The sequence below is a fragment of the Cibotium barometz genome, chromosome 57, assembly GCF_041138505.1.
Source record: "Cibotium barometz isolate CiBa-2024 chromosome 57, ASM4113850v1, whole genome shotgun sequence".
Classification (NCBI taxonomy): Eukaryota; Viridiplantae; Streptophyta; class Polypodiopsida; order Cyatheales; family Cibotiaceae; genus Cibotium; species Cibotium barometz.
In genome coordinates, this window is record NC_141102.1 from 1,572,660 (window position 1) to 1,644,748 (window position 72,089).

General features: G+C 42.8%; 2 protein-coding genes across 16 annotated transcripts in view; both read left to right on the plus strand.

Moving 5' to 3' along the window:
* Window positions 1-6,668: 6,668 nt before the first annotated feature.
* Window positions 6,669-48,107, plus strand: LOC147606313 (Acyl transferase/acyl hydrolase/lysophospholipase superfamily protein). 2 transcript variants are annotated; one of them, XM_086791844.1, is made up of 7 exons: window positions 6,669-7,449; window positions 7,538-7,681; window positions 21,408-21,480; window positions 22,212-22,317; window positions 47,414-47,510; window positions 47,619-47,717; window positions 47,810-48,107. In XM_086791844.1, exons 1-7 carry the CDS (start codon window positions 6,775-6,777, stop codon window positions 47,948-47,950), a joined length of 1,335 nt encoding a protein of 444 aa, XP_086647970.1. In that variant the 5' UTR covers window positions 6,669-6,774; the 3' UTR covers window positions 47,951-48,107. The 2 variants fall into 2 exon arrangements, with proteins under 2 accessions (XP_086647970.1, XP_086647969.1); XM_086791843.1 differs by having other exon boundaries at window positions 6,703-7,449; window positions 47,402-47,510.
* Window positions 48,108-70,025: 21,918 nt separating this feature from the next.
* The window catches only part of LOC147606314 (dynein regulatory complex protein 10-like), a 135,266-nt gene continuing 133,202 nt past the window's right edge, over window positions 70,026-72,089 (plus strand). For 3 of the 14 annotated variants that reach the window (XM_086791975.1, XM_086791978.1, XM_086791972.1), the window contains exon 1: window positions 70,204-70,408. In XM_086791975.1, the coding sequence (XP_086648101.1) occupies window positions 70,397-70,408 (12 nt within the window). In that variant the 5' untranslated portion in view covers window positions 70,204-70,396. Of the gene's footprint in view, window positions 70,148-70,181; window positions 70,409-72,089 lie in introns of those variants that run through there. The other 11 variants (XM_086791969.1, XM_086791970.1, XM_086791966.1 and 8 more) reach the window with 10 other exon arrangements.

Sequence of the window (72,089 nt, forward strand, 5' to 3'; positions counted from 1 at the left end):
GAACTTGTCACCATTTTTCTAGGCTTTTTAGAAGTTGAGAGTGGAACGTCTACATCACTCTATGACACAACAAAATAGTTTTTATCTAGAATTGGACTTCATATTAGAAAGATGGTTTGTTTTGGCTTAGATAGAGCTTCTTATGGGATAGGTTTGTCAACGAGGACTCTTCTAAGAAATGATAATCCTTTTATGACAAATATTCTTTGTATTGAACATGGAGCCTTTGTGTTTTAAATGTGGAAAAGCAATCAACTATAATTGCACAGCATATAGATGAAAAGTCATGAATTATATTACTTCTTTGTTCTCAAAGAGTGTAAAAAGGTGAGGTAATATGTATGGAATATTTATAATTTATAGAGATATTAATGGTGTTGATTTAGATAGATGCATACATTTTTAAAGAGGTTTTATAAATTTTATTATTCAAAATCTAAGAGATATTTTTTGATAATGGAAGTTTATTGACTAACTTTAAGGCTTTAGCACCTTGTAATTTTCCATTAGGAATAGAACTTAGAGATTTTGGAAACATGAAGATTGAGGCATTAACATCATGGTAGGGAGATGATAAGGTTCTCAAAAGTGGTGATAATGATTCAAAAACATCTAGTGGAAAAAGAATATCAATATTTCAAACTACAAGCTCCGCATGAGTAGTGGAATGGATGAAGTTGAAAGGACACTTGGAGTGCCATTAGAAGAATTGACATAATGAGCGAGAAATATCCCATGCTATTAGGTTTAGCAAGGATTTCCTTACTATAGTATTGTAGCACTATGGCTTGTGAAAGGGGGTTTAGTACTCAAAATCTCATAAAGCACTAATTGAGAAATTCTTTATATACAAAGAATGTCGATGCACTTATGAGAATATCGATCAAGGAGCCAAGTTTGAATAACTTTTCTCAGACAATAGCATCGAAAAAGGTACCAAAAAATAGCGAACACATTTATAGAGAGAGTGCAAGGTAAGCTAATCATTCTATTAAGTAGTTATGTACATATTATTTCATATGTTCTTGTCTTTTGAAAAGGCTCTTATTATTTTCTCTTATCGTAGGATACATAAAAGCAATGGATGATCCATGTTTTTGTAAGTATTATAAGTTTTAAAGTAAATGGTTATCTCTCTCTCTCTCTCTCTCTCTCTCTCTCTCTCTCTCTCTCTCTCTCTCTCTCTCTCTCTCTCATGCATGTGTGGCAGGATTTCCTTACTATAGTGTTGTAGCACTATGGCTTGTGAAAGGGGATTTAGTACTCAAAATCTCATAAATCACTAATTGAGAAATTGTTTATATATAAAGAATGTCGATGCACTAATGAGAATATCGATCGAGGAGCCAAGTTTGAATAAGTTTAACTTTTCTCAAACAATAGCATCAAAAAGGTACAAAAACTAGCGGACACATTTATGGAGAGAGTGCAAGGTAAGCTAATTATTTTATTAAGTAGTTATGTACATATTATTTCATATGTTCTTGGCTTTTGAAAAGGCTCTTATTATTTTCTCTTATTGTAGGATACATAAAAGCAATGGATGATCCATGTTTTTGTAAGTATTATAAGTTTTAAAGCAAATGGTACACACTCTCTCTCTCTCTCTCTCTCTCTCTCTCTCTCTCTCTCTCTCTCTCTCTCTCTCTCTCTCTCGTGCATGTGCGGTGATTGTGCAAGTCATGTACCTTACTTACCCTAGGCATGTACCCTACTTACTAGGCATGTAAAAATTCTGTTGTGTGTATATGATTGGAAAGGTAGCTTGGACAAAAGCTTGTGCAACTAAAAATCTAGTTGGACAACCATTAGTGGATAGCCATCAAGTAGCGTAGGCTTTAGCCGCCGCGGATAGTAATTAGGCAACCCTTGACTAGGCAAATAGTACCGTGTGCATAGTCCGTTGACAAATAGGTTGCAAGATGGTCGTCATGGTCAGGTAGCTATGTATAACTTAGTAATGAGAAAGAGTTGGTAATCCAAGTGCTAGCCACACTTGGTTTTATGTGTATGAATGTTTATAGGATTAAATAATGTCCTACATGTCTCAAGAAATTAGAGGTTTGTGACATCTCCTTGGCTTTTGTTCAAGTCAACAACTTACCTTAGCCTTGTTGAAGCATGTGTCGTTGGGTCTTACCTTAGATCCTGCAACTTCCCAATGTGGGTGTGCTAGCTTGTTCGTCTCGTATCCTCACTTCGTTGTCACACCAAAATGCTCCTTTACCAATGGAGTAAGGTAGAGCTCTCAATGCTTAGCGGGAAGCAAAAAGAGATGGTCCTTAATAATGGTTCTCTCTCACAACATGTGGGGAATAATGAAGCTAATAGAAGAGAAAAACCAACAATTGCACATATTCAAACAAGCATCCATGGTAGTAGGTTTATTCCATGTCTATTTAGATCCATGTCCTTAATGATGCTAGGTTGAAGAAGAGATTGTTGGTTCTTGCCCTAAACTTTTTCTTTTGTGGTAGCAATCTGAGCTTCGATGTGCTCGAGACATGGCCTCCATGTGCGCATGTGCATTAAGCTCGTCTCACTATGAGGAATATCAAGAACCCCATCCAAAGCACCCTTCAAAGCTCAAAAGATAAAATTGCTAGTAGTAGTTCTCATGATGCCAACATTAAGGAGTGCCTTGAAAAGATGTCACTCCTCACTAGCTTTCACATTATAATCTTCCCCTGAAACCTCCTCATTTCCAACATACTCCTTTTAAAGTTCAAATTGTTTCAAATCCCTACAGGCCAACAAGAGTCTCGTGCAGTAGGCTGCACTAGCATAGTTTGTAATGCCACATTTATGGCCATAGCAAGGTAGCTCATGCGAGTAGGCAACCGCCGATAAGACACATCATCAAAACTAAAGTTGCATATGTTAATCTTTATAGGGTAGACAAGAAGAGAGAAGGGTAGGCAATTGGGTAGGCTAGAGGCACATCAGTGGTGTGGTGGAGCGAGCAGCCGTTATAGTCAAGAGGTATAAGCGGCATCGTTAGTGGGTGCTGGCCGAGAGCAGCCAAGGGTGGCATAGGGCTATGCTTATTGGTGAAGGTGGAGGGAACGAGGAGAAGATGGTGCATACGGGGGCTGTGGAGGTGGTTGGCACAAGGGGCTGAGGATACATAGGAGGTGGGAAGGGGAGGCATGCTGTTAGCACGTCGAGGAAGATAGACAGCACACAAGCCGAGCAGGGCATAAAGCACCCAGGTGCAAACAGGTTTGCCTTCTCATTTGTGTGTGTGTGTGTGTGTGTGAATGCGTATGTGTGGGCATGTGGTGCAATGTGCATATGTGAAATGTGTAAATATGTTGGGTGGTGCACACATGGGTGTACATGGGAATGTGTGGGTATACATGTGTGAATGTGCATGTGCAAGTGAATGTATGCACGTGGGGGCGGGGGGATGTGTGTGCATGTGCAAGGGTGGGGTGTACGTGCACATGCATGTGTAAATGTGGGTGAATGCGTCTAGGTGCACGAGTGAATGTGTGTAAATGTGGGTAAATGTGGGTGAATGCGTCTAGGTGCACGAGTGAATGTGACACGCATGGTGTGCATATGCATGTGTATGTGCATACATAAAATGCACGTGTGTGGGCACGTACATCGTGTGAATGTGTAAATATGTGTATGCACGTCCATGTGTGCTTATGCATGTACAAGTGACTGTGAATGGGCTATTGTGTATGAGTGTGTGCACGTGTGTTTATGTGTGTGTGTGTGTGTAATGTGTAAACGTAGGATGCATGTGCATGTGCAAATGAGTGTACATGGGTGTGTGTAAGTGAGTGAATGTGCATGTGCATGTGTGGGGAGTGTAGGTGTGTACACACACATGCACAAGAAAAGGTGCATGTACGTAAAACTCAAGCTCGCTACATTATTGTAGCTATGTACTATTTTACTAAGTGGACGGAAGCCTGAAAGACCACAATTTTTTTTGCTCTTCCCTAGGTACTTGAAGAACTCAATATGATAAGGTTTTGGTACTTTTGAAGAGGTTTAAAGGCCAGAAATGGGACTGTACTAGTCTCGGAGGAGTACTTGGCACAAAAAGCAATAAAATGGACGCACAACATCAAGAAAAAACTCGTGGATTTCTCTTGAGGGAAGGGGGGTATTTATTTGAGAGCATCCCCATGCCATTAGTCCTCTAGAGTTAATGTCATGTCATACTTACCATGCAACTCGTGCATATCAAAGAAATTGGAGGCTAAACTAAACCTTAGACTAACATACATACACTTTATCTAAAGTAATGAATAGAAGGTGCACGAATCTAGTTTTGCATAAACTGTTTACCCATAAACCACCATCTACCAACCCAAATCCACCTTGGTTTTTTCCAAACCATGGTTTTCTAAACCTTTAAAAAATTACCCTTAGTCCAACTGGTTAAATTAATGTGTACACACTTTGGGTATGCTTATAATTTAGTTTATCTAAGGGAAACTCTTACAATTTACTACTCTAATATTTTAATTACACATTGGCACTTGATTTAATTATTTTATTCTTTTTCTCAGGTAATATTTATCATTTTATCTTGTTAACCTAATTTACTTATAGGTGTGCACATATACACCCATGGGTCTTTCCTTTTTATTTTTTCATATATTTTCTTAAAATTTATTTAAAAAGGCTTTAATATATTTATTTACACACTTTTCCCAAAATAATGAACACAAATATTTTCCCATAATCAATTAAAATTTCTCTACTTAAGTAAGAGGGATCTTAAAGAGAGCACAAGCTTACAATTGTGCTTTGCTTTAGGCGAACATCTTACAACAACCGGTTATACACCATTCTAGTTAACCTATGGAGTTGATGTCGTAATACCTATGGAGTATATAGTACCAAGCTTGAGGATTGGAATTAGTGAGAGAATGATTGAGAATGCTATGGTTGAGTGATTTATTGACCTCAAGAAATTGGAAGAAAACTATAGCCATGCATGGTTTGATGGTAGAAAACTTCCGATAGAAAAAATAGTTTGACTTGAACATTAAGGACAAGAAACTTAAAGAAGGAAACCTAGTTCCTTTGTTTGAGGAAAGGCTCAAGAGACAAGCCCAAGATAAGGCTAAAGCTAGAATAGCCAATGCTAAACTATGCTTCCAAGTAAAGATTCTAGCAACATATATGCTAAACTATGCTTCCAAGTAAAGATTCTAGCAACATATATGGCTACACTAGGCTCCCTTGAGATGAAGACCTGAAACCATACCTTGAGAATTGCTCAAATAGACACAAGGGCAAGCAACAACTTGCCATCCTTTGAAACATGGGAAGCTTTGGGTAAACCAGAACTGGAAAGTAATAACACTAATTTCTGAAGATTATACTAACATTGGGTATTGGACCCACGGATGTATAAGTCGTGGACCAAGGTATTTGGAGTAGAACTCCAGTGTTGGGCAACAAATGAACTTGCACAGTTATGAGAGGATGGGCCCCAAGTGTAGAAATCTTATCATGAAGATGTACCAAGGTTGTGGGGACCAAGGTATTTGGGCCCCAAGTGTAGAAATCTTATCATAAAGACGTACCAAGGTTGTGGGGACCAAGGTATTTGGAGTAGAACTCCGGTGTTGGGTAACCAATGAACTTGCACGATTATGAGGATAGGCCTCAAGTACAAGAAATCTTATTATGAAGAGATTTGGATTGGAATTAGAAATTGTTGACTCTTGAATGGAAAGATGAACTTAAAGGAAATCAATTTAAATCCATCCCTAAGGACCGAGTGGTAGGGTGGTGGTTGGATTATGGTAAGGTCCAGTCTCCTCCCCCGTTTTCCCAATGGAAGCGGTAATAAGCTTAAGGACTTAGTTATTTCATTTCACTACTTAATAAAAAGTTTTAAATTGATCTTAATTTTGTTAGACCCCCTTGGTTCAGAGGGAAGAACCGTCTAGATCCCAAGCGGGAGGCACCCAGTTAACCATGAGGGCGATCCCAAGAGGGAGGAACTGGGCATGGCCTTACACTATGCAAGATTAAGCATAATCAGCCTATGCTTATCCATAAGCTAGGGTTAAAGAAGCAAAAGAGAAATACAAGAAGAGAACCAAGGGAAAGGACAAAGAAGAAGAAAGGAGAATCACAAGAAAATCAATGCATGCTTGCTTGCTTGTCTTCTTTGAGTTCTTGTTTGTTTCCCCCAATTCCTATTTGTAAATAAATAAGAGCATAGATATTGGGAACCCTAATCACTATATGAAATGAATAGAGCTATGAAAAGAGGAGCTAGGGTCTAGGATAGAGAGGATCATGCATAGAGCCAACCAAATGCCATTCAAATTGACCAAGCAAGTGTCGCGTGCGGCATCGGTCCGCTTAAACGAATACAATCGCAATAACCGTCAGTGTCCCTACAACCATCAGAATATCTGTCCCTATAATTGTCAATATATAGAAACGATCATACCAACAATTATATCGATGGTTCTAGTGCCGTCTGCAGTTTTCTTCCAATTTTTTTTCATTTTCTTGAAGGAGAATAAACTCATGTGAAGAATGTGCACATGGTTGTTAGCCAACGAAAAAAACAGACATGTGTCTCCAAATGGGATAGTTACTTCAAACACTAAGTGATCAATAGAAACATTTTTTTCAACCAATCAAAATAAGGACAACTCCTCAATTTGCTCATGCGCGTGGGGGTGTGAGAGGCTGGGGATGCTGGGCCTTTTTCTTTCAACTTTTGGGCGCACGGTTATCTGAATCCTGATGAGTGAGTGGTAGGTGATCTTAGAACTTGCCATGCGGAGTGTGGTAGGTCCACCCATGAAAGGAGACACGCTGATGTGGAGAGGGACGGAGGAACCACGAGTCTCGGGCTTTGCCATAGTTTGCTACAGCCGGAAGACTATTGTGAGGCTGGGTTCTACCAGCGTCGCGATGAGTATCAGGCAAGCCAGTGATCTCATACAGGCTACTTCAACGATTCAGAATCTGTTCTCAGAGGGATGCTGTCAACGTATTGCGGGAAGACGGCAGCCTCGTCGTTTTAGGCCTCTCGTCGTGCTGGCGACGCAGGGAAAAGGCAATGGTGTCCGCGCTGATGACGAGCAAGTTCCCAACAGCAGCAGCGGCAGGGGCAGCCACAAGGAGACATCGTTGGCGGGCAGCCGTCGTGCGCTTTCGCTCATCAGGACAGGTTTTGTGGAAGCCCTGGCTGCGATTGCAGTTTCTAGAATCAAGACCAACGAAGCAGTAGCGGAGGAAGTGAGAGAAACAAGGCTGGCCCCGCCGACGGCCACTCTCACCGAAGGTGGTACCGAGCCTCCTTCGTGGGAGCAAAGAGAGAAAGACAGAGATGCAGAAAATGCTAGGCCGGGCCTCACTAGCCCTGGGTTTAGCTTTTCCGCTGCAGGTCTTTTATTCCCTTACCATTTAGGTGTAGCACAGTGCCTGATCGAGCATGGATACATCACAGTACGTCAATGCTAGCCTCAAAATAAAAACTTGCATGAAAACATTTAATTTCTTTTGCAAATTCAATGGTAATCTTGTCTTGTCTCAGGAAAACACACCTTTGTCAGGATCCTCAGCTGGAGCTCTTGTCTCCGCAGTCATTGCCAGCGGCGTCAGCATGCACGATGCCATGCTAGCCACGAAAGAACTCGCATTGGATTGTCGGAACAATGGGACAGCCTTTAGACTTGGGGTAATCTACTTGACTACCAAAGTAATTCTGATTTTATTAATTCTAATTTTATTTTACGGCAAGCAGAGTAGTATTGTTGCAAGAAAGAAAAATTTCAGATGAATTGTTTATTGTAATCAGAGTAGCATTGCTTTCTCGTTTTATCCACATATCTTTCAAACCCTTTTCTGAATTGAAACATCCATTATATTTTTGAATTGAAACATCCATTATATCTTTCAAACCCATTATATTTCTGGATTGGAACATCCATTATATCTTTCAAACACTTTTCTGAATTGAAACATCCATTATATTTTTGCAGGTACTGGAAAATTGGGGTAGAAAGCTTAGTCACCATTTTTTATTCAATGCTTGTGTCCTTGCTCTTAGATAAGAACAACTGGACATGGATGCTCTAAAGGAATCTATTAACCTTTGAATTGCATAAGGAAAGCATAAACAACATAAATTGAAAGAAGTAGCAATCTGCTGTACCTTTGCCTATTTGAAGGCTCTTGCAGATATTCACGTTGCTGCTTGTTTTTGGGCTGGGCCGTGAATGAGGGAAAAGTAGGCCTTTTATTGGTAAGAACTATCTTAGAGGTCAAACTAATTGCGCTGTCCACACTTTTTTCCTGCTGTGCACAGCTTGTCACTTGCATGGGCCTTTACCTTTGGGCACTGGCTTTGTTCCTTTCACAATGGCACAAGGTGATTAGACACGGTAGGTATGTAATGGAACGTGCATGGAAAATACTGATTGGGATAAGAACATTGCTCTTTATTTAAAGAATAGATATTTACATACTTAGAATATTATGCCATAGAGAAAATAAATTCAACCACTCATGCTATTGAATCTATTGCTCGAGAAGATCCATATCTGAGCTGGTTGTCCAGGGTCCACACCTGAGCCTCACCATTGATCACGCCATTCCTCCAGATTAGTGCACTCCCTTCGCCTCTCCACTATACCTAGAGTGGGTAGCTTTCTTCTTGCAGCATGATGTTCTCCTGGTGATCTTTGCTTTGCAGGGGGATTACCTCGGATGATTTTTTTTGTTGGGGACCATGGCCGTTTGTCACCTAGCTGCTCCACCTTCAATGAGGACTACCCCTCCCTGCAGCAGGTGAGGGTTGTAGGTATCCATGAGTGTCAGTGTGGCGTGTTGATTCCTTGCCTCTCGAAGTTGCGGACGACCCTTCATGGCACCAGTGGCTTTGGGAAAACCGCCCCTTAGCCCAACTTCAGTGTGACTGCAGACGACCCTTCATGGCACGACCCCTCCAACAGCCCAGAGGTACCTGACATCCTCCTCTTCTAGTACACCACCAAATTGGGGGGTCGCATATTACTCTAGGGGCTTGGCGGCACTAAGGCAGCCTCCTCTTGGTGGCAATCTCAGGGGGGTTTCTCTCAGACTTTTTGGTGGCGGTTATGGGAGAGTTTTAACTCGCGGAAGATGACTCTCTTCTTGTGGCTCCTAGCCAACTGCAGCCTTGCAGTTGGCACTTGTCCGGATGCCCAGCTTTGTGTACTCGTTTGCAAGGCTCCATGTGAGTCTCAAAGACATTGCATTTGGGATTGCCTGAAGGCACAACAGATTTGGTGGTGAGTTCTCTGTTTGTTCATTGGTGGCGAGTTTTTCGTTTATTCACTTCTAGCCTGGCACCTTGTCACATGGGGGGCAGTGGCCTGCGTGACAAGAGTCACGCAGTGGCGCTCTACTACGAGGAGAATGGCATTGGCCTTACCCTTTAGCTTTCTCACTTTGAGATTTTGACCATGTGTCATGGCCCTGTGAAAATGGAACAGTACAAGTGTAGGCATGGTGGTTGCTGAGTCAAAATATCAAAAGATTCACATGTGGGGTGCCCGGACAGAGATAATGATGTGTGGACATACCTAGGTGTGAAGGGGGGAACTAGAACATTAATATTTTAATATTTTATGAATGGTTGCCCCTAGGCCTTAGTGGCCCCTAGGGAACTTTAATAACAATTAAAGTTGGGGGCCCTAGGATTAATATGGGGAGGGGGCAACTCCACTTTTGGAGTGCATGCCTCTCTCTCTACACTCTCTCTCTCTAGCTTTTGGGGAATCGTGCAAGTCTAGGCGTGGAAGAGAGGAGAAGGGAGGGATTGCTGAATACTGTTCTGGCTGCTGTTTTTCTGTGCAAACCAGCCGTACAGTCCACGTGTGCAGCCCGTACAGCCCTGTACGACTGCAAGTACAGTATGGCTGTCTCTCTCTGCTGTGGATTTCAGTGCTGGTACAGCCGGCGCTGACAAGCTGAGCAGGTACAGGCTGAATTGTGGGTTCTGACAGAAGCCGTACAGCAGGTACAGTTACCTGTACGACTGCTGACAGGTGGCTGTACAGCAGGTATAGAACTGTACCATGAGGTATAGTCGGGTACAGCAGGAGCGGCGCATCAATACAGCTGCAGGCGGCGTACTTTCTGGTACAGACAGAGCCGTACAGCTGCAGGCGGCGCTCTCCTTGATACAGGCGGAGTTTTTCGTGGTACAGTCGGTGCAGCATCAAAGGGTTGCAGATACAGCACGGAAATGGATGCAGAGAGGAAGGTATAGACAGGTACATCCAAACATGAAGCAGAGTTGTTGAAACAAGTGTGCAAGTACAGACTGGTACAACCACTTCCTGCGGTGCAGATCCACGAGCTGATTTTGGTAAGCTCTGAGTTTGTTCATCTATCTCTCTTTCCGTTGCCTTATGTCTGTTGCAGATTTGAGCTATCTGGCTCCTTGTGAGAGGAGGGGTATGGCAGATTGAAAAGGGTGGAGACAGAGATTGAACAGTGAATGTATGTTTGTGCTGAGAAGTTGAATCATGTGCATGAGATATGCCAGATGTATGCTCATGGCTGCCCTGCTAAATGGTCTTGGCTGATCAGAGGGAGGCACAGAGTGTTGCTTTGAGAGAGATCTGTGTGTGTGAATCCTCTGTGCTAAGAGGTATTGTGGGCTGTCAGATTGGACACACAGGTGTATTCTCTTGGCTGATTTTGTTGTACTCAGCCTTACATATTTTTGAAATTGAATAAAGAAATTCCGCAAGGGGCGCCAAGCTTTGGGGCCAACAGGTGTCGCTTTATTTTCAGATTTGGGGCACTCTAGCTCCAATCTATTTTGTTTTCAACTTTTCATATCTAGACTACAAGTGGACGGGTGACTGCTAGTCTACCGCACTTTGGTTTCTACCAGAGGCCAGTTTCAAGGTTCTGTTGTCGGGACCAATCATCAACTTTCTGAAGGGGGTGAGCTCGTGGTTGCCTCGAAGAAAGCCATTGCTGAAAAATTCAGCAACATGTCTGATACAGAGGATGAGTACTTTTATCATGAAGAAGAAGAGCAAGAGACCTCTCTTGAGAGAGATGTATCTGAGGATATTCTTGCAGGAGAACAGGCTGCAGATGTTGAGCAATATGAGGATGTAACACAGCCAGAAGATGTACTTGGTAAAGAGGATGATGATGCTCGGTGTAAAGATCGTTTGGCTGGTGTTATGGATGTATTTATGCAGCTCACACAAAGTGAGAAGTTTGCTGAATTTATGAGATCCCGTACAGAGCCCGAAAAGAAGAAGAAGGTTCGTTCTAAGAACCTTCCTCAAGGTCATAGTGGTGCTATCCCACAGGATCCATCTTTTGGCCAGTTTCCGAACATGCAGCATGCTTATGGTGCAAACTCTCAGAGTTCCTTCTTTGGACAGCCATCCATTCCTCGGCAGAATATGCATCCAGGTTATTTTGGTGGTGGCTCGGTGTTCCAATCTATGACTAGGGGTTATCCTCAGGGAGGCATGGGTATGCCAGGACCTTTTGGAGCGAATTTTCAGCATGGTATGCAGGGAAATATGTATGCTGGTATGCAGTCCCGTATGCAAGGAAATATGTTTGGGGGCATGCAACCTGGAATGCAAGCAAATATGTATGGTGGCATGCAGCCAGGTATGCATAATGGAATGTTTGGAAACCTGGCTAGAATGTATGGTATGCTAGGTGTGGGAATGGGTAATGTTGACCCAATGATGGGCATGAATGTTGGGGGCAGCAATCTTGCGAAGCCACTTCCATATGATAATCTAACGCCTATGGAAAAGGCGAAGGATTACAAGGAAGGGGGAGCTGCTGTGAAGTTTGATACATTCAGTGGAGCCAAAGATAAATTGAAAGCACTTACCTTTTTACAGCAGTTTGAGGCTGCTTTTTTTGGTGGGAATTACACAGAGTCCTCTAAGGTGAGGAAAGCTGCCACTTTTCTCAAGGGCAATGCTTTGCAATGGTGGTCTACTCTTCTTTTGCAGGGCATAGCACCCACTACTTGGGTACAATTTAAACAGGTTTTCTCTTCCGTATGGCTCACATCTACATTTGAGGTGGATGTTATGACCGCATGGCACAAGTTGGATGCTTCAAAATGTGAGAATTTGGAAGATTTTAACAAGAAGTTTTGGGAAGCTTTACTCCCAGTGACTTCTTACCGTGCAATGCCTTTGTCTAAGCAGGTAGAGAAGTATTGTTGTGGGCTGCCCAAAGAGGTGCGAGATTATTGTATCAAGACTCGAGTAACGAACATGTCACAGATGATAGAGAATGCTATGACAGCTAATGCGTTACTCACTGGAGGATCATCTGGGTTTAAAGGCAGTAAGAACTTGAGCAAGAAAGCTGAAAAATCTGGGCATGCTTCTCGTGATGCTAAAGGGTCTTCAGAGACGAAGTATAAGAAGTTGCCAATGTCCAAGAGGACTTCTGAGGAAAGACAGGCTTTGAGAGATGCTCGGAAATGTTTTTACTGTACAGAAGAGGGACATATGTCATTTAATTGTCCCAAGAGAAAGTCCCAAAAGGACTTTGACAATAAAGGAGAGCCCAAGTCAAAGAAACCAAAGCCTTCTGCAGGGTTAGTTCCTGATCTTGTGGGAGAACAGCCAGGTGGTGAAGAGACAGAGTTGTGCAGGGCATGGGGCAAAGTGAGAGATCAGAATGCCTTGATATTCTTTGACACAGGTGCTAGAGCCAACTTCATTTCACGAGATTTGGCTGGCCGATTGGGGATTCGTGCAGAGGAGATGGGGCCGTTACATGAGGCTAATATGGCTTGTCTAGGGTATGCAGAACCCGTTACTCCTATCATTGGGAAGCTCAGGCTTCATTTGCAGGGTTATGTGGACAGCGAAGAGTTCTTCATCATGCCACTTGATGGCTGTGATGTTTTGTTGGGTATGCCATGGTGCCACAGAGTACATGCGGTGGTGGATACATACAATAGGAAAATCACTCTGACTCAGAGAGAGAAAGAACATGTATTGGATGTAAAACTCAAAGGGGAATCTGTTCCTATTGTATCTGCTTCGGCAATTTCATCAGTAATGAAAAAGCATCTTTCCGCGTACTTGATTTATGTAAAGGATGCACAAGATGATGAGTCTAAGTCTAATTTCTCTATGTTAGATAAGGACAGGACTGATTTCTTATGTGGGTTTCAAGATTGTTTTTCCGAGTCATTGCCAGGAGAACTTCCTCCTGAGAGGCCAGAAGATCATGCCATTGATCTAATTCCTGGTAGTACTCCACCGAATAGACCGCCGTACCGTGTTAGTGCAGCCCAACAGGAAGAGATTATGAGTTAGGTGCATGAGCTTTTGAATAAAGGGTTGTTGATACAGCCTAGCTCATCACCCTTTTGCTCACCTGTACTCTTGGTGCAAAAGAAGGATGGTTCTAGGCGCATGTGTATTGACTACAGGGCGCTGAACAAGAACACCATCAAGAATCGATTCCCCATATCGAGGATCGATGACATTTTGGATTGCTTACAGGGCTCCACAGTCTTTAGTTGTATTGACTTGAAAAGCGGGTATCATCAGATACGTATTAGACCCGAGGATGTGCATAAGACAACATTTGGAACCACGTTTGGGTTGTATGAGTTTTTGGTTATGCCCTTTGGTTTGACAAATGCACCTGCCATATTTAACAGAATGATGGATAGGATTTTCAGGCCTCATAGAGCGTTTGTGGGCACATTCTTTGATGATATGATTGTGCATTCACAAACTGAGGAAGAGCATAGAAGGCATTTGGCCATTGTGTTTGCAGAACTCAGGAACCATAGGCTGGTTGTTAATGGCAAAAAGAGTGAGTTCTTTTTGCAAGAGATACATTTCTTGGGGCATATTGTGTCTAAGCATGGAGTCCGTATGGATCCAGCAAAGGTGGAAGCAATTCTTAATTGGCCAGATTTGAGAACCGTGCATGATGTACGCAGCTTTCTAGGATTGTGTTCCTATTACAGGCGGTACATACGGTACTTTGCTGAAATTGCTTCGCCTCTTCATGCCTTGACAAAGAAGGCAACTCCGTTTAGGTGGGTTGATCGGGAAATTACAGCATTCAAAAAGCTCAAAGAAAAGCTTACTTCGGATCCAGTATTGGTGTTACCGGACCTCCGAAAGGCTTTTATTGTCCAGTGTGATGCATGCGGAAGTAGCATTGGTGCAGTTCTCATGCAAGAGGGACATGTCATAGCCTATGAGAGTAGAATATTGCAAGATGCCGAGAAGCATTTACAGGTTTATGAGAAAGAGATGTTGGCTGTAATTCACGCTCTTTCTACATGGAAACACTACTTGCTTGGGGCTGATTTCACTGTGCAGACAGATCATCAGACCTTGCGTTATTTCCTCACGCAGACTAAGCTTTCAGAAAAGCATATGCGTTGGGCAAACTTTTTGTCTATGTTTCACTTCCAGATTGTGCATGTGGAAGGCAAAAAGAATGTTGTGGCAGATGCTTTGTCACGCAAGCCACAGGTCTCTGCAGTTTCACTTGCTTATCATCATGAGCTTGATGAAATGAAAGAGCAGTATGCCCATGATGAGGACTTTGAAAAGTTGTATGATCAGATGTCTGAGGGTCAGCGGCATGAGCATTACACTCTCAGAGATGGGTTTTTATTGATGCATGGCAGACTGTGTGTTACTAGGCCATTGCGACTCAAGGTTATGATTGAAAGTCATGCTCCACTGTATGCAGGTCATAGAGGTATTGACGCCACGGTAAATGCAGTGGAGACTTTCTTTTATTGGCCAACCTTGAGAAGAGATGTTGATGCCTTTGTGAGGCAATGCATCGTATGTCAGAAGGTAAAGTTTGACCGTCAAAAGACACCAGGGTTACTACAGCCTTTACCTATTCCAGATAGACCTTGGGAGAGCATTGCCATGGATTTTATATTTGATCTTCCACGGACACAAACGAGCAATGATGGCATTTGGACTATCATATGTAGGTTCAGTAAGCAGGCTCATTTCATTTCCGTGCGTAAGACGATCAAAGTGGATCATATGGTGAAGTTGTTCATGGCGAACAGCTTCAAGTATCATGGCTTGCCTACGTCTATCATTAGTGACCGTGATCCACGGATGACGAGTTTGTTGAATTCAACTTCGACCCTAGCGAAGAAAAAACATTTCCTTAAGGCTTTGAAGCTCAAGGAGGAGGAACGTTGCTTCATCTGCGAAGAAAAAGGACATGCGGAACGAGTGTCCGAAGCAAAAGGGTGCAAAGACCACCGCAGGACCCAAGCCAAAGGCAGCTAACCAGTTGTCTTTGACAGGTACGTCAGTTACTGTACTTTCTCGTCCTAGTACATGTTCTGATTGTTTGTTCAACTCTAAAGTTTTTGGCTTGCATGATCTTCTCCGAGTTTATGGAGAAGTGAATGGCCATAGAATTCACATTCTTCTAGACCCTAGCGCCGAGACAACGATTTGCTAGCTGCAACATCATCCCCATCCTTTTCAGGATATGGAAAATCCTCGTACCCAGGGGATATCATACCTCCTTCTTAGAGACTCCTAAAACTATTAGGCACCACAATTGTGCCTCCTTCAAGCTATCAAAGTCTTAGGGCATGTGGGTTTTAACCCATCTCCTACCAAACACAATCTAGCTATTGCCAGAACCATATGCTTAGTAGTATCATAGGCAAACTCGACCATAGGGATGTACCTCTCCTAATAAAATGGTCGCCTGGAGCCGTATACACAAAGCATAAACTCCAAAAGCTGATTCCATCCTCTCTGTCTACCATCAAAGTGAGGATGATCAAAAAAACATAAGTCCGTCGAATCTTCGGAGACCTGCTGAAGGAATGTTGGAACAATCATATGAGATCTCTCCTGTAATCTCAGCACAATCCGGCACACAGACTGTATCTATATGGAACAACAACCGGTTCCGAAAAAAGGTAGCGACTACCTTGCATCCTAATAGGCGGAACGATTCCTGAGTCTTGGTCTAAATCAATGGAGATCCCCGCGTGGACCTATTGCCAATATTGAATGAAATGCCCATCGGCCTGACATAGCCCTCTCAAGGAATCATATAAGCTAGCACAAACTGGGTGGAAGATTCACCCTCCCAATCCTAGCAATCCCATCGAAATCACCCTTACGATTTTCTTGTCAAGTCTTTCGTAAACTCTATCTACCGTAGGATAACTATCCCCCCTTAAGGATAGGACATAGCGAGTTAGAAAATACACCCAAAAACTCTACATGTTGCAGATCCTAGCATCCCATACCACTAGGATACACACCATATAAAATTTCCTCGAGACTTTTAAAGCCGAGTCAACGGGTTAGGGTGATCAATCCTTTCCCAACTAAGTTTTGGTGCACTACACCTCCACCCCATGTCATGGTCCACTCTATAGATAAACCACTGGAAGAAACTGTGAAATAGTTCACATGTTCACACATCCGACAACTCTCGTCCTAATGGAGCTCCCATAGGGAAATATACTGTGCGATTTGTCCCAATCTTGAGATATTCTGACTACTATCAGGCAATCTTGACGTGCCTCAGCTGGCTCATCCTCTAAAGATCAATACTCACAGGCTGAGACCTTGGGATCCAACAAATCCCAAGATCAACCAACCATCCAGCTCTAGAAGACCATGAACTAACTCAATAGAGAAAACATATGCGAAATCCTATAGTGATGCTTTCTAATCTAGTGTCCCCCAAACATCTAACTTAATTGTTATCAACCACAATTAAACATCAAATGAAAGGGTACAAACACATTGAAACACTTCATATCAAAATATTACATCATACTATGAAGTCATGCTGAATTTACAAAATAGAGGGTGGGACCGCAAAATCACCCTTCAAACATACTGGAGCATCTTCCATTACAAAGGACAAATTATGAACCTTCCGATCTACATGGACATTGTGGCTATAAAACGATTCCCTACCTTAGTATAACATCGACCCTACCTGAATTCATAATAAAAAAATTGTAGGGACTTTGCATAACTCTTAATAGATATGGAGAATTGAGACACACATGCTGTCTCAGATCTGTCCATGTCCTGTTGCAAGGTTCACACAATACACGTGATCACTTGGCCGCGTCTTCACTCCCAGCTTCTACTCAAGTGTAGCATTAACAAAGTTGTGAGTGCTGCTAGGGTCAAAAAGGATTCTTCCTTAATGCCGAACCATACATAAGTATCAAGTCGTTATAGGACCGTGACTACCATGTTGAAAGATACATTCCATGCAAGCACTTTGACCTATCTAGGGAAGAAATTGAGGGTTACCTATTTTTGGTCAAATGTTTTGGCAAGCTGTCTTGGTCTTTGCCTTCGGGCAACTCGCCTTCATATAGCCCTTGTGAACACTTGCCCTCCGTCATGTTTTGAGGGGCTTGTTGGTGCTTTTGATTCTTCTTCGGATTGGGTTCACTCGAAGTTTGGGTTTGGTTATGTGGAGCCTTTGTAGACTTAAATTTTCATTCACGCCTAGAAACCTACTCAGAGGTTAGAAACCTACTCAGAGGTTTTTGTGGTTTGAGGTACTTCTAAGTCTGGTTGGCCATCATCTCCTCAAAAATCCTAGCATACCAGATGGCATCCTCCACCAGTGTCTTGCTATGATTATTCTTTACCTATGGATGAAAAACCCACACAATAGTGTGGCATCCATGTGAGTTGCTCGGGATTGCAACTCTCTGAATTTGTAAGTACGTGTCGAAAGACATGTTCTTCATACATGCTCTGAGTTGGGTTTCTTCTTAGAAGATTTTGCCGGTGAAGACTTTGCCCTTGTTGTTGTTGTTGTTGCGGCCTTTCGACCACTAGCCAGTCAGAGCCTCAGAACCTGTGCCTTGTGGAGGGTTCGTAAACCGCTCTTCCTGATCCAAAACCATAGGCACAAGCTCCTCCCATGTGATGGTCCTGAGCCTCCCACTGGTGATCAAAGAAGAATAGAAAGCTGAATACTGAGAGGTCAGATGAGACAGCAAAGTGATGGCCATGTTCTCTGAAGTTGTCTCTGTCCCAGCCCGAAGAACCTCCTGCTGAAGAGCTTGGAGTTTATTGATGTGCTCCCGCATCGTCGAAGACTTTGCAGGATTCATCACTCGCATTTGCACTTTCAAGGAAATCCGCTTCATGGGTGATACCCTGTTATACAAAGAAGCCAAGTGCTGCCAAATTCCTCGGGCCAACATCATGTGTTTCATGTGATTGATCACTTGGGGTGTGTAATTAAGGAAGATGAAAGAACGCACATGGGCATTGACACGATCCCATAACTATGCCTAAGCCTCCCGCTCTTTCCTAGTAGAAGGTAAAAGCTCACCCTGCTCCAACTCTGGCCATGGAACTCCAACTACAATGAAATCAGCCAAATCATAAGACTCTAGGACAGATTCTATCATTACCTTCCATATGCCATAATTGGTCCCGTCCAACTGTCGGTCCACTGGGAATGTCAGGAGGGTGGGGATTTTCACATGCTTCTCAACCATCTCAAGCAAATCTGCCATCTCAAGGGTTCACAAGGTCTTGTGAAGGGAGGGTGGGTTGGAAAAAAAATGAAGAAGAGGCTGCAAACACTATGCAAGGTGGCTGTCCAACAATGATGGTCACCTTCTACCTGTTTCTCCAAGTTCCGAACAGCCCAAAATTTCTCCAATCAGCACCAAAAAACAGCAAACCCTCAAGCTCTCTCTCCAAGCTTCAAAAGCCACTTGGGGCTCTGATACCATGTCGGAATGCACAACGGAAAAAAAGATGAACTGCTTTGAGAAAGAAAACACAGAAGTTTAGAGAGAGAGAAGCTGTATAAACTCTGCTATATACACAAGATCCGGTACAAATGAGGGGGGGGGGGGGGGGGGGGGGGGGGGGGGGGGGGGCAAGGCCCACAATATATATGGGCTGGGGCTGCAATCGGCCCAGTCTAAAACAGGCCGGCAACCCCACAATGGCCCACGACTGGGAAGCTGGCCAGCAGAAGGTAAGTTGGCCAGTAATAATGGCAAGTTGGCAAGTTGGCCAGCAATAATGGCCCCCTCCTAAGCAGTCAAATCCTACAGGTCGACATGGAAAAAAACAGCACTCCCACGACTGAAAAAAACTGGGAAAATGGACAGTGGGGAAAAATGGAGAAAACCTCACACAGGCGGGCACACCCACATCATTGGCCCTCACTCCCTACACTGTAATATGGAATAGACAGGAGATGATTGCTAACAAAATCTCCCCTGAGCTAGGGCCGAGGGGCTAAGGTTCCACTCCCCATTGGCCAAGCCAGTCAGCTCTAGCATCACATACCATTAGAGCTTGTCCTAAGGGACCCTCGGTAAGACCGCCTGCGAATTGACATGTCCACGGCAGGAGTAAGACTACTTTGGTCCAGGCACATATCGAATGTCAAATATAAGAAGAAACTGTGAGAGGCCTCTCAGGCCTATCTAACTAAGATCTCCTAAACATAGTCCAAAACTAGATTAGAGAAAACCAAATAAAAGGGCAAATAAAGGGCTGTAGGCAAGCTCACCACCCAATCGTAGGATCATTACTTCGATCCACCCCCGAGCCAAGGGCTAAGGCTCCACTCCACAGAAACATGCCAGTAAGAGTGCCTGCCCATAGGGGCCCTCAGCGAAACTATACTATCTGTGATCTGCCATGTCCACGAGAGGAGTAGAAACTCTGGTCCAGACACAAACCATTAGAAGTGCACGGCACGGCTGACTACACAATAATAACCCAAGGCATCACTTATTGTTATGTACCTAGAGCTAACTCTACTAGATTAGGCTTGCTAATTTGAGGATTAGCTTATGTTATGTACCTAGAGCTAATCCAAGGATTAGCTCTAGGTACGTACATAACACTTAACTGCCGGTATAAATAGCTAACTTGCTATAGATATCCTGTAGCCTAGTTTTTCAATGCTGCACCTTAGCCCTTTGCATCTACTTGCTTTCTCCTAATCCTAGGATCTCCTAACTGTGTTGCATTAGGCCCGCTAATTTGAGGATTAGTTCCAAGTACATAACATACTTCCCCTCCTTAGACGTTTCCACTTTTGGAAACAAAATCTATCTAAGCAAGAAAACCTATGCTGTATACTAGTAAATGTATCCCAAGTGTGTCCTCCTCTGGCATCTTTCCACTTAATTTTATACTCAGGGATCAACTTACTTGTAAGTTGCCTTTTGCTGAAATCAATCACGTTTCCGATCCATGTGGAACATAGGACAAGTCCTTGAGCTCAACAAGCTCCTGAGGAGTCACAATGCTATCCTTAGGAGTCTGCTCCCAGCGTCTCTTTCAGTCTACTGACATGAAAGACGTGATGAACTTTCATATTTTGTGTAAGTTCTAGCTTATAGGCTACCTCTCCGATCTTTTTAAGGATCTGGAAAGGTCCACAGTACCTAGGGGATAACTTCCCAACCTTCCCCGTCCGTAACGTTTGTAAGCACTTGGGTATTTGCAATTACACTAGCATTCCCTCAGATAATTCCCTTGGCAAACGTTGTCTATCAGCATAAAACCATGCTCTATCTTGAGCATTTATGATAGAATCTCTAGCTTTTGCTAGCATCTCCCGCATATCTTCCAAGAAATCCCTAGCCGCATCATTCTAAATGCCCTCAAGTCCCATAGTTACCAGAGATCTAGGTTGGTATCCGTACATCAAGGTAATATGAGAAATCTGTAATAGCCATATGAGGTTCGAAAACCTATCTTAAAGACATCGTCATCAGCCATGCTGATCTAGTATCTATCAGATTATCCGCTCTAGGAAGGGGATATCTATTCTTGATTGTAGCTTTATTCAACTTTTTATAGTTGATACACATCCTCCAAGTTCCGTCTTTTTTATGCTTCAAAAGCAGTGGAGCTCCCCAAGGGGATTTACTCTTTTGAAATCTATACTGTTCTAAGATATTCCGACAATCTCATCCTCTTCCAGCTGGCTCATCCTCTAAGGTGCAATCCTCATAGGCTGAGATCCTGGAACCAAATCAATCCTATGGTCAACCGACCGACTGGGCAGTAAACCATGAGGTAACTCTGTGGGAAAAACATCAGCAGCAAACTCTGCCTTGATGTTTTCTAACTTACGTGTCTCCTAAACATCAACTTACCATTTCTTGCGTGTAGATCTTGAAACTTGAACATTATGAATGAAGGCATTTTTCTATCAATTTCAAGGTTTTATGCTCAATTAATCATTGGGTTGTTTTTGACGACTAGTGCTATGTTATCATGAGTAAAATAATGTTGTTATGGTTTGCTTACAAGTCAAACAGTGCTCTTATTCTTTCCTCTATTATGTGGAACCTTGCTAGAAAACAAATTTTACATGCTTAAAAACAAGGCTCAATTTTTTTACAGGCTGTTTTGAGAGAATCTCTTGAAAAGTGCCTACCTGAGGATGCTCACATCAGATCCAGTGGAAGAATACAAGGTGACATAGACTTTTCACACTAGGCTATCTGGAATGATATGCCATAAGAAAGCTAGGATGTTACTTATGCTTAGTGCTGAAAATTGAGACGTCTTATATTTTCATTTTGACAAGCAGTGCCTAAAAAAATTGTAATGATATCAGTTTTTAAGCTGTGTTGACAAGCATGCTCTAACATAGAAGTACCCAGTAATTTATCGCAGGAAATGATATACTAGTAGGAGAGCAGGCAGGTCACAAATAGGCCCAAAGATGACGTGAAAGGATGGAGAGTTACAAGTTAGTGCCATGAAAAGATACATTTCTTAGGGACCATAAGTGCCACTTACCTGAATTTATGTGAACCGTTCAGGACACCTGGGTGAGGTAACAAACCTAGAAGCTAGATAGTGGTGTGAGGTGGCTTGAGCTGTTGAGTTTAGGCTCAACACGAAGCTTATGATTTGAACCGAAGGAGTACTCAAAATTAGTGTGGAGTCAGAGCCACAAGGCAACCGCTGGACAAGGGAGAGTAGGAGCAGGTACTGGATGAAGAAAGCACTTGAGGAGTCTGTGAGGAACCGGTTTGTTGAGGATTTTTGGAAAAAGGAGATTGGGGCTGAGTCTTTCTCATACCAGCTGAAGCTTCTTGGAGGAAGAACCTTGGGCACAATTGAAAAGTTTAAGTTGAACATGCATTCAATTGGGAACTATCTTGTCTAAAGTGCTTATTTTTGAATCAATGCATGCAGTTGCTATCACACAAGTGTTTCGATCACCAAAGGCATTAATAGTAGGTCATTTTCATTCCAAAGAAGACCTAATTGATGCACTTCAGACGTCGTGCTTCATCCCCGGGTATTTCTTTTTGTTGCTTGATAAGAAAATGATAGTGAACAAATAGCCTGCTTGATTTTTGCACGTGTACCTAAAAGAAATTTCTAAATGCTCAGGTATTTTTGTAGTTTCTTTTGAGGATTTAAACTTGTGGAAGGCATTGAGTGGTGATTCTAATAAGTGAACTTTTGAATGTTATGGACAAAGGTATTTTGAATGATTGACAATGGGTGTTCAACTGAATTGCGGAGTCACTTGGTGGGTGGGTCATGTTTTTTTTTTTGGGGGTTGGGGGGTCCCTTCGGGAGAAAGACTACATGTGGGGGAAAGTGCTACTTTCAAGGCCTGGAGCACCATCCGATCCCAATTGTGCCTTTTGACAAGGACCCTGGACGCAAAACTTCTTTCTGTTCCTGCATGGTGCTAGAATCACCCTGAAACTTGCAATCAAGTGCAATCAAGCCCGAGAGAGAGAGAGAGAGAGAGAGAGAGAGAGAGAGAGAGAACTGTTGGGTTTTATGCTGTGTATGCACCCAGAGGAGTGCTAGTGATCATCAGTAGGTTACTGGGGCACTTTTTACTTCAGTTAGTGGAGGTTTTTTCCCCCAGTTTAGTTCAGTTTCACTTATATGCAGTTTATAAGTGTTTTGGTCCACCCGGCACATTTATGGCCGGACATGTGAACACTTATCCTTTAGGGGTCACTATCATGTGGCTTGTACTTGATTTTTTCTATCATTGAGATATACAGCAGTCGTGTTCACTCCTTCTCCTTGTTTTCCACGCTTGCTTGAACCTGTGTAAACCCTAACCCTAACCCTGTTTGTCTTCAATTGGTATCAGAGCCATTGAAGTTCTGCTCAGCACTACCCGTACACTTGTTGCTGCATCTGCCCGTACATCATACGTACACAGCCTGCGCCGCCTTCAGCAGAGCATTGAAGCTCTGTATTGCTGCTGCCCGTACAAAAGTACCTGCCCGTACAGTAAGCTCAGCCAACGCCGCCTGCAGCAGTGCGCCGCCTTCAGTAACGTGGTCGCCTTCAGTCGGGTACTGCATCAGTCAGTCGTTGCTTACAACTATTGTGAGCGCCGCCTTCAGCCCGTGTACCTGTGCGCCACCTGTAAGACGCCGCCTGCAGCCCCAGACAGCGCCGACTGTACGTGTACCTGTGCGCCACCTGTAAGACGCCGCCTACAGTCCCAGACAGCGCCGACTGTCACCTGCGCAGCCATACGCCTTCAGCGCCGACTGTACCTGCACAGTACTGTGGTCGCCTCAGTACCCGTACTGTACCTGCCTGCTTACAGAGGACTGCTCTCGTACTGTACCTGCATACAGTCGACTGTACTTGCTACGAGTACCTGCACAGTACAACAGTCCACGTATCTGCACACTACAGTCAACTTGTACCTGTTGACATCTCAGCTGGTAAGCATTACAAGTTTTGAATATTGGGCACTTTAATTTTCTCTGTGAAAATATACAGGCACAACAGGCAGATTTTCTAGCAAGAAAATATACAGGTTTTTTTGCACAGTTTGGGTGCAGCAAATTTGGGCATTTTTGGGGCATTTTGGCATTGTGTACGCCATTTGCTGCTCTACTCTGCACATTCAGAGGATTGAGAGTGCAGGCAGATTTGGGTGAACTGTATTCAGTGGAGTACAATTGTTATCATGGTTTTTGCTATTGGGTTTTTTGGTAAACAGGTATAACATTGTGCGTAAAGCATAATGGCAAATCAACAGCAAAGTGATGTATTCACATATTTGTCTAAGGAAGACAAATTGGATGGCACGAACTACTCCTTGTGGAGTTTTATGCTGAAAAATGTGCTTGTGGCAAAAGGTCTTTGGGATTTTGTTAGTGGTGATGAACCACGTCCAGGTCCATTGGCTCCAGAGACTCCTCCCCAAGGGGGTGCTCGTGGACGAGGACAACAGGTACAGGCTCCAGGACAGCCATTGCCTGTTCAGAGAACAAATGCTCAAAAGACATGGGATGCCAGGGATGCACAAGCTTTGTCACTCATTGCATTGTCAGTTCAGAGGTCCATTATACCTCATATTCGTTCAGCTGGCTCTTCACAGAATGCATGGGTGACTTTGGAGCAGATGTATGCTGCTCGTAATGAGGCTAGGATCTCATTTTTGAAAAGAGAGCTGGAAAATCAGAAAATGAATGAAGGAGATGATATGTCTAGCCACTTAAACAAGCTGCAGGATTTGAGAGAGCAACTCATCAATGTGGATGAGATTATTCCTGAGACACAGCTTGTGTCCACCATCTTGCACTCTTTGCCAAGATCTTACTTGGCTTTCCATACCTCTTTGAACCTCAGCATGAGGAATGCTGTTGAACCCCTCAAGTATCAGGAACTTGTTGCTCTCTTACTACAAGAGGAGCAAATGAGGAAGAATATGAATATGAACACAAATGCTGAACAAGCATTTACTACAGGTCAAAAGGGGAAAGGGAAATCTCAGCCAAAGAGTGCAAATCAAAATTCAGGTGATGGTGGTTCTTCACAGGATACCAAGAAAGGTGATGGACAGCCCAAGAAGAAGGGCAAATGTCATTACTGTAAGAAGCCAGGTCACTACATCACGGAATGTAGGAAGAGGATTGCCAAAGAGAAGGCAAAGGAAGCTGGGATGTCTGTTAATGATGCTCCTAAAGCTCCTCCAGAAACTGCTTCTTTTGTTGAGGACAGGGATTACTGTTTTTTTACATGCAGCTATGATGCCTCTTGGTCTTCACAGGCACTCAGTTTGACAGAGCATGCATGTACTTGGTATTTTGATAGTGGTGCCTCAAAGCATATCACATCTCGCAGGGATTTGTTTAGTCATGTTGGCCCTGCCCCTGTTGGCAAAACTGTTCAGTGTGCCAACAATGCTTCATATCCAGTGTGTGGCATTGGGGAGATTCAGCTTACAGCCATTGATGGCTCCATTCTCCGCCTTACAGATGCCTTATATGTACCAGGGATAAAGAAGAATTTGTTGTTCATTTCTTCTTTAGCACATTGTGGAATGCAAGTCCATTTTGATGATGATAAATGCATGGTCAGAGACAAAGCAAATGCCTTGACCTTGATGCTTACTGGTACATTATGTCATGGACTTTATGAGTTGGATGCATTTCAGCCAGTGGATCAGTCTGCTTATCATGCATTCACTCTTACTCCAGCTATGGTTGATGCGGAGTTATGGCATGCTCGCATGGGGCATGTAAATTTTGGTAGTCTTATGCTTATGCAGCGACATAATATGTTTACAGATCTACCTCTCATGGAGAAGCCTCCAGATCACATTTGCGAAGGATGTATTTTGGGAAAAATGCACAGGTTTTCCTTCCCACGTGATCAGGCTCTAAGAGCAACTGCAAAGTTGCAACTTATACACAGTGATCTTTGTGGTCCCATGCAGACGAAGTCATTAGGTGGTTGCTTTTATTTTGCAACATTTATTGATGACTTCTCTCGTATATGCTGGGTCTATCCTTTGACACAGAAATCACAGGTATATGATGCATTTTTGGCCTTTGTAGCACTTGCTGAGACAGAGTCAGGATGCAAGGTGAAGACTCTCCGTTCTGACCGAGGGGGGGAATATATGTCACATGTGCTGAATTCCTTTCTTGGGAGTAGAGGTATAAAACATCAGTATACTACTCCTTACACTCCACAGCAGAATGGGGTTGCAGAAAGAAAAAATCGGTCACTCATGGAGATGGCCAGATGTATGCTAAAGGCAAAAAGACTACCACATATCTTTTGGGTGGAAGCAGTAATGTGTGCTTGTCATATTTTGAATCGATGTCCCACAAATGCATTGGTTTCTATTACTCCTTTTGAGGCTTGGCATGGCCGCAAGCCTTCTGTATCGCATTTTCGTATCTTTGGGTGTCTTGCATATGCACACATACCCAAAGAGTTAAGGAGGAAGCTTGATGATAAAGCCACAAGATGCATTTTTGTTGGGTATAGCCGTGAGAGCAAGGGCTACAGGTTATATGACCCACTATCCAGGAAGATATTCATCAGTCGGGATGTGATTTTTGATGAAAAATCAGAATTATCCATGGCTGGTTATGAGGCAAATCAGGCTGAAAATGATGTGTTTGAAGGTCTACTACCCATGGAGTTTCATTCCACAGTTGGTGATCCAACTCATGAGGGTACTGGACAGCCAGCAAATGATGTAGGTGGTGCAGAAATTCAGCAGCCAAATGAGCCAGAAGCTGAACCAAATATGGGACAGCAGGCACCACAGGTCAGACATATACCTAGATGGTATTTGAGGACATTACAGGACAGCCATTTAGAGGGTCCTCTTGTTGGTCGTACTCGTAGGGAGACAAGGACCAATGAGCATGCACACATCATGGATTTGAATCTGGTTATGGCAGCCAGTTTACAGGATGATGATGAGCCTGATTCATTTGTGGATGCACGAGATAATGTGCATTGGAACAAAGCCATGCAGGATGAAATTGATTCTATTAAAAAGAATCAAACATGGGATTTGGTTGATCTGCCCAAAGGCAAGAAAGCCATTGGTACTAAATGGGTCTATAAGTTGAAAAGACATGCAGGTGGATCCATTGACAGGTACAAAGCCCGTCTAGTTGCAAAGGGCTATGCACAGAAAAAGGGCATTGATTATGAGGAGACATTTGCTCCTACCTCCCGTATGTCGACACTTAGGTGTGTCATTGCATTGGCTGCACATCGTGGTTGGGTTGTTCACCAGTTGGACATAAAGACTGCATTCCTACATGGGGACCTCGAGGAGGAAGTTTATGTATTTCAGCCCATGGGATTTGCAGAACATGGTCATGAGGGGAAAGTATGCAGGCTGAAAAAGGCCTTGTATGGTTTGAAACAAGCTCCACGAGCTTGGTATGCAAAAATAGATGCTTTTCTACTCACTCAGGGATTTGTGAACAGTCCATCAGAGACCACTTTGTATGTGAAGAAAGAAGAGACAGATCTGCTGGTCATCAGTCTTTATGTGGATGATCTCTTGCTCATGGGATCAAATGATGACAAAATTGCAGCTTTTAAGGAGATACTGAAACAGACATTTGACATGTCTGACTTGGGCCTTGTACATTACTATTTGGGCATACAGTTTGTGCAGGATAACAGAGGCATTGGGTTGTTGCAATCACGTTATGTTGCTAAACTTCTGGAGAAGTTTAAATTTCAGGATTGCAAGCCTATTAGTACTCCTATGGAGCCTGGGATGAAACTGTCACTACAAGATGACAGTGTTTCCTTTGATGCCACTACATATGCTCAGGCTGGTGGGTGCCTCATATACTTGTGTAATACAAGGCCAGATATTCAGTATGCAGTCTCTCAGTTGAGCAGATTCATGCACAGCCCACGGTTGTCACATTGGCAAGCTGTGAAGCGTGTATTCCGTTATTTGCAGGGTACCTCGTCTCTTGGTTTGCTTTATCCTGAGGGGGGTGACATGCAGTTACATGCTTACAGTGATTCAGATTGGGCTGGTGACTTTGATACCAGACATTCCACTAGTGGAAATTGTTTCTTCCTTGGCGCTTCATGCATTTCTTGGCTAAGCAAGAAACAGACCACAGTGGCCACTTCGTCTTGTGAGGCAGAGTACAGAGCAGCCTTCACTACTACTGTTGAGTGTGTTTGGCTGCGTCGTCTTATGACTGATATGGATATTTCAGTGGAGGAGCCTACACCTATCTATACTGATAGTCAGAGTGCCATTGCTGTGGCCAGGAATCCTGTGTTTCATGCTCGCACGAAACACATTGAGATTCACTATCATTTTGTTCGGGAGAGACTCCAGGCAGGAGATATCAGTCTGATCTACTGTCCTACAGATCAGAATGTGGCAGACATCTTCACCAAGGCATTACCACGTCCGAAATTTGAAGCATTCCGCAATGCTTTGAATTTGTTTCCTTTTGGTGGATGATGTACAGTGATCACATATCACTCCAGGGGGGTTTGTTGGGTTTTATGCTGTGTATGCACCCAGAGGAGTGCTAGTGATCATCAGTAGGTTACTGGGGCACTTTTTACTTCAGTTAGTGGAGGTTTTTTCCCCCAGTTTAGTTCAGTTTCACTTATATGCAGTTTATAAGTGTTTTGGTCCACCCGGCACATTTATGGCCGGACATGTGAACACTTATCCTTTAGGGGTCACTATCATGTGGCTTGTACTTGATTTTTTCTATCATTGAGATATACAGCAGTCGTGTTCACTCCTTCTCCTTGTTTTCCACGCTTGCTTGAACCTGTGTAAACCCTAACCCTAACCCTGTTTGTCTTCAAGAACTCCCTGCTACTCCACTCCCTTGCCTTCTGCACCTGCTGCCCAGCCCCCTTCCCTTTGCGCCTTCCCCCTGACCCCCCATCCTTGCGCGCAGCTGCCCCCTGCCTCCTCCCTTCCCTTCGCTCTCTTCTTCCTGTTTTCCACTTTTTCTCCCTTCGGTCCTCAATTGTCCCACTCTTTCCGCTCAACCTTGCCCCCTGCCTTGCCCCCTCTCGCAGTGCAGGTTCTCTGGTTCTCCCGCTTCATCTACCCTGGCTTTCCTCCTTGGAGGACTCTATGGCAGCCGCTCTGTCTACTCTGACCGACACAGCTCGCAGATGTACTTTTCCTGTCGTGGAATTCCAGCTTTTGGCCTCTTCTATATCGCTGCCGTGGAGGACACCACTCTAGTCGGCAAGCTTGTCGGCAGTGCCCGGCAGTGTTTTCATCTATCTACATTTTGTGTCTATGTCATATAGTCTAGAATCTAGATTCCATCTACTTTCGTGTGATTGTTGTGTGATTGTTCATTAAACTTGAAAGTTCATTATAAATCTGAATTTCTCGCTTGGTGACATTTGAGTCACGACTCACAATTCATGAGAAGTATTTTGCATGTGCCATGTGCTTTATGTCTTATGTGTTTTTTCTATCATTACAGTATGTTTTTAGGTGGACTTTATATGTTTTTTAATATTTATAATTAATACAAATATTGAAATTTTGAAACTTCAAAACCTCGAGGCCTTTCGAAATAAAACCCCAAAACCCTTGAAACACAAAAATCCTCAAAACGTCGATATTGTAGGTAAAACTTTGCCATCTTTGTCAGTCTGCCTACCACCATCCGGATGGAAGCATGTCCTCTACCGCCGGTCCGAGGCAATCCAACAATAAAATACTTTCCCATTTCCCAAAAGGAATCTCTTGAGGATATAACAACCCTCCAGTCCTAAGGCGTTTAGCCTTATTCACCTGACATTGATGACATTTCACCACATAGTCCTAGACTTCCGCCTTCATCTTAGGCTAGTAAAACGTATGTTTTACCAAATCATATGTATGTTGTACTCCTAGATGACCTTCTGTAGGAGAGTCATGACATTCATAAAGGATCCTTTTCTTAATCTCAACACAATCAGGTACATAGATTCTAACATCCCGGAATAATAATTCCGTCTGTATCATGCACTAACTACCAGCCACCCGCACAGGTGGTATGACGTTGATCCTTGGTCTAAAACTATGGAGCTCCCTGCCTGAACGTGGTTTAGGATCCAAAATTCATCGTAAGACGAGAGAAAATGTACGGCAGCCAACACCTACTGAAATGCCCATCCGTTCGACACAACCCTTTGAAGGAGTCATACAAATCGGCACTGATCTTGTGAAACTCAAAAGATTCACCTCCCCAATCCGACTCAAAGCGTTTGCAACCCGATTCAAACTACTCTTCCTCTTTTGAATCTCCATATCAAAGTCTTGCATAAGCTCTGCCCAGTGTGCCTTTCTCCCTTTCAACTCAATTCTATACGTATGTACTTGATTGATTCAGTCAAGACAACAAATTTGGATTCCTACAAATAAACTCTCCAAATTTTCAAAGCATACAATTCTTTCTCATGAGTATGCCACCCGACCTCACTATCATCAAGTTTCTTGCTTTCAAATGCCACAAGTTGGCCCCCGTGGAACAAGGCAGCCGCCCCCTATCACGTAATCATCGGTGTCAGTTACAACCACAAATGGTTATAGGTGCCTCCTTCACCTTGAGCTTGAGAGTATGGAAAGTCTCTTATTCCATCCACCCTCTGAGCAGGTTCATGAAAGAAACAATCAGTGACTTTTTAAGAAAGACTGTGAATCCCAAGAATGCCCAAAGTCGCCTCACTGGCCAATCCAATACCGTATGAATCCACTCAATTCCAGTGCTCATACATTTCGAGAGATCCGATGACCTAGGTATGTGAGCTCCTTATAGAACTTAGAGAGTTTAGCATATAGTCGTTCCCATATTAGAATCCCCAAGACTACCTTGAGATGCTCAATATGCTCCTCGAGGTTAAGACCATAAACTAACATATCATCTAAGAATACCACAACGAATAAATAATCCGGAAAGAGATCATTCATCATTTGCTGAAAAGTAGGAGCATTCGTGATCATCTGTTGAAAAGTAGGAGCATTCGTGAGCCCAAAAGATGAAACGAGAAACTTGTAATGGCCATACGACGTACGGAAACTTGTCTTAGAGACATCTTCCTCGGATATACGTATCTAGTGATAACAAGTACGAAGGTCAATCTTCGTAAAATAGGTAGCACCTTGTTGATACCAAATGCGAAGCTCCACCCATAAGATCATCTGATACACAAGCTAAACACACAAGGTTAGAACACATAGAGGGGTTCATGCAAACTCACCTCCCAACCGTATAGGGGCTAAGGTTCCACTCCCACAAGCCAAGCCAGTCAACCCTGGCGTCCCATACCACCAGAGCCTGTCCTAAGGGACCCTCGGCAAGACCACGTATGTACTGCCATGTCCATGGCAGGAGTAAGACTACTCTGGTCCAAGAACTTCACTAGAGAGCCTGGAGGAGCAATGGATTGAGTACTGATACCACACACGGCTTCTTTCTAGACTGAGGCAGGGGACAGGGTCTCCCTTGAGTTTTTTGCCACCTCAGCAGGACCCCACTTTAGGCAAGAGGGGATTTGAGATCTTCGCTGGCCAGACGGATCTATTGCGTTAGAGCCTCGATAGGTGTGGGAGGTAGCCTCATCATTTTACAATTCTCTCCTCATTGTTGACCTCAGAGAGGCAGCTCGCCAACGAGTTTGGAGCCATGTCTAGCCTTGTCTCGGAGCACTTGTGTGGACACACTTAGATTTTGCGTTATCTAACATGGAGCTAGCAGTTGCACTGGAGGCCCTTCTGCACAGGAAGCGATCAAGAGAGAATGGTCTGCCAGTTTCCCTCTTCCTTCACCATTGGGACCTCATGGGAGCAAGCTTTCGACCTTCTTTCAATGAGGTTATGCAGACATGCTTACTCCCCGAGCACATGTCCGAGAGTTTGATATGCCTTATCCCGAAGGAGGGTGGTGATCACCTGGAGATCCGACAGTGGAGACCCATCACCCTCTTAAGGAACGGCGTACAAGATCTTGGCCAAGGTGATCAGCTTGCCCCTTCAGCCTTCCCTCCAAATTTGGTCCATGCTACACACATTGGCTTCATCCAAGACTGTAGCATCCTGGATAACATCTTCACCGTTTGGGAGGCAACAACCATAGCTAGACTTAGGGGGGAGGACATGGCCATTTTGCTTCTTGACGTCGAGAAAGCATATGATAGAGTTGATTGGGCCTTTTTAGAGGGGACTATCCTCAAACCTAGATTCTCTGCTTGCCTGGATCCGGGGAGTTGCGGCCCTCTGCACCAAGGCTGCCCATTTGAACTATTCCTCTTCCTTTTTGTGGTTGAGGCCATGAGTTCCTTTCTCTGAGAGTAGGATACAAGGGGTTGTGCTTGCCCATTCGCACCATGGAGGAGTTGCTGGTGGATGCGGACTTTGCAGATGACGCTACCGTATACCTCAAGGGGTCGAAAGGGAACCTCCGCCGCTTTGCAGCACCGATTGAGTAGTTTTGCTTGGCTTTAGGAGCGAGGATCAACGGGCACAAGTTTGGTGGCTTTTGGATTAGTAGCACTCATAGCCCGGCTTGGCACCTAGTTGACGAGTTCAGATGGATCCCTCATAGCACGGTTGTGCGCTATCTTGAATGTCAGGTGGGCATTGATATTCCAGCAGATAGCCCCGCTCCTCTTGAGCATTTGGAGGAATCTTTTATATTGGAGCTGTGCTTGGTTGTCACTTGTAGGGTGAGTGGTGGTAGCCAACCAGGTTCTTCTAGCTACCATGTGGTACATCACTTCATGCTTGGCCTTCCATCGTTCTTGAAGGAGAGCTCGGGAAGGAGTCGTAGAAGGATTTGCCACATTTCCTTGCACCTTTGAGGACCAGTTTGCAGCTAGTCTCGTCCACACTTGGAAGCTTCTTTGTCTTACCCTCATTCGGGTTCCCCCCCACTTGCCAGGAGGAGAGAGAGGGACAACACATGGCCTGAAACCCTCATTCCACTTTCCCTCAGGACACATGATCGGCGCACAATCCCACCTCACTTGGGGCCGGCTTTGCAGGGGGCTAGCTCAGACTCGTCACTTCGCAGAGTTACCATTGACTCTTGGAACGGACATAGTAGGAGCACCTAGGCACCTTGAGAGGAGCCTCTAATATGATTTGTTACATCGACTCTGCCATTCGACTGGATTGGCTTCTTCCTCCCGAGGATTCTCCCGATATCCCATGGCCTCATTCACTTACACCGGCCTAGTGGTTTTTGGTTTTTCACATGGCATGCATGCTATCAAGTTTCCAATGCAACTTGTTGATGCTACCAACAAGATGTGTTCCATGTCATAGGTAGTAAATGAGGCTATGTACAACAGTATGCCTCTTTATCTTCAAGTGGCTTAATTTCTCTTCGTAAGTTTCATCGAGATTTCGTAATTTCCTATGTAGACAAATGTTCTAATAATTTTGTGTTTACATGCAAATAGTTCTATGTAGAATGTCTTTTGAAAGAAGTTAACTCTTCTACTCAAATGTATGAAAGTAGCTTTCTCACCCCAAGAGATTATTGCAAAACACCAAGATTTTTGCAAATCTTTTGGTTTCAAGGTGAGCAATAAGTTACCTTTTCTTTATGCTATTTGGAAGTTTCATAAACATCCCAAGACGCCTAGATTTATAGCTGCCTCTAGTAATACCTCTTTAACTTCGGTCTCAAAATGGTTGACTAATTGCTTTAAAGCCATTTTACCGAGTGTCCATGAGCTTTGGAGAAATTTTCGTAGAAAGAAGGTGTACCTATAGATTGTAGTTGGATCTTAAAAGATTCAGTGGGAGTGATTCCTGTTGTTACATTCTTAAACTCTTCTCGTAGTCTCATTGAGAAGTCTCTCCTTTGTGCCTTCAAACTTTTGATTTCACTACTCTTTATACTAAATTGGACTTAAACGACTTGCATAGTAGAATTAAATCTCTGATTTGTCAAGTCTTTCATTACAAACTAGAGCATAATAGATACAAAGCTTTGTTGATAGAAAAATTCAGCTCTTCATTTTGATTTTTGTTGGTTGAAAAACAAAAACCAAGACATAGCCAAGAATAAAAAAAGATACACTAAGATTGTAGACCAAGATTATATTATGTCTTGGTTAGATTTTCTCCTAGATAACCACTATATAACCTTAGGCGATTCCTTATTTAAGCAAACCATTGGTATTACTATGGGTACTAATTGTGCCGTTTTTCTTGCCAACTTTTATCTTTTTACATATGAATTTGAATTTATGGAACGCCTAGTTTGCGTTGATACGTGTACTGTCTTTCTCCACAATCTTTGTCAAGTGAGACGTTTTGTTGATGATCTTTTTGTTCCCAATATTCCTGATTTCCAAGACTTTATGTATTTAAACCCTACCTCTCTAGGTGGAGGAATTTATCCCAGAGAGTTTTGTGAACTCAATTGCAAAATGTTTACAACTCAAGTATTCCAACTTAAATATCATAAGAATGCCTCACTTCACTTCTAATATTTCTAAAATAACTAAATATGGTATTGTCTCTTCTCAGTTATTCAGATTCTCTCGTATTTGTTCAAACAAGTTTGCTTTTATTACTCAAGTTTGCCAACTCATCAGTTCGCTTGTGCAAAAAGATTATTGCTTTAAAAAGGTTTTAAGCAAAGTTCATTGTTTTTTGAATCGAAGTAGATATATCTTTGAGATTTATGCTTTTGGAATGTTTAAGATTATAAGTAATAAGTTTCACAAAAATGGGGAGCTTAAAAGCCCATTTTCTGTTGAGATCATTTTAGCTCTTAGTTGTTATTTATCATTGCTTCTAGTCTTGCTTAATCTTTGCTTTAATAGGGAAGTGATTTGTTTTTGCTAGTCTAGTTGTAAGTGCTAGCCTTCATCATGGCTGAGTTTGCCCTTCACCTTCGGAGAAGTGATAAACTTAGCTCGTTGGTCTCTGTATAAAAATTGTGTCCTCTTGGTTGGGACAATTTTTATATATATGTAAACCTGCACCTACTCTGGGGCGCTGATGACGTGAGTAGGGATGTCGTAGCACCTAGCTATGCATGATGAAGTTGATGATCTTATACTTCATGATTGGACAATCTTTGAGGTAAAGTTCACACTTTTTGTATTACTTCTTTTGTTTTAGTGAATTAGTCATTTAAAGTTTGTTTTTGCTAATTAGTTATTAAATTGTTAGAAATTCTTTTGTTGTGGTTCAATAAAGAATTTGTCTGTGTGTATGTGGGATTGTGTGATTTAGTTATGTATTTGTCTATTTGCCTGCACCAGAACCTCAGGGAATCGAAGCCCCAGAACTTGAAATTGGCACCTCTTGGCTGCAACCCACCTTCTGATCCGGAGGTAAATGCTCATAACAGTTATCAGTGGGCACCATTTCATCAGGGGCCCTGCCTACTTGATGCACTGGCTGGCGGCGCTCCCGCTGGGGCTGGCGCCATCAGTTAGCATCTTCCTCTGCATCTTGAAGTCGGGCTGACTGGCCAAGGGTGGTAGTGCTGAGCTCTTGTGTCATCCGCCCTCACAAGGGGAGCTTGAAGCGAGGCTGGGAGCATCCTCAGCAGGCATTGTGGCGGCGATGGGGAAGAACGAAGCAAGTTGCCCCATCTGCCTACACACGAAACAGAATACTCAACGCGTTGCAGGTAGGTCCTCCTACAGACTGGGGAGTGCAATAACCTGCAGGAGAGCCTATGCAAACTGTGATGGAAGGAATCCCAGAGTGGCCTTGTCTACCACCAAGGCAGCAGTCTGGGTGGGACTCTAGTATTGAACCGAACATCTGTCCAATCGCGTGGAGGAGAGGGTGGTACTCCTTGAGGCCAGGCAAGCAGACCGCACTGGGAATCTGGATACCCTTGCAGGGGGTTGGGATGCGGGGTCGAAGCCATGGTGCCATCTAGTGAAGAAAGCCTGGGTGCTGCATATCGTGATGGGGCGTTGCTGCATCACACGATCTCCTGCTGTGGGTGAATCAAACTCCACTGGAGAGTTGCCAAAGTCAAGAAAATGGATATAGATGATTTTGTCAGGCTTGCCAATGAGGGCTGCCTGGAGAAAATCCTGAATCTGTCCGCATGTGGGTACAATCTTGCAAACCAAGGAAGCGGCCGCGAGGGATGCAGCTATAGAAGCCAAGAGCTTGAGGTCCGCTTTGGAAAAATGGGAAGGGGTGGTGGCCTCAGTTGGGCATGATGGAGCAGCTGCCATGGAGTCCTCCTCGAAGGGTAAGGACTAGAGAAGCTGACTTGTGCTGAAAGGAAAACAACCTGAGCGAACACCTGTGCTGAGAAGGTGGGGATGAATAAGAAAACAGAAGGCTAGGGCTGAGGGAGGGGCAAGTGGAGGAGGAATCTCGAAGCAGCAAGGGGTGGCGATGGAGAGGCGGGGCAGCAAAGAAGGCGGGGTGGGGGAGGGCAGCTAGCGCACAAGGCAGGGGCAGCAACAAGGTGATGGGAAGGGAGAAGGCACTGGTGGGTCAAAGGAGTAGGGGCGACGGGACATAAATGTTGCGTAGGGGCGAAGGAGGAGGTGAGGCGAAGAGAGGCAGCGATGGGCAGCGCAGGAATACGACAAAGGGGCGAGGGGGAGGCAGCGCAAAGGCAATGGGGGCAGGGGCGGGGAGCACAAGTCTGCCCCAAAGAAAGAGGGGGGAGGGGGGGGTGGGCGACAGGCACGCAGGGGGGAGCTCTAGCTCTCGCTTGCATTGGAATGGTATCTGGCTAATGCACTCCATGTGTTAACCTGCTCCCCAACATTTAATCTGTTGTATGATCTTTCTACTTGGCTTACATCTCTAGAACACTCTTGCTCTTGAGTGCTCTCGTTGTAATCTAGAATCAGTTTTGGCTCATGTGGAACTTAGATCCTCTAAGTAAACAAGTTCATCATGTGAAAGAAGGCTGTCTCAAATCTTGAGCATCTCTTTCAATTTACTCACATGAAAGACATGATGGATTTTCACTCTTGATGGGAAATAAAACTTGTAGGCTACCTCATTAATTACCTTTGTAATTTTTTTAAGGCCAACCAAATTGGGGAGTACTCTTCCGGTTTTCATAACCCCTGATGACCCCATACCATTAGGCTAAACTGCCCACCTTGCAGCTCCATGGTCATGAGGCCTTGCACACCCCTGGTAGCGCTCCTATCTACCGTGTGGTTACCTCAATAACTCATAATTGCCCCCAAGGTCACTTGTATAGAAATAAGCTGGCTATAATCGGTCCTTGCTTTATTTACAAGCTTTTGTGCTTTATTTATAATCATTATTAGCCATAAGCTATTAATTATAAGCTCTTAGCTAATCTAGATCTCGTCCTACTAATGTCCTAAGCCAACGTGTGAACCCTCCAAGTCCCCATGTCCCAACTAAGCCCCTAACCCTAAGTTGGGTTAGTTCACCTTCCTAGCCCTAACCCTAGGCCTGTTGAGATGTAACACCGAGGTACTCTGAAGCTGTCCAACAAGTTCATCCTCATCAGATTGACTCAACTTGTAGGGCTTCCTAAACACTTGAGGTATAAGCTCAATCTTATGGTCTGCACTTCTCTTTGGAGGTAAACCATATGGTAGTTTCTTTGGAAACATGTCCAAATTTATGGACATAATCTCACAAAGAGTTGGCCTCACTAAATAGTCAAGAAGAAACGGGTCATGCATATTTTCCACATCCAAAGTTGAATCCACGATGTTAGTAGCTGATATCTCCTTGGTTGCAACCACTTGTGAAAAAGAACGAGTCAAGAACGTATTGGTCTTATCTATCGATGCTTCATATATGTTCCTACTTGAATACGAATGAACATCATCATTAAATCGTACATCACACTTAAGAACACACCAAAGAATATTATATTCTTCTTTACGAAGCATTTCAACAGTTTTCAAAGCTGAACATACAAGACTATCATCACACATTACAATTGGATGATCAATGAAAGAAGACATTTTATCTCCCGTGCATGTATCAATCAGGTTCAACGGTTGATCCGCAATTTTTTGTGGGCTGGCAGTGATGGGAGATCGGCCAGAGCCAAGGTGGTCTAGAGAGTGATCATTCAGCCACGACACAGAGGGTGCATGAGCATCATCGACCCCCCCATTCAAAGCGGTGCCCTGCTAGGCAAGTTGATTGTTCGAGGTCTTCTTCCGGGCGGTGAACCTTGGAAGGACTTCCTACTGGCTAGGATTTCCATCTGCACTCCGATCCTAGGGGGCCCCTTGGCCTTAGAGCAGGAGATGGATTTTCATAGAGATGCGGGCATGCGGCTTTAGCCCAGCATTTGAGGACAGATTTGCAGCCAATCCCTTGCGTGCCTGGGACCATCTTAGGTTGGCCTTGTAGCAGCCAGCACCATTAGCCTCCGAGGACCGGCTTTGGCAACCTTCGATCTGGAATCCTACGGTCCGTCTACCTAGCGGTCACATGCTTGGGGCTCGCCCACACGTATCTTGGGGAGCTGTGAGCACGTGCCCTGCTAGGTCACTTGTTGGAGATCGGCTTGCATTCAGGCTACCCCTGGAGGTGCATGAGAGAGGCCTTATTGGGATCTAGGGTAGAGACCGGCTTAGCCTCGACATTGACTCTTCCATCCCCCCCTGAGTGGTTGACCCCAATACTGGATCCTTCTCCTCCGCAATGGCTAGGAGTGTTCAGCAGGCACGGTATACCCCTGGCAATTCATGGCGCGGACGAATGCTCTGCTCTACCCACCTTCTCTATTGGTCTTCATGGAAGACTGGAGAGATCAGAGACTCTCGTAGAGGACCTCAGGGGCTGCACCTTGTAGAGATTGGTTTTCATGAACATGACTGGCACATCGACCCTCCTCTGTACAAGGTGTTCAGAGAGTGATTATGGTGGCTATGGACGTGGGAGGACATGGGAGAGTGGACATGGTAGGATGCATAGGACAGGGAGGAGTCGCATGGCACCCCTTTCTTCGCTTACACTGCATGGTTGGGCAGCAGGATTCAAATGGCAAAGGTGGAGGGCACTCCAATAGTAGCAGCACACTGGTAGTCACAAGGCCTCCCGCCACATTCTTGCAGATTTCTCGAAGTGGCTGTGGGACAGCTTTCGGCGGTGGAAGATCACTCTTTTCTTGTGGGAGATGGCACATTAGAGATTTGCAATTGGTACTTGGTTGACCATTGGGGGCAGACCAACATTATGTCAGAGGTGTGGCCATCCTCAAGAGTCTCAACATCATTGTCTTTGGGATTGCCCAAAGGCCCAGTAGGTCTGGTAGAGGATCCTATGCATTTTCACTATGGATGGGGCTCCTTCCCGTATTGTTATGTGGGGCACTGTTGCTTGGGCCACTGAGGCCGCGATCATCATGTGGTATGAGGAGGAAGGTGGGGGATTAGCCCTCGAGGTCTCTCACCTTGGTATTTCCACGGTACTAGTTCCATCTCCGCCCACTAGTCGTTGGATCCCAAGCTCTGACCACGGATGGGAGATTTGCAGTAGCATTGCTGCGTGGCATATTTGGAGAGCTCGATGTAGCGAAGCCATCAAAGACACCCTCACCCTGCCAACGGAGTCTATCCGGAGCATCTGGCTCGATATCATTCTTACCCTCTATGGTCAGTGGGGGCAGCTTCAGGGTGGCTTAGACCGCATGAGGAAGCGTTGGGAGGCCTTCTTTAGGATCTGGCAGTGCGGTCCCTTTCTTACAGATAGTGGTGGCGAGCCCACTTGGCATTATAGACCACCTTTGAGGTTATTTCCCCCTTCCCCCCCACTGTATGAGATAGCCTTCTCCTCCTAGAGTGGCTAGCTAGAGGAGAAGTGCATCCTCCCCTTTGTTCATCTTGACTAGCGTTTCCTTTTAGAGATGGATTTGTACACAGAGCATTGAGCAAGCTGTTTAGACGGCAGGAGGCGTTGCTTCAAAACTTTGCTAGGTGACGTGTTGGACTGGTGAGAAAGGATCGTGTGGAGGGGGTCCCAACCCCTCCCGCTTAGCCACCCACAGACCTTGGACATCCCCCGAAAGGTATGCATGAGGACCATCACCCACTATGGGATTAAGCCTTTTGGGCCTCTGCCACATGGCAGCTAGAGGAGTGAGGCTTCTCTTTCCAACATGACGGGCTACAGATTGTACTGGAGACTGGCGAAATTGTGTGGAGCTCAGTGTTGTGTTGCGTGGAAGGACTGGGACAGCAGGTTGGTGCGCAGGCAGACAGCTGCGTTTGACGGTCAGGCTGGTGCGCATAGCCGCGTGGAGGAGCGACGTGGCGTTGAAGAGAATCATATCATTCTTTTGAAAAGAGGCCTAAGGTTGTTCATCCTAAGGCTTGTAAGAGACCATTCACACGCGAGCAGGCTGATCGCGCCTTGGAGGTAGTTCTTGTAAAGAGGAAAAGTCCGGTCAATGGTAGCTTGACAAGCGAGTGATCTCTCTGAGAGTTTGTTTGTTGAAGATTCATGGTGAGTATGATGCTGTGGATCCTTCGCGCTCTCTACCGCCCCTTCTGCCCCTCATTGCGCCTCTTTGAGCTCCCCTTGACCGCCTTCCATTCTTGCTGCCCTCGCCTCTTCCTATGCTTCCCTTTGCCTCTCCTTCCTTCTGGGACACAGACCAGGCCACTGACAGAGATACACATGGCAGTATGGAACTGTAATGGTTCACTATGGGTGCAGCTTGGACGACTGGAGCATGTTATGGTGGGGAGAGACATCATACTTTTGACAGAGACACATCAGAGCCCAGAGAGAGGGCTACCTCGAGTAGAGGGATTCCAGTGGGAGTCAGCATACAGGAGGACCACATGCCAGGGTACCTCGAGAGGGTCGGGGGGAGTAGCAGTTCTATTCAGACGGGAGCTACAAGGGAGACTGAGAGTGGTAGCACAGGATCGAGAGGCCAGATACATGTGGATCAGCTTTCAACTCTCACAGGACAGGGTTATATACATAGCTCTATGTTACTTTTCTCCATCAGGATCCTCCTATGTCATTACAGAGGACATGCCACAGGAGACAAGAGCCTCGCCATACACTTGTCTGTCAGAGGAGATTATGCATTATTCTACACTAGGGGAAGTATTTCTTACGGGCGACTTCAATGCCCACACACAGAGCAGACAGTGTGAGGTGTATGACTATGATGACATGGAGATCCTCCACCCTGTGGATCCAGAGGAGATAGGGGCTAGTCGGGCATCAGAGGACACTGGACCAGACAGAGGACATTATGGGGATCACTTACTAGAGTTGGGAGCTAGGCATCGTCTCGTTATTTATAACGGGATGCTACAGTGGCCGGGATTAGGAGGGTTGACATGCTTCCCACATGGAGGTCATACACGGACCGGAGGCACGGTGGTAGACTACATTATGGGGTCTTTGGAGGCATCACAGCTTGTCACCTCATTCTCCATTCCACCTCGTCCTATTGGGGCAGATCATACATACTTGGCATTTTCACTAGCCGGATCACCAGTATCACCAGCCCCCCACATACCGACGCCACACACTACCATCTACTTCACACATGACATGGCAGACATATACACTGGCAGAGTAGAGGATGGGCTCCTACTCATGGATCCCCTGGCACCTATGGATACCATTACAGCCCAGCTGGCATCACTCCTACACACGGCTGCATTAGAGAGCTTCCCACATCGTGTCCACTCAGGAGAGACCGCGAGATCTGGGACTATGCCCTAGAACAGATGGTATGATGACGAGTGCAGAGCCCTATACTCACGGCTCCGCATCCAGAGAGCCTTGGGAGCCATCACAGAGCAGGAGTCGAGGAGAGAGATGAGGAGACTTACTCGCCGCAAAAGGCGGGCCTTCACAGAGATACAGGAGCTAGAGATCTTTCATTTCTTCATGAGTAGAGATAGCCCTGTCTCATGGCGGCACTTCAGAGAGCCCCGGACACCGACACCTATTGTAGACCCACAGACATGGCACACATATGTAGAGGGCCTATACCACGCCCCACAGCAGCCACCTATACCTCAGCCACCACAGGAGCCTCGACCTACCACAACTAGCTTCTTTACCCACTCGATGATACAGGAAGCTATCCGCCGCCTACAGCATGGACGGGCCGCCGACCATATGGGCCTGCAGGGTGAGCATCTCATATATGCAGTAGATTCTTTGGCTCCTTTTCTTGCACACCTGTTTAACAGGGCACTAGCAGAGGGTTTGCCTGCGGAGTGGACGATGCACACCATTGTGCCGATTCACAAAACAGGGGATATGCTCGATCCGAGCAACTACAGGACGGTTATGGTTGGCCACGTGCTGGCTAAACTCTATGGTGCAGTATTGGAGCAAGAGCTTAGCTTATATGCTGAGCGAGCAGGTTTACGCTCATCAGGGCAGGCAGGCTTCAGGAGAGCTTTCTCTACCACTGACCATGTATTCACTTTGAGATGTATGATTGATCAGGCCAGAGTGAGGAAGAGAAAGCTCTATTGCTGCTCGGACACCACGCCTATACCAGAGAGAGATGACAGAGATCAGAGCTCAGTTTCACAGAGAGGGTGCGGAGCGACTGGCTCGCTTCAGAGCACACCCAGGCATGTTCTTCAGGGAGCTGTGGACACCCCCTTCATTGATGTATACCATTTTATACCCCCAGTATGGTACTGGATGGAGCTAGCTAGGTTGCATATCATGATTGTATACTCCATGCATACAGCTTTGCATTCTCCTAGTAGTAGAGCTCCATCCCCTCCACCACTTGTACTTATTGCACACCCAGATTCAGCTTTTTAGTTCAGTACTTTTTCATTTTGTTGGGATGACAGAGGATACCCCATACAGGTACACCGATTTGTCTCATAGGCCGAGTTCGGTCTTTTGGAAGACGTTAATAAAATCTTTCTTTCTTTCTTTCTTTCTACCCCTTGCCGCCATCCTCCTTATTGCTCGGCTGTTGCACCCCTCCCTTCCGCTCCTCATTCTTCCCAGCAGGTTTTGCGATCAGGCTGTTGATCTTTCGGGGTGAGAGTCGGCACACCATCGAGGAGAACTACTGCCCACTGACTCCATATATTTCCCGTGCACATGGAATCGTGCGTGCAAACATGGAGAAAAGTAGTGGCAAAAAGGTAATGGTGTATGGGTTGGAAAGGTCAGAGAAAAGATTTTAGGGTGTATGAGAGGAATGAGGCGACCCAGGGCGTAGTTATGTTGCGCGTCAAGCATGTATAGCTTGCAAGTATAGGCCAATAAGAAGAGCAAGGCTGAATTTATAGTGTAAGGAGTAAAAGAGCTTGCTTTAATTCTGTGCTTTTCTAAAAAGCTAAGGCTTAAAATAGTTTCCACATCTCCCCCCCCCCCCCCCCCCCCATACACACACACACTTTTAGCACAGGAAAAAGCCATGTTTTTTTCTATTAAAAACTGTACACGCCCTTGTTTTTTTTTACATGCACCCAACTGCCCTGCCTTCCGCCCAACTGGCTGGTCTGTACCAGAATGTTCGTGTGCTGTCCAGCTGCCGACTGCCCAGTTGGTGAAACCCCCAACTCCGCCTTGCTCTGGTGTTTAACACCCCTGCGCATGAGTCAGGTCGCCCAACCACTGCCATACACCCGGCTGTGAGCATAAGCGAATCACTGTACCGGCTGCCCTTTGCACTGCACAGCCTGTTACGCTTTCCATCTATACCATGCCCGGCCCTAATGAGGAAGTTGCCCCCACACATGCTGGGTGTCCACACCTCCACCAGCCACCTGTACAGTCAGCAAAAAGCTGGCGAAAAGCACACAAGGAAAAGCATACAGCAGGCCGCCGCTGCCTTCTCTCACTTCTAGCAGCCACACAGGCTGTTCTGCCCTCCTTACACCATCCCACATAGGCTCATGCCTTGCCCTAATACTCAACCACCTTCTCTTCCCCTTTTAGGCGACTAAAGAACTCTCTGCAGAGACCCTAAATCAGCCCCAAATTCTGCATAAACCACAACACAAAGATGGTGATTTGGCATTTGCGGAAGTTGTTCACAGTCCAAGATAGCCATAGTTTCCATGGCATAAAGCACGCTATTCAATAGGCATAAGCTAGGGTTTACCTGGACAACCAACCCGCTGTCCAGGAGGGTTGCTTTTTTACCTTCTCTCAAATCCTTGCGCATCCGTGCTTGGGATTTTTCCTTTCTTGCTTTCCCGCACATCCATGCAGAGAAACCATGGTTTCTTGGAGCCTGGATCTAGTACAGACGTGCACCTGCTTTTTGCAGCCGAGGCCGGCGGCAATCTCGAGGCCTGCGAGGGTAGCTTCGTGGCGGTATGGGACGTCGTGAGGAGGAGATTGGTCAGTACGTCAACGTAGTTAGCTCAGCTCGTGGCTCGGTGGGGACAGCCAAGACTGTGGGCTTGCCCACGGCTGTCATGGTTGGGAGGTGAGTCAGGCCTACACCCCCTTGTTGTTTGTTTGTTTGCAGGATTCGAGTCTCGTACCAAGAACGATCACGAGGAGATCCGGTGGGGATTTGACAGTGGTATCAGAGCATGCCTCGTGAACAAAGAAGTCGGTAGGTAGAGAAGATGAGGTCGAAGAAAGGTATGTGTTCAAAAAGCTTGCTGTTTTTTCTGTGCATACTGCTGTTTTTCAGATTCAGTATGTTGCTTTTTCATCATAAGAACCCGTCATGATAGCGATTGTAGTCTAGAAAGGGTTGTTTGCTTTGCAAAGAAAGCTTCTTAACACCCAATAAGCTCTGAACAACATTAATGCACCAGTGCATCAGAAATGGGTATGCTGAGGCCTTTGCATGCAGTGATATGGAGAAAAGCAGCCCCCTACTACCTCACTTGCTGCAGCCTAAACTCTCCGTTGCTTCTAAAATTGTAGCAGGTATGTGAGCTACCGACGGTAATGGCGACAAAGATGGAGATGGTGATGTGACTCTGTGACTTGGCCCGTAGATCTTGGAGACACTTAAATCATTAATATGTAACTAAAACACCATGATCAAACATGGACCAGTTAATAACCACATCATATGAAGTTAAAATGACAATAACATAAAGTGAAAAAGTTTATGGACACCACACTAGGGCCAAATACAGCCTGACCCCCCCCCCCCCCCCCCCCCACACACACACACACACATACACACCAAAATAAAAAAATAAAAAAATAAAATAAATAAAATAAAAAATTCCAAGGAGTCAACTCGTAGTACAAGCTAGAAGGTGCCATTCTGGCCACCAGAATTTCCAAGATACAACAAATGAATACAAGATAAAAGCCAACCTCTATGACCACATTTTCTGGACTTGCATATTCAACAACCTAACTCCACATCTGATATAGCATGTTGCATTTGGTTATAATATCAGATAAGCGTCCAACCCACCAGGCGACACAACATGAAAAGGAGTACATGCAGAATTTGGTGCATGACCAGAAGCAGCACTTACAGGATTGTAAGAATAAGCTGAATTTTGTGTTGGAGAAGCACTTTGTGTATGCTTGCGCCGTGGAGGGGGGAGAAGTGAAGCTTCCCGATCGATCCTTGTTACCTTGTTGGGTCGAATCTTTGAGCATTTATCAATGCCAAACCCATCCAAGCCAAGCAAATGGGCCTAGACTTGATTTGGCATGAAATCGGCATTGAAATCATGTATTTGGTTACAATATCAACCTATTGCTATCAATAATCACTTCGGGTGAACTCCTTTTGCTGTTTTACTTCAAGATAAGACTCAGCCCTGGACGCCATGGAGTATGAGCAAGAAAAAGGGACATGGCTGCAAGAGAAAAGGGAGATAAGGCTACAAGAAATGGGAGAAAAATTGCTAGTAAAAATCAGCCTATCAGGGCTTCATGACTGTAGGCAAGTACACACATAACAGAGGAGAAGTTGGCTGCAGCCCTGCTCATGAGTCGCTAGTACACAGTGCACACACTTTTCTAGGATTTTTAGCATTTTCCTTTTTTTTTGGGTTGCTTTCCTATGGTACACAAGACCTTGAGATTTGGAGGTTTTTTTAATTATTACAGATCTTGTGCTATTGTTTTTTCTTGGCATGCACGAGGAAATGGCTGTTTCTCAGCTGAGAAATGTGAAAAACACGCTGTTTCTCACTATGGAAAATGTTTCTCAGCCAGAAATGTAGTTCTCAGGTAGCCCCACACAGAAATGGCATTTCTTTTTTTTTTTTTGGTCTTTTTTTTTCCCCTACTGGCCTTGGGCCCAAGATCCTTCTGTAGTTACCAATTTTCACTGTCCGTAGGCGCTTATTTATCCGCCCGTAGGCAATGCTGCCAAGGAAGCACCATGTGGGATTTTGAACCCAGGACCTCCTGGTCCTAGACAAACACCTCTACCACTTGAGCTATCACCTCATTGGACAGAAATGGCTTCTCTCACCTCATAAGCAAGCGTTTCTCACATTTCCCGTAACAATGATTTAAGCAAAGTTTCTACGTCTCCGTGTGGAAGTCCCCAGCTAAGGGTGAAGGAATTGGAAAACTTGTCGGGCTCACGACCTGAGCATGTGCCCCTTCCAGTCTCTTCTGGCCATTTCATAAATAACAGAAAGTAAAGGAAAGAGATGCAAACGAGGAGTCTTAACTCTTCTCATGGAGTGGTTGCTTGGGCGATGGAGACTCACCCCATACTTCTCCATGTGGTGGATGTCACAGACCTAGAACTCTGCTTGAAGTTTCAGTGAATCACAGTCATTGAAGTTCAATGCCCTGACTGAAAGTAGAAATTCCCACTGCTTGGCTGGTTTGGAGGTGGTGTGGCAAGGCCATCGAGGGGTCATCCCCCTTACTCACCGAGTCCATCAGTGCCATCTGGATAAACCTCATTCACACTCTTCACAGTCAATGGAGTTGCCACCTCCAGGCTTCACACTCTTCACAGTCAATGGAGTTGCCACCTCCAGGACTGGACAGTTGCAAGTGCAAGCAGGAATGGAGGGCAGTTTTCTTGCACGTCTGGAGTCCCAGACCTCTTCTGTCTGGAGGTGTGGATGGAACCTCCATCTGGATAAACCTCATTCACACTCTCCGCAGTCAATGGAGCTGCCACCTCCAGGACTGGACAGTTGCAGGTGCATGCGGGAATGGAGGGCAGTTTTCTTGCACGTCTCGAGTCCCAGACCTTTTCTGTCTGGAGGTGTGGATGGACATGGTGTGACAGGCCCACACTGGCTCTTTGCCCACCTCCTCATATGTATTGTACTCGCAGGGGCTAGCCCTGGAGGGAGAATCCCTCGTAGAGTTCTACCTCACCAGAGGGATTGTCTCTGTTCTTCAGATGCACTTTTTTAACTAATTGTGTTACTACTTCCAGCCAAGCGTTGCCAGTCTCTGTCTGCCCCTTCTATTTTTCCAAGGCCTTGTAAGACCTTTCAAGTCTTTATATAACCAGAGCAGCCTATTGAGAGGCCCAGGGATCAAGGATGTATAGCATGGTTTATAGTTTTGCATTGATATTGGGCTATGTACCAGTTTCATGATTACGAGATATCAGATGAGGTCAGGGGCTACTGTTTTTCAGCATCTTTTTTTGCACATAGTAGTATGAACTAGTTGTGTTGTGAATGGAGCATGACCTTGGCATGCATCATTGAGCTCTGTTGCCATTCATCCTTGTAATGGTTTTCTTAACATGTAGGTTGGTTTACAGATACTTTGCTCCACGGCCAGTAACCCTGTATAGAAATCGGATCTGTATGGATGGAGGACTCACCTTGTTCATGCCTCCCACGTCTGCTGAGATCACAGTACAGACAGCCAGACTCAATGCTTTATTTTTTCTTAAGAATGAACAAGTTAAAGTGTAGAAACTGCAAGAGTTCACTAAAAAAAGACCTGGTATTTTCAATGCATAGGTTCGTGTTTGTGCATTTCCAGCTGCTCAGTTAGGCTTGAAAGGCATTGGAATCAGCCCGGATTGTAATCCAACACGAGACAGAGTCTCACCTCGGCAGGTAGTATCTCCATCTTGTGTCGTTCATTTTCTGATTTGGCTGGTATTGCAGAGATTTTCTGAGCTGATTCAGTCTTTTTGTGGGGGCTTCAGCTTCTGAATTGGGCACTGGAACCTGCAGCTGATGATATATTAGAGAATCTATTCAACCTGGGCTACCAAGATGCCCTGGTTTGGGTCACTCAATGCAGCTCGATTGTGTTGAATCATTGCATAAACAAGGATGATTTGTGAAGCTTACATTGTTGATGGTTTGATTGGAGGAACACAGGTTGTTAGGTATATATGTTGCAACCGTTTGAGATTACCTTAGCAATGAAACCTTACATGACGCATGTTATGGATATGAAAAGAGCAGTCTTTTTTAGTCCAGAATGGAAGGTTTTACAAACTCCTAATCCATATGAAAAATTACTATGCACATGAGATATGGGTGCATTTGAGAACCTAGTAAAGTAAGGAATATATTGCACATTGATTTTAAAAAGAAAACCAAATCTTCCAATTTTAGAGAAATATTTAAATACTAGTTTTGAAGTTCAAATTTATCAGAGTTAGCAAGGCAAAGAACTAAAAAGAGGAGGGTAATACTCTGGTGTATTGAATCATGGTTTTAGCACAAGCCATGGCATATGATGCAGTTTGCAGTTTTGGCAGCACTTAAGAGCAAGTCAGCGAAGTTTGAACCAGGTCGGTGCCCGTTGATCTTGGGGATGGTGTCCATTTAGTCCACAACTTGGGGTAGTGCAACCTCTTTGGTTCCATAGCAACGATTTCGGAAAGCAAGGAAGCATATATTTCCACATGGCATCAATTTTCCAATCAAAGGGAAAAGAAAGTATCCAATACCCATCAAATTGTGTACATAAGCTCCCTCTTTTTGTAAGCTATTGACTCGCAGCACATCGTCTGCATTCTGCACAGGAAGAGATCTTTGGCTGGTTTTCCAGCACGGCTTCACCAAGGAGGTGGCTATTTCATGTTCAAACAAGCCAACAGATGGTGATATTGGTGAAAGAGGGTTCATCAGCAAACACTTCTAGTTTTATCGCTTCCTCATCTCTTCATACACGCAAGTTGTGATGCAAACCTGCATTTTTTTGCTTGCTAGGATTGCCATTGGTGGCCAAGTATGGTGCACATTGACAAGGTCGTCCTCCACCAAAAAAGAAAAAGCTTCCAAACTCTACGTATACACATTTCTAAACCTTTAACCTTTGTAATTAAAGGAAAATTTAAGGGCTTTGGGCCTAGAATGAAAATGACTTTTGGCTTTACCAAGAGGGAACAATTAAATGCACTTTCGGCCTCTTGGTATCTTGGGAAATCTATTCAGCTGGGTTGTCCGCTTAGTGCACTATTGTATGTCATTGCGACTCACCCAATGCTCCGTCACATGGACAAATTGAGACAAGATGGACAGCTACGTGGTTTGTCCATGGTAGATGGTACACAATTTGTGGTGCAGGCATATGTTTATGGCTCTTTCTTTTTTTCCAAGAATAGAGAGGCTGACATAAGGACTCTCATGAAAGCATTGTTCCTCTATGGTGGTTGGTTGTAGGTTTATATGTGTGTTTTTAAAAATCACAGTTGCTTCCTTTGAAAAATTATGATTGACATCAGCTTTTGTGGCCTAATGAGATAGTCAGGCATTTGGTTGGGAGTTGTCTTTGAAGGATAAGACTTCAATGGGTGATGGCCAAATTGCACTCTAAAATAGAATACTGAAAATTATCTACATAGCCTCTACATGTGCTATTGCACATAGTACAGTCAATAATAATGGCATATATCTAGTTTTATCTTTGGTTAAGCAAACAAATTAACAATTTCATGTTTAAAGCAATGGAATGCTTATGGAAAACAAAGCGGATAGAAAAGGGTTACATTTGCTAAGGCAAGAGCTTATATGTTCACCTAAAATCCATGGTGGGCTCAATGTCCTTAATATTCATTTTCATATACTAGCAAAATGGGCCACTCGTCTACTTGCATTTATAGAGCAAGTCAAGCCATGGGCACGCATATGGACATTGGATTACTAATTATGATGATAGTCTTTGGGCGTTTCCATGGTCGTATGCTAGACTCTCCATATTTGGCTGCTCTCATTCGAGCTTAGCAAGCTATACTACGCCATTAACAATGTTTTAGTAGGCCTGTAAATTGGGGTAACTCAGTGTTGTTGCAGAGTATTCATTGGAGCATCAATCGCTTGCTTTGTCTCGACCAAGAAAGGTATACCATCTATCTATATGGGGGGTTCATCACATACACGACATCGTGGATGAAAATGGTTATGTTTTCACTTTTCCACATAATCAAACAATGTAGCTTACGGATGCAACACATGTCAATTTGAGAGTCATTTTAGAAATGATGCAATCATTTCAACCAGTCCCAATGGTTAAAGAGACAGAGACTTCAAGATAGGTGTTTTGATAGGCAGCTTCCTGTGCCTTCCGTCCATTTGTATGGAAATCGCGTCCATGGATTGAGAATCATGCAAATCGCCTTTGGCATATGTCAAAATCTCTTGCTTGGTGGAAAGCTGTATTGAAAAGAATTTGGAAGAGTAGATTGCCCCTTAAGCAACAACTGTTTCTATGGAGATGTCTCGTTGGCGTATTCCCAATGGGATCTCTTTTGGTACGAAGGCATATTGTCACTACTTCTTGTAGGCAATGCTCCCATCCTACAGAGACAATGCCTCACCTTCTTTGGTATTGCTCTCACTCTTGAGATTTTCTTGATGATTTGTTCGGACATCTTCGGGCTCATTTTTCGGGGAGGCATTTCGGACAAATATTTTGGCTTTTTGGTTGTCTTTATCCTTCACTACTAGATTATACATCCTAGATTCTGGGCATTGTGTGGACTATCTACCATGCTCTAGAGATTATGTTTGGCTCTTTGCTTACTTTCAGAGCCCTTTTACAATTTCTCTAAGATTCTTATGAAATCGGAGGCCTTTCCTTCCAACAACTAGAAGTGTTTTTTCACTATTTCTGAACTGAGTAGTAGCTGTCCCACTTTGGGACAGCTATGAATGTATATTTGTTTTCCTTAATGAGATGGTGGTTTCACAATAAAAGAGAGAGAGAGAGAGAGAGAGAGAGAGAGAGAGACAAATGGAAGTCTCTAAGATGGGATGGCTTTATTGTGTTGTTCTTTTAAATGTTTTGGAGTATCTTGAAATCGCCAATCTTGCTTATGGTAAATCACTATTGAAATGTTGGACAATTGCCATGGTCATGGGAACAAGGTTTGCTGAAATTGTTGTTTAAAAAACAGCTCAGTGAAACTATATCGGATGTGTGTCCTATCTCCTTAATGCATGTCATATACAAATTGGTCGCCAAGATGCTTGTTAAATGATGTCCTACATGCAGGTTTACATCCAACATAGTATGGATTTGTCCCTAGAAAACCAATCATTGACAATATAGCAAATACATACATAGGCATTGAATATGCCAAGTATACATAGCAGGATGTTCTCTTCATGCAGGTCAACATAGCCAAGGCCTTTGACACAGTGCATTGGGACTTTACAGCTTAGGTAATGGATAGAACGGGCTTTGGGCCTAGAATGAAAATGTCATTTTTTGGCTTTACCAAGAGGGAACAACTAAATGCATTTTGTGTAGAGAACTTTCAGCCTCTTTGTCTTGCGAAATCTGTTCGCGGCAGAGTTTTCGCTTAGTGCGCTACTGTATGCCATCGCGACTCACCCAATGCTCCAACTAACACACGATGGGTAGCTGCATGGTCTTTCCATGGTAGATGATACATAGTTTGTGGCGCATGTATTTGTTGATGACTCTTTCTTTTTTCCCAATTTGTGGCACATGGTAGATGGTACACAGTTTGTGGCGCATGTGTATGTTGATGACTCTTTCTTTTTTCCCAAGAATATGAGGCTAATGTAAGGGCTCTCATGGAAGCATTGTCCCTTTATGGTTTGGTTGGAGGATTGCATGTGAATTTTTAAAAATCGGAGTTTCTCCCTTTTAAAAATTGAATATTGAAAATTATCTATGTAGCCTCTACATGTGTGATTGCGGATAGTGCAATCAATTATAATGGAATACGTGCAGTTTCTTCTTCTAGTACTATCTTGCTCGCATAAACAAATTGACAATTTCATGTCTAAAGCAATGGAATGCCTATGGAAAACCAAGAAAAGAGCTATGTTTGTTACGACAAGAGCTCATATGTTCACACAAAAACATGGTGGGCTCAATGTCCTTAATATTCATTTTCATATACTAGCAAGGAAGGCCACTCTTCTACTTGATTTTATAGAGCTAGTCAAGTCATGGGCACATATGTTGGGAGAGCGATGTGCACTAACATGTGTACAGACGCATATGGACATTGGATTATTGATTATGATGATACATTCTATTTGCATTTTTTGGGCTCTTCATATTCGATTGCTCTTATTCAAGATTGGAAAGCTATCCTATGCCATCTACAATGGTTTAGTAGGCCTCTGAATCAGATTTACTCAATGTTGTTGTTTGTAGAGTATTCATTAGATGAAAATGGTTATGTTTTCACCTTTCCATGAGCCATCAGACAATGTAATTTGGGGATGCATCATAAGCCAATCTAGAGAGTCATTTTGAAAATGATGCAACATTTTCAATTGGTCCCAATGCTTGAGGAGGCAAGGATACTTCGAGCTTGGCATTTTGATAGGAAACTTCCAAGATATACTCCTATGCCTTTTTCCCATTTTTTTTAGCCAAGGCTTACATGTTGCTCTTAATGCCCCCCCCTCCAATGGATTGAGGATCATGCAAATCGCCTCTAGCATATGCCAAAATCTCTTGCTTAGCGGAAATCTGCATTCAAAAGAATTTGGAAGAGTGTATTGCTTCTCAAACAATGGTTGTTTCTATGGATATGTGTGGTTGGGGTATTCCTAGTGGGAACTCTTTTGGCACGGAGACATATTGCCACTGCGCATTGTAGGTGGTGCTTCCATCCTAGAGAGAGTGCCTTACCTTCTTTGGTATTACTTTTACTCGTAGGGTTTTCTTAATGATTGTTCCGGACACCTCCAAGCTCATTTTCCAAGGAGGTGTTTCAGTCAAATGTTTTGACCTTTTGGTTGCCTTTCTCCTCCACCACCACCTTATACAAACTTCCTTGACTGGATCAGATTCTGGGCATTGTGGACTATTTACCATGCTTGGAATCAGTTTCTCTTCTCTGGAGATTTTGTTTGAATCTTTGCTTACTTCTGGAGAGCCTTGTTACAGTCTCTCTGAGATTCTCATGAAATCGGAGGGCTTTCCTTTCAGTAACTAGATTTGTTTTCCCACTATTTCTGAACTAAGTAGTAGCTACCCCACTTTAGGACAACTATGAATATACATTGTGTTTTTTAATGAGAGAGTAGTTTCACTTTTTTTTTTTCAAAAAAAGAGTGTGTGTGTGTGTGTGTGTGAGAGAGAGAGAGAGAGAGAGAGAGAGAGTGGTGTGTGTATGAGTGGTAGTGTGAAGAGAGTCGCATGTATTTGTTGTCATTGTTGCTGTCCACCAGCTCACCTGCCGTCGTGCCGATACGTGCACGTCTAAACCTGTCGTTGCCTGTACATGCCATTTCTCCTTTGCTTCCCCTCTTCCTGTAGTCTGCAGGAGGCTACAACATGTGTGTGTGTGACATGCTTTCATAAACCACCAAATGTGGCCCAGCCTCCAATGGCATTAATTTTGCCTTCTAATTCTACTGCAAATGCCATTCCTATGTCGCCCTTTGCTACTTTGGCTAAGCAGCAAGAATAACCAAAAGGCTCATTACACGTAGTTAATCAGCAAGCCTCCACCAATAAGGTCGTGCCATTTGGCAAGTCTAAAGGGAAAAGTATAGTGGATTAAGATGGTTTTGTTGCCCCGAAAAATACTTTCAAGGCATCTTTGTACAAAACTTGTAATTACACCCAGACCCAAGAGAATGCATCTCATAATATGGATTCTTTAGTATTTAATGTTCTCAATGCAAAAGCAAATCCCGTTGTGGCAATGCGGTCTCATGCAATTGGGTTCAATTGTGTACTAGAGGTACTCAGCTCTTTGATAAGCATGATGTTATTTGGAATGTATTGCGGGATCTTGGGGGGATCTACGCATATGGATGAGAGTTAAATCCCCTCATTTCTTTGTCATGTACATAAGATTCTTCTAATAAAGTGTATTATTACCTATAATGTACATGGTATTTGCAATCTTCATAAATGGAGATGTTTATGGAATTATGTACATATGACGAGACCAGATATAGTTTTTTTGCAAGAACACAATCAGCTTGAGTATGGTGGTGGCCAGTTTGACCATTTTGCTGGATATGCCATTTTCTGTGCTAGAAGCAAACGATTCTTGAGTGTTGTTTTCTTTTGTGACATTGGGCTAATGTATGATTATGCAATGTATTTTGCAAGTGAAATTTTTCATTTTCCTGGAGTGTATGGATCTCAATCTTCCCATGAGCGGCAAAAGATTTAGAATTTCTTCAATTCCTATCCTTGGTTGACAAACGCTTTTGTTTGTGGAGATTTTAACAATTCTTCACAAAGGGAGGATAATACATATGGCTTTTCTCATTTGTTACATGTTGAGCATCAAGGTTGGGAAAATTTCATTCTACAAACAGATGCCTTTGACCTTTGGCTTTCTACTATGCCTAGAATTCAATGATTCACTTATCACCATAATGCTCTGACTCAATACTAGGCTAGATTAGAAAGATGGTATTTGTTACATACTCGACAGTATGAATCCTTCTCATGTAGGCTTTGGGTTGATATTCCTCAACACTCTCTGATCATACACCACTATCGTTCACATTATATTTTCATATATCCTTATGGGAACCTCCTCTAGAGCATCAGAGACTGCTACACATAAATAATAGCTATCTCTTGCATCATGCCTTCAGATATTTAGTACATGATGCCATTTCTCGCTTCTTGTTTAGCTGTTAGATAATGTTGACACTGGTTGGTTTTGTTTTGTGCAATGAATGCAGATAATCATTGCCGACTATGGCAGGTACTATGTTGTTAACACCAGGCAAAGAGTTGAAATGGCTAAGCAACAAATCCAATTGCTCATGACGTTCAGCCATGTTTAAACTCTTATGCAAGATCAACAAAATGCTTTTTGCAAAGCCAAAGCACGTGTCTCTATGACTCAACAAATAAAGATAAAGAAATGGTAAATCTGATCGAGACGTAAGCAAATCCAAGATAAAGGTTTCTCACCGAAACAAATTTTCAAAAGCTTGCATGCTGATAGGCTAGAGACACAAAATTGTACATGTTAAGAAATTTGATGGAACATGGACATCCACAAAAATGGATCTTGCAACTGAATTCGTCAATCATTTTATGAGCACATATTTCAGAGTTCATCTGTTGTAGATGATGATGCTCATGATGTTTGAAAATTTTTCTTAAATTGTGTGCATCCCATTGTTGACACAATGAATCTACTTTGAGATATGATCTACCCTTCACACTAAGGAAGAGATGGCACATGCATTATTTGGCATGGGACGTTGGAAGTCACTTGGTTGGGATATTTTGATGGTAGAATTCTTTGTTGCCTTCTGGGATGGCCTTAAACTTCCAATCTTGACCATGATTAATGTTGCATGCGAGACAAGATGTAAGCCTAATTCCTGGAAAGAAGGTCTTGTGACTTTGGTACCTTAAAAAAAGCATTGGGAGAATGCTTTAATGATTGGAGACCAATTATGTTAATGCCAGTTATTTATAATTTGGCAACTAAAATGCTTACAATCATATTGGTGGTCTGTTTTTCCATAGTTTGCAGCCATAACAATATGGTTTTATCCCTAGAAGACAAATTATGGATAATATTTCTAATGTATGTCTGGGAATGGAATATGTCAAATATAGTTATCAGGACGTCCTTGTTATGCAAGTGGATGTAGCAAAAGCTTTTGATACAATTCAATGGGACTACATAGTTGAGGTCATGGTGGCTGCACAATGGGCTTTGGTTGTATGGGCTAAATATAGTTGATCTGCATTATCATCTCTTGGCAAGAAAGGCCACCATGATTCCTACTTTTTTTCAACTTCGAAAACCATGGGCCATAATGCTTGGAGATATGTGTGCTTCCATTAAGACTAGCGCTTATGGCAATTGGCACATTTCGCACTGGGAAGTAGTGCTTAGTAAATTTGAAGGAAAAACTTTGAGATGCCCTTATGCATCTTCCATTCTTCGTGATTGGGAATCAGCCTTGTCTTCTATTCAGTGGCATGGTAGAGATGCACTGACTGGGAATTCTCTTCGATTGGAAGATATTCATTGGTCTTAGGCGTTTCCTCAACCACTTGCAGTATAGGAACCACAAAAGGCTTGCTTTTTGGATTCTGTTAGAGTTAACACTGTGGCAGCGGATGTCGTATAACAAATGAGAGAATTGTGTTGAATTTCCCACAATCTTATCTAAAAAATAACTTGGGTCTACATCATAGGTGAGTGTGGAAAACTATTACTATGCTGCGTTCATTTCAACCCATCCCATCATGATCAAGATAGACTTCATGATTGGCAACTTATTGGTTATAGCAGTTCTCTTCGATTGGATGCAGTTCTCTTCATGATTGGCAACTTATTGGTTATATCAGTTCTCTTCGATTGGATGCACTTTTAGCAAGTAATGTGTAGAAATTTTTGCTTCCTTGTGGATCCAGCCTCATGCTAAGGACTATTTGGAAGACTAGGAACCATATTATGTTTCGACAACCTTCTAGTGCCAGTCCCTACATCAATGTCAATAGTTGGAGGCTATTGATACCGACAGTTTGAGGTCTTTTTCCACTGTTTCTAGATTTCCTCATTCTATGACTTCTCTCAGAAGTACATCCTCCCCGTGTACATTGCTCCTTGGTAATAGAACATTAGTTTTTTACCTTTAAAAAAAGTGTATTATGTGTTTGAGTGAGTGTTTGTCAAAGTGTGGGATTCTCTCTGTTTTTACAAATAAATAGAGGCTCCTTTGGTCTTATGTAAATACTATGCAACCACATTTAGTTTATTTGCAAGAGCATAACCAGCATGCTTTTGTTGGTAGACATAGGGATTTCTCTGCTTATCACATCTTCTATGCGAGAAAGCAAGCTTTTTTTAGTACTCTTGGTTAGATATAAACTTCAACCTCAATTGACATACAATGATCCCAATGGTAGATGGATTTTTATGAAATGTATGATTGCTGGTGAGCTGTATGAATTTGCGATTGTATATGCCTTGCAAATTCAGCGAGTAGGGCTATAATGTGGCAGTCTTTTCAAGCATATCTATGGCTATCAAAAATGCTTTTATTATATGGGATTTTAATAATTCACCTGCTTATGCTAACAATTCTTCTCATTGTTCTCATATGATGTGCATTGAGAAATAAGTGTGGGATCAAATACTGACTCTTTTGGATGTATACGATTTGTGGATACATCTCATGCCTCAACAAATGGGCTTTACTTTCCATCATAATGCACTTATAGAGTACTAGTCATGTTTGGACAGATGGTATCTTTTACATGCTACCCAATACGATGTATATATGTTGGAAATCATAGGAGGTCAACCATGGAGCTATGGAGGATGAGATCTCTCCATAGTTGTGGAGTGTGAAGAAGAAAGAGAAGAGGAAGCTTTAGCATACAAAAGAGAGAAAATTGGGCACAACACAAGGTGAATGTATTATGAATGAGATGATTGAACCACCAATACCATTTTATAGGCATCAAACCTTATCTTTTGACTCACTAAGAGGTTGTTCACACCTGGAGTGTTCACACCAAGGTGGCTATGGACCTAATGACTAGATGACAATATCCCCAATGTCACATGGTATTTTGGTGTATTTCTAACACCCTCCCTTAAAAAAATATCCATGGTTACTATGATGACAATGCTAGCTCTTGTTACTATTTATGATGAACATCCAAGTGTCTGTTAGGTCTTATTCATGGTGGTTTACGATGCCAACAATGATGACATATGTTAGACATCTAGTTATAATCAATTCACTTACGATAGAGGGGTGACCACATGTGGGTTGGCCTTGGTTGGTCTATGAAGCCACCAATGCATTTTATAACATCAAGGCTTTTCAACAAACCCAAAAAGTCCAAAAGATTCATATTTTGGGGGACGACCTGGGCAAAGAACCCTTGACTCAACATAAATAGAATTTAGAAATAAAGGAAGAACCCCCCTCGATAACCAATATACTGATGAAGATCTTCTTGATGTAGCTCGTAATGTCAATGTAGCTCTTGATCTTCTTTATGTCGATGTAGATCTTGATGTAGAGGTCTTCTTCATCCTTGATTTCATTGTGTAATGAAATCCATGCAGGAAAAAATGGATCATATTCTCAATGTGTTTATAAAGTGTGACATGATGATGATACATATCTCTTTCACATGATAATGCGTTGAAATTGCTTAAGGGGGTCTTAGCATAATCATTAGCCAATGTTTCGCCCTTGTACAATTGATTTGTGAGATCATGAACCTATTGTCTCATGATCTTTAAGGGTCTTTCTCTACCTCGTATTCAGTCGTCTTCTAAATAGCTCATTACTCTGAGAGGTGCTTTAATAATATCTAAGATGTTTTTTTTACCTTTCTAGTAAAAGGCCTTTAAAGAGAAAGACATAAGAGAGGACAAGTACACAAATGCTGGTCTATAAACTTGACAACTATAGAGAAAGAGCAAGTACACAAATGCTGGTCTATAGACTTGACAACTACTACTAAAAAATAAATTAACCTCCACATTTGATAGTATCTAGGTAGTTATTAATACTTCCCTAGACATCCACCTTTCTAAGGAATCATGACAGAGGTATCTTCACTAACCTCTTTTAGATAACTTTCTACCCAATCTTGATTACTTGGTGCAAGAAAAATAGTAGGAAACCAATTGGACACCCATGCTGTAGCCAACAATAGTAGTATTAGGTTATCTTTTATCAAACCGTATTCATTTTATTGTAGGGTTCAAACTCTTCCAAGCAAACCAAAGACCTTTCCAGAGGTCAAAACCATTTGGTGATTATAGGGTGGGAGAAATAAGTAATGAAATTATTGGAAAGTTAGTTGGGTTATAAAGTCCCATTCAATCTTATCATATGCTTTATAAAAATTAAAATTAAAATCTGGACCTCTTGTCCCAAAGAAAAAGCCTAATGCCAAACCTTCCCACAATACGGCTTCAAGCCTCAAAACCCAAGCCTTAGCTGGGTGAAAGCATGAAAGAGTGTACATACTATTGACCAAAATAGTACAAAAATTCAAGAGTACTAATGTCCTATGTGAGAATATTGCTTTAAGAATTTTCTTACACAAAACATTGCATCCAATGTCGCCAAACCTAAAAAGAGTTTGACATGCAAAAAAATCAAAGTACTCATAAATACAAAATTAGTATTAAAAAAAATAGTACTCATAAATATCCTATGTGAGAATATTGCTTTAAGAATTTTCTTTCACAAAACATTGCATCCAATGTAGCCGAACCTAAAAAGAGTTTGATATGCAAAAAATTAAAGTACTCATGAGTACAAAATTAGTACCAATTTTTCCTTGGTCAAAAGGAGTACTTTTTTAGACACTAGTTCATGCTTTCACCTAGCTATTATTATACATGAAAGTGGAAAGCCTCAAATCCCAAGCCTTAGCTATTATATACATTATGCATAGTAATAAAAAGCCTCTAGTTGATACAATCATAATCACGTTGTGGTGACCTTTGTGGATGAGCTTGATGACTCCCAAGTTAACTTCAGATTCAAGAATCTCATTTTTGGAGGAAAAAAGAGCAAGTTTCCAAAAGGTGAGGTTGCACCATCCAAAAGTTTGAAGAGCTCACCTAGAATCCCATTAATCCCAGGAGAGATTCTTAGTGCCATTGAAAGGTTTGTTTTCTCCTCTACTCTCTTTAAAGAAAGAGGTTGTTCAAGGGAGTCTTGTACACTTCACTTCAACATCAATCTTTTTGACATATAGGTCTTCTTGATGTCCTAAGATGCTCCCCAACCAATTTTAAATTCTTTGTTGTATTGGAGGCTATTTGGGCATTAGGAGATCTTCAAAGTGAAATATGCTCCCTTTAAGGTTTTGAGAAGCCAAAAAACTATCTTATCTAGTATATCTAATAGAAAGGATGATTAGACATGGTAAACACACCAACCAATAAGAGTTAAGCTAATGAGAAATGGTTATGGTAAGAGGTAAACACACTAACCAATAAGAGTTAAGATAATGAGAAATAATTAAGCCTATTGACACAAGGGATTAGCATAAGAAAGAGCGCTTCATTCATAGATTGGTGACCTTAAACAAGCTTCAATTACAAGACATTTAAGTAGCTAGATAATCATTTCAAATGTCTCCAATTCTCTCCATTATGATCTCCTTGAATATAGGATTTTGGCATTTGCTTTGTGGTGAATGTATCTAGGATAAAACTTTGATTCTTTTACAAATAAATTTTGATCACTTTAATGATGATGGATGATAATTTTTTTCTTCTAATAACCCCCTTTTCTAATACTCCCCATCAAGTAAATATCCATCACTTTAGACGTGTGGAATTACGAAGCTCCACTAGGATTTGGGTTCCCCACCTTAGTCTTGACATGTTTGGATTTTCCAAGCTCTTTTTTGGCTTTGATTTCACCAGCTCAGTCTAGTGAGGTTTTAAAAAATATTAGGGATATTTTGTAGAGTGGCTTTGGCTCAAGGAGGCTTTGGAGAGCCCTTTTTTTGTCACATACAAAGTTAGCCTCTTCTTTGGAAAGACTCTTCTTCACTGCTTAAAAGATGTATTAAGGGTGCTCTCTTTTTTAAGATGCAATCCTTCTCTTCATGGTTCATTTTCCCACAAAATTTACATTTCTTCTTGAAGTAGCAATCTTTTTCTTCATGGTTAGGTGATGAATGACACCATTCCAATCAAACTAAATGGCATGACCACAACTATAATCCTAGATGGGAAGCATAGCCCCACCAAATACATGTGGCAAAGATGGGAAAGAAAGCCCCTAAAAGCTTTAAAGATTATCCTTAAACTAGCCCTCAAACTAGCTGATGGCAACTTAGGAATACCCATAGGAATTTTGAAAAAGGTAGAAGTGATGTTATATGGCCTAGCCTATGAGTATACATTTGTTGTTGTCACCTTTGGGAGACCCACAAATTACAATGTGCTTCTCGGATGCCCATTCATGCATTAGATGATGTTAATCCATGATTAGGGAGAAGATATTACATTACCTTTGATAAGATGATAGTACCATTAAGGGGAATTTAAAGAACCATTCGTACAGAGATGTGATCAGGATGCCTATTAATGAATTAAGGTATAAGACAACAACACATTTAAAAATTGAAAACATGTGTCATGTAAATGGACATAGTTGTAAAAGGTGTAAGTAAGTATGAGGAGGAAACTTACATCGCTTCACTACTGACCTTGATGAGAAGGAAAATTAGATACATCTATTGGACATTATTCAAATCCGAACCATATCTTCCATAGTCTCAGAACACAAAGGGGTTTTATCACCTGAAAATTGTGGAGTAATAGTAGATCTAAAGGAAGAAGATATGTCCAAGGAGGACATAGTCATCCCACTCTCATATAGGGGTTTAGCTTTAGTTAACTCCAAAAAGACTTCCAAGTCTAGATAGAGAAGACAAAACAAAGGTATATGAGAGGGATGAATATCAAATAGAAGAACTACAAAAGGTTAGTTTCGATGATAATTACCAAGAAGAGAACTAGAGGCAAGTCGCCTCACATTTTAACAACTAAAAAAGGTTAGTTTCAAGGATAGTGACCGCGAAGGCCAAAAAGAGAGAAACCAAAGGAACAAGGTGCATCTTATGATGGACCAAAAAGAGAGAGACAAAAGGAATAAGGTGTGTCTTATGATGGACTTGAGGATGTGAAACTGATTGGCCTAGCACAATCTAGGGAAGAACCTAAAAAAGTTTGAATCTCTACAGACTTGACCCCCTAAGGAGAGACCAAATTAACAGAGCTACTCACAGGTTTCATATATGAGATGGAGCACATAGATTGGGTGTCAAAAGTCATGGCCATAGTACCAAAGAAGAACACCAAGATCCATGTTGAAAGAGGTAATGCTACACAATGAGACCATTACCCATTGCCATACACTGAACATGTGCTCAAAAGAGTAGTATAGGAAAAGAAGCTTATAGCTTCTTAGAGATAGGTTTTTGGGATACAATTAAGTAGTATTCATAGATTCAAAGGACTAAGAAAATCACATTTGCTACAAAGTGGAGGGAATGTTCATATATTAAGTAATGGCATTTGGACTTATAAACATGCCAGCTAAATTCCAATGACTAACATCTATAGCTTATAAGGATTTCCTACAATATTCTTAGAGGTCTCCATGGATGATCTATGTGTGAACTCAAAGTCGAGAAGAGTGCATATCCCACATCTATGGCAAGTGTTTAAAAGGTATAGATACTATCGGTTGTCCTTAAACCTAGACAAATTTAAAGATTGCATATCCCACATCTATGGCAAGTGTTTAAAAGGTATAGATACTATCGGTTGTCCTTAAACCTAGACAAATTTAAAGATAGCATATCCCACATCTATGACAAATGTTTAAAAGGTACAGATACTATAGGTTGTGCTTGAACTTAAACAAATATAAACTTGTGGTATACAAAAGAATCTTAAGGCATGTGGTGTCCAAAAATGGGATAACAATAAACGTAGGAAAGATCCCAATTATTATGGAACTCAAGAGATCAGAAAGTCAAAAGGTTGTCCAAAGATTTATGGGACCACATAGGGTATTATAGACTATACATATTCATGTATACAGAGATCACAAGACCTCTATATACCCTATTTGTATGTTTGGTGTGGATTGAAGAATGCAAGGAAGCGTTCCACAAACTAAAGCATGCTTTGATCTTAGCTCCAATTTTAAGAGCACTAAATCGGGATGTCAATACATAGATGAATTGGCTTACACGATAGGATGCATATTAGCTCAATCAGCAGGAGGCAATCAGGAGGCAAGAACATGGATTTTCTAGTCTACTATGCCAATAGATAGTTGAATGAGCCTAAGGGTGTATACTACGAAGAAGTTTTACCATTATTTATTGGCAAAAAAGGTTTGTGTTTTATGTTGACCATTAGGCCTTACTCCATCTCATAAACAAACCGTGTACCATGAGGTGAATCACAAGGTGGCTATTGCTTCTTCTTGAGTTTGATTTTAGTGTCTGTGGAATCTTGAGTAGAGAATCGACTATACGAGAATTAAGGATGATCTTCCTAATATTCCTCTATTCTAAATAAGTCTAGTGCCAAGATGAAGGTATGAGATTGTTTAATTCATGAGCCATGGATTCCACTGGAGGAATTAATTTCCCTACAAGCTCACATAGAAGTCATTGGAGGACATTTTGGAGACAAAATCACTGCTCAAAATGTCCTCTATGCTAGGTTATGATGGCCCTATAACACCCTTTAGAGATGCCATGGAATATGTGAAAAGATGTGAATGAGTGCCAATACTTCACAATACCATAATAAAAAGCTAGAATGCCTTTAAAAACTATAATATCTATCATATCATTTACTAAATGGGGAATTGATTTCGTAGGACCCAATAGACCAGTAAACTAAAAGCACGAGAAGCATGCTATTTTATCTTGGTGATTATGTGTGATTAAGGCCAAAGTCAAAGCTTATGCTTGACCACCACTGCCAAGTTCCTCTATGAGATTGTTATCACACAATGTTTGGATGTCCCCTTGAACTCATTTAGTGATTAAGGGACTCATTTCTTAAATGAAGTGGTGGAGTCTCTTTTATTAGAAGAAATTATTGTTGTCCCACCATAAGTCGTCCCTCTACTAACCATAGAAAAATAGGAAAAATAAACAAATAGAGAGTATGAACAAAGTTTTATATGCATGGTGCTCTCAAAAAGTGTAGATGCTTCAAGGAATAACTAGGAACTTAAACTTGCATCAATGTTTATGCACAAACCAAACTGCCTACAGAACTTCAATAGTAAGCGATGACACCTTACAACTTGGTCTTTAGACTAGATGTGATTCTTCTTGTGGAATTCATGATCCCAACCTTAAGGGTAGCCAAGAAAATAGAATGGTCTGGCCATGAGTTATTTAGATGACTCATTGAGCTCAAGAAACTAGAAGAGGCTAGATTACAAGGGGAGGAGGAAAAGATGGTTTGACTCAAACATCAAAACCAAGGAAGGGGACCTAGTCCTACTCTACAACATCAAGAAACACAAAAGAAAACTCAAGCCAAGGGGAATGGATCCTTTCAAGATTTATGAAATGACCATTAAATGAGCATGAGAGAAGCCACCCAACTAGAATCATTGGATGGAGTCCAAACAGAACGATTCCTCAATGGGAGAAAACTTAGAAAGTTATACAAACCTCTTTCCTATGAGAGTAACTTAATCATCCACATAGATGAGGAAATAAGAAAAAAGAAGAACTAAATAAAGAAACAAGCTCAATGAGAAGCCAAGGCTCATGAAGAAAAAGCAAAATTAAGGAGAGGCATCATGCATATCTATATGGATACAAATAGATAGTGATAATGGAGAAGAAAAATTGAAGCCCTTGAGGCTTGGCTTGGACCTTAAAACAAATAAAAAGAGTGTATCTAAACTCACTCTGATAGACATAGGAGTAGGTAGAAACTTGATGTCCTATGAGACTTGGATCTCATTAGGGAGACTAGTCCTATATCAAGCTGGTAAATTTTGATTATTCACAAGCTCTAAGCCTCATCAAAATAGCCCTTCCCAAGCATTATCAGGAGCTAAGGCCAATAAGCCAAAACCCAAACGTAAGTAAGGAGGCGAAGCTTAAGCCAAAACTGAGGAGGAATTGTAGAAGAAATAAAAATATTGTTGAGGATACTTCAATCCCTACTACCTCCACTTCACAAAAGTTCCCCAAGGGTAAAATATGACAAGTGTAGGTACCAAAAGCCTCACATATCCTAGCAACAATACCCTCTACTTACCCTTAGTCCCTCAAGTCTTCATTTCTCACATGGGTTGAAGCTTTATTAAAAGAGGTTGTTGTCAACTACTCATCGAATCAAGTGATAGAAGAAGATGTTGCTTACCCCCAATAGCAACATGAAGCAGACAGGAAAGATGCCACAGTGTCAAGTCACTTGGAGGCCAAAGCATGCCAAGGGTATAAGAGTCTAAAGGAAGGTTGCAAAAGGCCAAAATGAGCCCATGTAAATCCCAAGCACATCACATCGTGCCTTTTTATACATTTTTAAAGTTAAGTATAAATGTTATATCAAGTTGCCTATGCACAATATAGTGGGGCATAAGAGTCAAGTCCATATCTGAGTCGAAAGAGTGATGCAAGTATGTCCCACTCATGCACTATTCACAAAAAACCTTTAAGGAAAACCTCGACTCCGAATGCTCTCAGGTACATCTCTAGATGTGGGGGGGGGGCACTAGTGTGAGAGGATGAAATGGAAAGATTTCTTTGCTTGGCCTAGTGAACAACCCATCACATGAGAACTCCCTATTATGTTCTTTCTTGCATTGCATAATTATTACGTGTTAACCACATTGGCTAACATTACTTCACATCGCACTAACTTCTTTAAGCTATACGTGTTAACCACACTACTAACATTACTCCATATCGCTAACTTCTTTAAGCTATATTTTTTTACCGTACAATGTGCTTTATGTAAAATGATTATGGAAAATCACTGAGCTTATGATGTGTAATGCTGCGAAAGATAGTTTAACACCAAGCTTATGACTTGTGTAAAGCCAGTGATAAAAATTTAGGCTAGGAAGTTAGCCTAGACTAGCTTATGACTTGGGTAAGCTGGTGATGTACATTTAGGCTAGAAAATTAACTTAGACTACCTTATTGGCCCCCCAAACATTAGTTGGGTGAGTAGGCATGAGTATTGTATATAAAACATTTTGACTAATGAGAAAAGACATAATCCCATTCTCACAATTGAGTTTGAGTCTTCTTGCTCTTGTGATTGAGTTGCTTGTCTCTTATTTTTTGTTGCATGCATGTTTAGGGATTGTGTGGGTGAGTGATGATGTTGATATATGCTTTCTTCTTCCTTTGTCCTTGTCTAATCTCTTATGCTTTCACTTACCATTGCATAGAAGTAGAGTTCAAGTTTTCCATAGCTCTCTCTCTCTCTCTCTCTTTGCATCCCACCCATGTGCAAAGCTCCCTTGTGGGGTGACAATAAAAGAGGCAAGGTTGAGGAACCTAGTTCTTCATAAGAGAGAGTTGCTCTACTAAGAGTGGCTTGAGGTGTAAACCAGTATGACCCTTGTATTCTCCTCTCCTTCTCTCTATTTTGCAAGGCTTATTAAGTGTGCTCTCCCATGAACATCTTTGGCACCTCTACCGGGGAAGTGCCTTTTCTTAGGACTCCCTTGCTATTCTTTTGCATTTGGAGTATTTTCATAGCCTGGTTGGAGTGAAAATCTATTGATTTTATGCTTTGTTTGTTGATGTTTTATGGTTATTTTTGCTTACCTTGATGCAATAAAGCATGGAGCAACTCTTTGGGCTTAAGTTGCAATAAAGCATGAAGTAACCCTTTGGGCTTAAGCTGCATGGATACATGTAAGTTTCTAATTCAATTTCGTTTGATTTCGATTGATTCCTTCTTGCATATATAATTTTCTAAGTTTTTGCTCATCATAAGACTTAATCTCACCATTAATCTTTGTATAAACACCATTAGGATGCATTGTGCACATTATTAGATAGTTTAGGAAAAGTTTATAAAATAAAAAATCCCAAAATATGCATCATTTAATAAGAGGGAAAATTCTAGATTTCTAGGCTAAAACATAGAAAACTACTTTCTGGTTTACTTGCATACGTGCTTGACTGGGCTTGGCTATGTACATTTGCAAGTTCAAATGCACGTTCACAAGTTTGACAAGGAAAATCTACATAATATTCTTATTGAGGAAAGGTCAAGAAATATTCTTCACATGAATGAGCTAATGATAAAAATGGTTGAAAATTGACCATCACATGGCCCTGATTTCCACCACTATATAAGTGGCAGAGACCTACACGTACTTACCAAAGTGAGAACACACATTCTCACTTATGAATGCACATTCACAAGCCCCTGGCCATGCATGTTCCTAGCTTTCTTAGCTATGCATGTGCTGAATGCACGTTCAGTGCTCGTGAGAATTCACCTAGCCATGCACATTCTTAGTTCCCCATGTACATTCCACACACTGTGAATGCATGTTTGCCCTTTATATAGTAAAATGTAGGGTAATCTCATATGCCATATGGGGAGCATAGGTTAGTCCACCAAAATACATCAAAATGAGGAGGGCAATGCATCTCCCTCTCACGCACAAATGAGATATACAAGGCATGCATATGCACATATGTCCAAAGCAAGATGTGGTGTGGTCATGTGTATGAAAAAAAGTGTTAACACTACTCCCTGATACCTTTGATTCTTGTGAGGAACTCATTCATTAAATCTGTCTCATTCATATACTCGGACTTTAACTACTTACACAAGCAGGTCACTATATAAGTGGTGAAGGTTGAAGCCTTAGAGACAAGGCATGGAATATTACTTGGACTATGGTATATAAGTGGTGAAGGTTGAAGCCTTAGAGACAAGGCATGTAATATTACTTGGATGTATAAAATGAGAGCTTTTGTCATGTCTTATATATTGTTTGTCAATAGGCAATTGAAAGAAATGGTGTTTTCTATGTCAAATAATTAATTAGCTTGAAGCATCGATGAAATGAAAACGAAAGTAGAACCTCAAACCTTAATATATATTTATTGCAAGTGATTTTTTTGAATTAACAGGTTTGACATTTTGGTTTTTTTCCAGTAAGAAAATCTCCCATCTATGTTGTCTCTCATACCCTTCAGAGCATGACGAGTCATAACCCTATGGCCTTAGGAAACTATATTGTTCTCAGATTTCCCTCTCTCTCTCTCTCTCTCTCTCTCTCTCTCTCTCTCTCTCTCTCGTAAGACTTGGCTAAGGAGAACCAACGAGGGGGAGAGGTTGTAAACCAATGAGAGGAGGCCTCACTCGATCAAGGAGAACCTCACCTCTACAACGTAGTGAGGACGAGAAGCCTCTCTCGAAGTGCTTTCTATTTGCTTAAAGCATGGGGGAGGTCTAGACATTTGTGAACACACACACACACACACACTCTCTCTCTCTCTCTCTCTCTCTCTCTCTCTCTCTCTAGGATGGCCTATAGATTTTTATGTGTGGTCTCTATTGTGTAGGGGATAATGCTTGCTTTGTGCACATATGTCCCTACTTTTGTGCACATATGTTTGAAGGCTAGGAGGAGGGGGCAGAGGGGAAGGGAGGGCGGAGGGCTTTCCTCGGACGAAAATGGGTAATTGACTCATCTTTCTAATAGGGAAAAGCCAACCCACGGCCTTTCCCAACCTCATAGTCTTGGGGGGAGCGGAACAAATTTTTTAAATTCTCCTTGTTGATGTGGCAAATGTTCATTAGTTCTCTATTTTTTAACATTCCATGTGCTGACGTGTCAAGGTTTTATTGGCCATCAGTAGGGATGGAAGGGGGCAATGAAGTGGGGTTGTTCCATTGTGGGATAGCAAAACCCTCTAAGGTACGTACCCCTTTGAAATTAAATAATGCCCCTACAAAGGCGGGGTTTACTTAAACCAACATATGCAAAAGATCCATTATATATATATATATATAAAAGTATGCTATCCATCCACATGTACAAGAATCATCCTTTACACATACCAAAGGACTATTTCAGTTCTCAACAAAAAAAGGGAGAACCTAGCACCTCTCATGTTGCATCCACATCCCCCTCGCAGCCCACATCACTAGTAGAGCTCTTCATTATTTAGTAGCCCACAAATCTGGTCCCACCTCTCAAGCCCTTGGGGGTTTGCTCCTCCTTAGCCTCCTTCTTGCTCCATATCTTCACACCAGGCCTCTGTCGAACTGGATTCTCTATCAATGCCAAGAAGGTGTGTACTGGTTGTTTCTCCTTCAAGTGTCACCTCTGTGTTTTAGTCCCAAACTTTGGCAATCCATCTCTCCTATTATAATGTGTCACCAACTCCTTTAAATCTTTCCCTGAATATACCTGCAACATGCCATGAGTTTGGTAGGTTCCCCTAGTATGTGCAACTATCCCATCATCTTGTGAGTGGCTCATCCTATTTCAACCTGTAATAATTGTACCAACTCCACAAATGTGTTATCATTCATCTTATTCCCATAGTATAGTATACAGACCAACATTAGTATACATAGCTATACATCAACTCAGCAACATCTAATCCTTGTCTTAAACCCTTTTGAAAAACCATACAGTTCCTACTAGAAATCTAGATTTTCCACAAACAATTATATCTAACTAGGCTAAGAACCACATCAACTGCTCCCTCTATCCAGTCAATTTCCCCATTAACCAGTCTCCCCAAGAGCCCCTTAGACCTATGTTAGTACACACCCAATTGTCTATCTTGCTCCACAGACCCCTGATATAGTAGGATGTCCCTAAAAAGCATGTTTACTATTGATCCACACCTAGGACAAATCCCTGAGGTAAAGTTCCTATGCACCAACTTTGCAGCCAAGAGGGAGAACCCACATCCATACTTTCCACAAAAAGGTTTGAGCTGTCAAAGGTATTTTGAGATCCCATAGCAATTTCCACCTCTTCTTCCAAGTATCCATGCTCCACCTTACCCTCCAAATTCTGTTGCAGTAGGCCACATTTAACTCACTCTTTATCATCTCCTCCTACAAACATTTGGTAGTCATCCTCTCCAACTTGTCCCCATTTATCCATGCCCAATCCTTCAACCAACATGCCTCACTAAAGGCTGTAGAATTCCAGCCCCTCGCCACCTCCTCCAAAGCTTGTCTTGCCACCCCCAGGTCTCTCTGGTGTATCCCAAACTTATTCCTTACCTGCACCAAATCCTTCCACCCCACCTGAGACCCATCCCAACAGTCTCTAATCCATCTTATTCAGCCTCCTGGCTATTCTTGCATTCAATTGGGCTAAAGGAGGAGTGACCTTCTGTGACCACCATATCCCTAAACTAAACAAAGAATTCTGCGTGACCCTTATATATCCTTCCCACTTCATTAATCCCATCACGTGTTTCTAGTTGTAACATAGGAACTTGCTCAATGGAGCATGCGAGAAGTGTACACGCTAGGGCAAAAGATCCATTTCCTCATAACAAATACTTACCAAATTAATGGTTATGGGCTCTGCTGGGCCAAAAGGTAATGCGCTGGTCTTTGGCTCTAAAATATTAAATATAGTATCCTAATTAAACTCTCTCGAAAAAAAAGAGTGGTTACCCCATTCAACTAATTTTTTTTTATTATACCCACGCATCAAATAACTTCTCCCTGCAGTTCTCGTTCTCTTTTTCCAATTAGTGCCAACTTAAGGGCGAATTCAATGCTCACAAAATCAAAGGCGTACTCTTGGCTCTGGTAGATGATTTCTGAGCGATCCCTGTGAAGGCTATGAATTCGCAGGTACTATTTTATGCCTTTCTTGATTAATAAAAGGTTTTGTGTTGCTATTTCTTCGGAAAAAATCCCATCTACTATAAGCATGAAAGCTTAGAAAGCTTCGTTGCTACATGCACGCATGACAAAAGAAAATGAAACGAAGCCTTTCAAACAACTAAGAGTCAAAACAGATGGAAATACAAGTCAACTAAGAGTCAAAACAGATAAAAGAGTTTTTGGTTGTTCAAGGCCTAACTTTTTCAGTCACACGTGCATGAGTCAAGGGCGACACGAGATAAATGTGTGGATGTTTCGGATTACTGCCATTGCTGCAGTTGAGGGTTTCCAGAAGCCTTGAATTTACATAAATGCTTGTTTTTGGATTCTTCTATATATTTAGAAGTGATGGCTCTCAATAATCCAGGGCGCTGGAGTTTCTGCGGGATTAACAATGTTTTCAATTGGATATGGGAGATTTCCGAGATTTGGGACAGTTGCCCACTTTTTTTTTCCCTCAGAAAAGAGACTTTTATTAAGTAATATAAAATCATACAAAGGGAGATCTCAATCAATCGGGGGCACTATGCTGCCATAAAAGCCCGGTAGGAGTGGAGGAGAAGAAAATACCATGGTTGCACTCTCTCATAAGTCTACTGTGTTCTGTTTGCGTAGCTGTAGAAGATCCTTGCATATGGGCCGAGGTGGCCAAAAGAGTATGAACGATATCACTCCATATACTGCAGATACACTGGGTATCATAAACATGACTAGCTTGTGTCTTCCAGATATGCCATGCCATGATAGTAGCAATAAACTCCCAGGTGGTGTCAATACCCACGAGAGGGGTTGTGTATCGTAACTGAAGGATATCCTGAAGCAAACATCTCTGAGCTATGCCCCTATGGACAATAATAACAGAATTTGCATCATTGCCCTGGAAAAGAAGATGCAGGCCAGACTGAGTCAACCATGCAATAGCACCCCAAGTAATATAGATAGGATCACTCCTCAATCTGCCCAAGAGCTGGGCTATAGATAGCCCAATCCTCTGGGCTGCTTTGCACTTCCATAAGCAATGATACACTTTCTTGGATGGAGCTGGGCATCTAGGACAAGATGGATCCACGCCAAAAATAGATCTCCATTGGTGGGCAACCCACCGTGTAGAAACAGCGACGAGAAGAAGTGGGAAACCTGGCTCCTCCCGTACGAGTGCAAGAGTCTCTACCAAAATCTCCTTTGAATGGGGGGTGTAATGTCATACGCCGCCTCGTGATGCCTAAGAGTGGGAATTCTTGGTCTATCTAGCATGAGCAACGTGGCGTTACACAGTGGAGCTGAAGAAAGGTATGCTCCTCATGGGGTTAGTCACATCAGTCCATTCCCACTCACCAAGGTTCCAATGTAGATATTTGATACCATATAGCCATAGGCGCCATGAGGCATCAGTAACCATCACTGGGGAAGAGACAGTATACTAGTACTTCCCAGAGTGACCCATTATTCTAGTGTATGCTCATGGGGTTAGTCACATCAGTCCATTTCCAGTCACCAAGGTTCCAATGTAGATATCTGATAGGGCATCCACCATATAGCCGTAGGCACCACGAGGCATGAGTAACCATCATTGGGGAAGAGACAGTATACTAGTGCTTCCCAGAGTGACCCACTATTCCGGTGTATGCTCCTCATGGGGTTAGTCACA

Excerpts from the sequence above, each read along its gene's own strand:
- LOC147606313 (XM_086791843.1), top strand. The coding sequence starts at position 6,775 with ATGCGGAGTGTGGTAGGTCCACCCATGAAAGGAGACACGCTGATGTGG. Across the intron at positions 21,481-22,211 it reads ATCCAGTGGAAGAATACAAG|TTGCTATCACACAAGTGTTT; the intron begins GTGACATAGACT and ends CAATGCATGCAG. Across the intron at positions 47,511-47,618 it reads CCACGTCTGCTGAGATCACA|GTTCGTGTTTGTGCATTTCC; the intron begins GTACAGACAGCC and ends TTCAATGCATAG.